The 72,089-nt window shown below is 36.2% G+C and overlaps 3 protein-coding genes and 1 non-coding gene across 4 annotated transcripts; 2 read left to right on the top strand and 2 right to left on the bottom strand.

Moving 5' to 3' along the window:
* Nucleotides 1-25,763: 25,763 nt before the first annotated feature.
* LOC116141963 lies at nt 25,764-25,870 on the bottom strand. The gene has a single exon (XR_004129912.1). It is a non-coding gene; the product is annotated as a small nucleolar RNA R71 (small nucleolar RNA).
* Nucleotides 25,803-29,036, top strand: LOC116141879. The gene is made up of 3 exons (XM_031427354.1): nt 25,803-26,090; nt 26,185-26,269; nt 28,588-29,036. Exons 1-3 carry the CDS (start codon nt 25,803-25,805, stop codon nt 29,034-29,036), a joined length of 822 nt encoding a protein of 273 aa, XP_031283214.1.
* Nucleotides 29,037-29,155: 119 nt separating this feature from the next.
* On the top strand, nt 29,156-29,818 carry LOC116141869. Its single transcript, XM_031427343.1, has one exon. The coding sequence runs from the start codon at nt 29,156-29,158 to the stop codon at nt 29,816-29,818; it is 663 nt and encodes a 220-aa protein (XP_031283203.1).
* Nucleotides 29,819-53,515: 23,697 nt separating this feature from the next.
* LOC116141858 lies at nt 53,516-54,454 on the bottom strand. The gene has a single exon (XM_031427331.1). The coding sequence runs from the start codon at nt 54,452-54,454 to the stop codon at nt 53,516-53,518; it is 939 nt and encodes a 312-aa protein (XP_031283191.1).
* Nucleotides 54,455-72,089: the final 17,635 nt, after the last annotated feature.

The raw sequence follows: 72,089 nt of genomic DNA, 5'->3' as shown, positions 1-72,089 counted from the left end.
CCATGGTTTTAATCAAACTACTGTTTGTCAGAACCTTGTTCGCCATAGCGAAGGGTACACTTCTACAAGTGGGAGGTTAAAATTCATTAGAGTTTTCCTTAATGATGATGGGTCAACTTAAAATGACAGTTTTACTTGTTCGCCATAGCAAAAGTTGATAAACACGTCATAGGCATACTAGAGAATTACACATGTTGAGTGTACGTGGTGACATGTAGTGTCCACTCTACTGATACTGGGAATCACACTTGAAGATGATGGCTAGGTCGTTGGATTGTGTGATTGGCTTGTTGGCTTACTTCACATTTGAGGTTGGTAGTGGGAGCTATCAATTGGTGTGGATTAAGTTTGTTGGCCTACCTAATCAACCTATTTTGGCTTGTTCGCCACAGCAAAGGTTTGGAATAGGCCAGATGGGATCTCAGTCCACTAGGAAAGCCAACAGGCTTTCCTAAGTTAATAGTAAGGGCTATTGGCTTGAGGAAAATAGTGGGAGTGTTTTTTAATAAAAGACCATATTAAGAAATAATAAACATTATATTGACTTTACTTTTTTGAATTGTAGATTCATTTAAAAATGAGCATTATGAACCTGCGACCGATAATCGAGAAAGAAAACAGGTTGGATGGATACAATTTCTCAAACTGGTATTGTAATCTTCGGATTATACTTAAGTCCAAAAAGAAATTATATATCCTTGATAAGCCATACATGGCTGAGCCTGATCCTGATGCCCCTCAGGAAGTAAAGGATACTTACCAAAAGTTCTTTGATGATGCTGATGGCGTTCAATGCTTGATATTAGCATCGATGACACCAGTGCTACAAAAGTAGTAGGAGAATATGGACGCTGCTGCCATTATTCTACACCTCAAGGAGCTTTACGAAGGGAATGCTTGATATGAGAGGTACAAGGTGTCAAAAGCACTGTTTGGAAGTCGCCTAACAAAGGGAGTCCAAGTTGGCCCTCATGTGCTCAAAATGATCAAGCACATGGAGAGGCTTGATCATTTGGGGTTTGAGTTGGATGCAGAATTACAAGTGGATTTAATTCTGTAATCTTTTCCTAACTCTTATGCACCATTCATAATGAACTTTAATATGAACACTATGGTGAAAACCCTATCGGAGCTTTTGAATATGCTAAGCACTGCAGAGTAGGACTTGAAGAAATCCAAGCCTATTTTACTGGTAGCTGCTAGTAAAAGAAAGGGTAAGGGCAAGGGAAATGCCAAGGCCAATCCCAAGCTCAAGCCTAAAGGACAGGATGCTCTCAAGCCTGCGGGTGGCATTGGGAAAAGTGGGAAGGTAGTCTGCTTCCATTGTGGCAAGCCTGGCTACTAGAGGAAGCACTGCAAGGCTTTCCTTGCAAACAAGAAGAAGTCAGATGCTTCGACTTTAGGTATGTTTATGATCGAGATTAACTTCTCTCCTTCAACATCTTGGGTCATTGACACAAGATGTGCTACTCACATTTGTACTGATGTGCAGGGACTAAGGCAGATTAGATTGCTTGCCAAGGGAGAAGTGGACCTACGAGTTGGAAATTGAGTACATGTGGCTGCATTAGCTGTAGGGACTTATTGTTTGTCTTTGCCTTCGGGCTTATTATTAGAACTCAAAGACTGTTATTTGTACCTACGATTTCTAGAAACATTATTTCAGTATCCGCTTTGGATAATATAGGATATCGTTTTTAGATTTCTAATAGATTGTTGTCCTTTAGTTTGAATGGTATTCTATTTGGAATTGCAAGGTTATATAACGGATTATATATTCTTGATTTGAACAATAAGGATATTCTTAGCATTGAAACTAAGAAAGCTAAACATAGCGAACAAAACCATACATACCTCGGCATTATAGATTGGGTCATGTCAATCAAGCCCGTATTGCAAAACTTCAAAGGGATGGAGTTTTGGACCCTTTTGACTTCCAGTCATTTGAGGTATGCGAGTCATGCCTTTTAGGCAAGAAGCCTAAGTCACCTTTCACAAGACAAAGTGAAAGGGCTACTGAATTGTTAGGCATCATCCATAGTGATGTATGTGGTCCACTAACAGTTGAAGCCAGAGGTGGATATTCCTACTTCATCACATTTACTTATGATTTTAGTAGATATGGTTATGTCTGCCTCATGAGACATAAATCTGAAGTCTTTGATAAGTTCAAAGAATTCAAGAATGAAGTATAGAATATGTTGGGCAAAAGTATTAAAGTTTTTCGGTCGGATCGAGGAGGTGAATACTTAAGCTCAGGGTTTTTTGAATACCTGAAGGAATGTGGGATAGTATCACAACTCACCCCTCTGTATACACCCAACACAATGGAGTATCTAAAAGGAGGAATAGGACCTTACTTGACATGGTTAGGTCCATGATGAGTTTTAATGATTTACTTGTATCATTCTGGGGTTATGCCCTAGAGACTACGACTCACATTATGAATCGTGTGCCGTCAAAGTCTATAGACAAGACTTTATTTGAACCATAGAATGGGTGAAAGCCCAATTTGTCTTATCTAAGGATTTAGGGTTACAAAGCTTATGTCAAGAAATTGACTTCGAACAAGCTAGGCCCAAAATCCTACAAATATATATCTGTGGGGTATCCTAAAGAGACCAAAGGATATTATTTCTACCATCCAGAAGAGTGCAAAATTTTTGTTGCTCATACTGTTATCTTCCTAGAAAAGGAATTTTTTCTAAGAAGTACTAGTGGGAAGTAGAACTCGATGAAGTTCTAGAGCCACAAGATATACTAGACGAAGGACGAGAAGATGTGCCACAAGCAGTGGTTAAACATCAGGAGGAGGTTACTCCACAACTTGTGGATCAAAGTGAACCACCTCAAGTAGCATAGGAGCTACGCAGATCTGGGAAAGTATGCCATGAGCTTAAGAGATACAGTTATCTCGTGACTCAACATGGTGACGTACTTTTCTACCAAGACGATGAACCCAAAACCTATAAAGTCGCTATATCGGATCCAGATTCCGTTAAATGGCTTAAAGCCATGAAATCTAAGATGAACTCTATGTACTAGAACAAAGCATGGTCTCTGGTGGAACCACCTGAAGAGGTAAAACTCATAGGGTGTAAATGGGTCTTCAAGAAGAAGACTGACATGGATGGCAAGGTGCACACTTATAAAGCACGACTGGTTGCCAAAGGTTTCAAAAAAAATCATGGAATTGACTATGAGGAAACGTTTTCGCTGGTTGCCATGATTAAATCCATCCAGATTATGCTTGCAATTGCTGCATATCATGATTATGAGATTTGGCAAATGGATGTCAAAACGGCTTTCCTAAACGGAAACCTTGAAGAGGATATATATATGACACAACCCGATGGTTTCGTTCTTGATGGGCAAATTGAGAAGGTATGCAAGTTGCAAAGATCCATTTATGGACTCAAGCAAGCTTCAAAGAGCTAGAACATTCGTTTTGATGAAGCCGTAAAAGAATTCGATTTTATCAAGAATGAAGATGAGCCTTATGTTTACAAGAAAGTCGGTGGGAGCGCAGTGGCATTCCTAGTGTTGTATGTCGATGACATACTTCTAATTGGGAATGATATACCAAACTTGTAGTCGGTAAAGACTTGGTTATCCAAGTACTTCTCCATGAAAGACTTAAGAGAAGCAGCCTACATCCTCGGAATAAAGATCTACTAAGATAGATCACGTAGGTTGCTTGGCCTAAGTCAGAGTACATACACTGACAAAGAGATTTAGTATGGAAGAATCCAAGAAAGGATTTCTTCCGATGTCACGTGGTGTCTATCTCTCTAAGGATATGTGTCTTAAAACACACGATGAGAGAGATAGAATGAAGAGGATCCCATATGCGTCAACAATTGGGTCCATCATTTATGCCATGTTATGTACTCGGATTGATGTCTCATGTGCATTAAGCACTTGTAGTAGATATCAATCGGATCTAGGTTAACGTCACTGGATAGCTGTCAAGAACATCCTTAAGTACCTGAAGAGGACTAAGAACATGTTCTTGGTTTATAGAGGGGAAGATGAGCTCACTGTAAGAGGATATAGTGATGCTAGTTTCCAAACGGACAAAGACGATTATTGATCGTAATCAGAGTTTTTATTTTGTCTCAATGGGGGTGCAGTGAGCTGGAAGAGCTCCAAGCAAAGCACTGTAGAGGACTCTACAATAGAGGCTGAGTATATCGCATCATCCGATGCGGCCAAGGAGGCGGTCTGGATTAAGAGTTCATCACCGAACTTGGTATGGTTTCCATGATTGTTGATCCGATAGATGTCTATTGTGACAACAATGGAGCTATTGCTCAAGCAAAGGAACCACAGTCTCACTAGAAGTCCAGACACATACTTAGACGTTTCCATCTCATCAGAGAAATGGTTGAGAGGAAAGATGTACAGATTAGTAAATTGCATACTGATGACAATCTCATCGATCCACTGACGAAGCCTCTATCGCAGCAGAAGCATGAAAAACACTTAAAGTCATTCGGTATTAAATACATGAATGACTGGCTATAGTGCAAGTGGGAGATTGTTATAGTAGATGCCCTAGAGCCAATCAATTATTGTAAAATTAATTCTGTAATAAATGTTTATTTATCAATAAAAGGCATATTCTTCTATATCATGTATGTAATGATGAAATAGTTTTTTTTTATAAAAATTATTTGTAATGATCGTGAAGAAGAAACGAAGGAGCTATGAGAGGAATAACTTGAAGATCCAACATTTATTTTTAAACCCTAGGTTGACCCACCGATTCTTTAGGCTCAGAACATCGTTTTTAGTGGGCCATGTACCGCACGTTTAATTTTTGTTTAGAATGCATGCTAAGGTTGAATGTTCAATAACATGCCAAACAATGTCATTCTAACAAAGATAATAATTTGGTGAGACATTAAATAAAAACCTCAATAAGATATATTAAGTCACGTGTGGTCTTCCATCACAATGGTTTTAATCAAACTACTGTTTGTCAGAACCTTGTTCGCCATAGCGAAGGGTACACCTCTACCAGTGGGAGGTTAAAATTCATTAGAGTTTTCCTTAATGATGATGGGTCAACTTAAAATGACAGTTTGCTTGTTCGCTATAGAAAAGTGATAAAACCGTCATAGGCATAGTAGAGAATTACACATGTTGAGTGTCGTGGTGACATGTAATGTCCACTCTACTGATACTGGGAATCACACTTGAGATGATGGCTAGGTCGGGGATTTGTGGATTGGCTTGTTGGCTTACTTCACATTTGAGGTTGGTAGTGAGAGCTATCAATGGTGTGGATTAAGTTTTGGCCTACCTAATCAACCCATTTTGGCTTGTTCGCCACAGCGAGGTTTGAAAGGCCAGATGGGATCTTAGTCCACTAGGAAAGCCACACGGCTTTCCTAAGTTAATAGAGGGCTATTGGCTTGAGGAAATAGTGGGAGTGTTTTTTAATAAAAGACCATATTAAGAAATAATAAACATTAATTGACTTTTTTTGAATTGTAGATTCATTTAAAAAAGAGCATTATGAACCTGCGAGCGATAATCGAGAAAGAAAACAGGTTGGAAGGATACAATTTCTCAAACTGGTATTGTAATCTTCGGATTATACTTAAGTCCGGAAGAAATTATATATCCTGATAAGCCATACATGGCTGAGCTGATCCTGATGCCCCTCAAGAAGTAAGGATACTTACCAAAAGTTCTTTGATGATGCTGATGGCGGTCAATGCTTGATATTAGCAACGATGACACCAGTGCTACAAAGATAGGAGAATGTGGACGCTGCTGCCATTATCTACACCTCAAGGCGTTATGAAGGGAATGCTTGATAGAGAGGTACAAGGTGTCAAAAGCAATGTTGGAAGTCGCCTAACAAAGGGAGTCCAAGTTGGCCTCATGTGCTCAAAATGATCAAGCACATGGAGAGGCTTGATCATTTGGGGTTTGAGTTGGATGCAGAATTACAAGTGGTTAATTATGTAATCTTTTCCTGACTCTTAGCACCATTCATAATGAACTTTATATGAACCTATGGTGAAAACCCTGTCGGAGCTTTTGAATATGCTAAGCACATGTAGAGTAGGACTTGAAGAAGTCCAAGCCTATTTTACTGGTAGCTGCTAGTAAAAGAAAGGGTAAGGAAGGGAAATGCCAAGGCCAATCCCAAGCTCAAGCCTAAAGGACAGGATGCTCTCAGCCTGGGGTGGCATTGGGAAAAGTGGGAAGGTAGTCGTTCCATTGTGGCAAGCCTGGCTACTAGAGGAAGCACTGCAAGGCTTTCCTTGTAACAAGAAGAAGTCAGATGCTTCGACTTCAGGTATGTTTATGATCGAGATTAACTTCTCTCCTTCAACATCTTGGGTCATTGACACAAGATGTGCTACTCACATTGTACGATGTGCAGGGACTAAGGCAGATTAGATTGCTTGCCAAGAGAGAAGTGGACTAGAGTTGGAAATTGAGCACATGTGGCTGCATTAGCTGTAGGGACTTATTGTTTGTCTTTGCCTTCGGGCTTATTATTAGAACTCAAAGACTGTTATTTTGTACCTACGATTTCTAGAAACATTATTCAGTATCGCTTTGGATAATATAGGATATCGTTTTGAGATTTCTAATAGATTGTTGTCCTTTAGTTTGAATGGTATTCTATTTGGAATGCAAGGTTATATAACGGATTATATGTCTTGATTTGAACAATAAGGATATTTCACATTGAAACTAAGAAAGCTAAACATAGCGAACAAAACCATACATACCTCGGATTATAGATTGGGTCATGTCAATCAGCGTATTGTAAAACTTCAAAGGGATAGGTTTTGGACCCTTTTGACTTCCAGTCATTTGAGGTATGCGAGTCATGCCTTTTAGGCAAGAAGCCTAAGTCACCTTTCACAAGACAAAGTGAAAGGGCTACTGAATTGTTAGGCATCATCCATAGTGATGTATGTGGTCCACTAACAGTTGAAGCCAGAGGTGGTTCCTACTTCATCACATTTACTTATGATTTAGTAGATATGGTTATGTCTGCCTCATGAGACATAAATCTGAAGTCTTTGATAGAGATATTCGAAGGAGCCTCCAAACGTAAGTAAGTATTCTATTCCTTGAATGGATTTACTTTATACATATTTTGTTTATAAACATGTAAACGGAATAATCTATGCGTAGATCTAGGCAAAGAAAGGTAATTGATTTACCGATCAAATTTTTGTTTTTTCGCTGCGTATGGTAGATCAATTACTTACAGTGGTATCAGAGCCTTGGGTATTAGATTATATTGTTTAACTAATGTTTGATAACATGTATATTTGTTTGATAACATGTTATTGAATGATTTGAAGTGTTTTTAAATCTGGAAAAATTATGTATGTTGAATGTCTTTATTAATCAATTGATTAAATAATGTGTTGATTGAATGTGTATTGGTTGGTTGGTGTCCTGGTCGAATGTTTAAACATTTGATTTGATTTGGATCCATGTCATTATGTGAAAAATTGTAAAAGACGTTACTGTGCCTGATTCACTGTTTTGCGATGTTGGCCGCGGTGATTTAACACTTTGCCTCTTCGAGATGCAAAAAGGGAATCTGACCGCGGCAAAATAAACCTTTGCTATGGTGAAATTCCGGAAAAGTAGATCTAGCTGCGATGAAATAAAACTTCACCACGACATAAAACTCTCTAGAACGATTTGTGTTTTCTGGAAGTTCACGATCGCCGCAGCAAAATAAAACTTTGCCGCATTGACCATGTGTGCATGAACTTCGCCGGGGCAAAGAATTTCTTCCCCGCGACAAGAAACCCACTATTCCCTTTTTGCTTTCCGTTTTTCGTATAGGGGCTAAATTGTAGTTTTTTGAACCTTTAAAACCAATATTCATTCTGCACGTTTAAGGTGGTAACTTGATAATTCAACCAACCCAATTCAAAAATTGATTGTTTTTTAATGTATGCAATGTTCTTGTTTGATAATTGCATGGTGCCCGGTACATGAGCCTTTGACCTATTGTTTATTGTTTATTGGGTTTGTTTGTAATTTTTATAAACAAATAGGACCTACGTGTCCTACCACTTTCTCTTAAATCTCCATGTATTTCTTCTCCTCATCTCACTCCCCCCATATGTAACGCAAGGTTTCTATTTTATTGATGTAAATTAGAATAAGTTTTTTTTTATTATAAAATTATTTGTAATGATCGTGAAGAAGAAACGAAGGAGCTATAGAGGAATAACTTGAAGATCCAACATTTATTTTTAAACCCTAGGTTGACCCACCGATTCCTTTAGGCTCAAGAACATCGTTTTTAGTGGCCATGTACCGCACGTTTAATTTTTTGTTTAGAATGCATGCTAAGGTTGAATGTTCAATAACATGCCAAACAATGTCATTCTAACAAAGATAATAATTTGGTGAGACATTAAATAAAACCCTCAAATAAGATATATTAGTCACGTGTGTCTTCCATCACAATGGTTTTAATCAAACTACTGTTTGTCAGAACCTGTTCGCCATAGCGAAGGGTACACTCTACAGTGGGAGGTTAAAATTCATTAGAGTTTTCCTTAATGAGATGGGTCAACTAAAATACAGTTTTGCTTGTTCGCTATAGCAAAGTTGATAAACACGTCATGGCATAGTAGAATTACACATGTGAGTGTACGTGTGACATGTAATGTCCACTCTACTGATACTGGGAATCACACTTAGATGATGGCTAGGTCGTTGGATTGTGTGATTGGCTTGTGGCTTCTTCACATTTGAGTTGGTAGTGGAGCTATCATGGTGTGGATTAAGTTTATTGGCCTACCTAATCAACCCATTTGGCTTTTCCACAGCGAAGGTTTGAAATGGGCCAGATGATCTAGTCCACTAGGAAAGCCAAACGGCTTTCCTAAGTTAATAGTGAGGGCTATTCTTAGGAAAATAGTGGGAGTGTTTTTATAAAAGACCATATTAAGAAATAAAACATTATATTGACTTACTTTTTGAATTGTAGATTCATTTAAAAATGAGCATTATGAACCTGCAGCGTAATCGAGAAAGAAAACAGGTTGGAAGGATACACATTTCTCAACTGGTATTGTAATCTTCGGATTATACTTAAGTCCGAAAAGAAATTATATATCCTTGATAAGCCATACATGGCTGCCTGATCCTGATGCCCCTCAGAAGTAAAGGATACTTACCAAAAGTTCTTTGATGATGCTGATGGCGTTCAATGCTTATATTAGCATCGATGACACCAGTGCACAAAAGATAGAGAGAATGTGACTCTGCTGCCATTATTCTACACCTCAAGGATTATGAAGGGAATGCTTGATAGAGAGGTACAAGGTGTCAAAAGCACTGTTTGGAAGTCCCTAACAGGGAGTCCAAGTTGGCCCTCATGTGCTCAAAATGATCAAGCACATGGAGAGGCTTGATCATTTGGGGTTTGAGTTGGATGCAGAATTACAAGTGGATTTAATTATGTAATCTTTTCCTGACTCTTATGCACCATTCATAATGAACTTTAATATGAACCTATGGTGAAAACCCTGTCGGAGCTTTTGAATATGCTAAGCACTGTAGAGTAGACTTGAAGAAGTCCAAGCCTATTTTACTGGTAGCTGCTAGTAAAAGAAAGGTAAGGGAAGGAAATGCCAAGGCCAATCCCAAGCTCAAGCCTAAAGGACAGGATGCTCTCAAGCCTGCGGGTGGCATTGGGAAAAGTGGGAAGGTAGTCTCTTCATTGTGGCAAGCCTGGCTACGAAGGAACACTGCAAGGCTTTCCTTGTAAACAAGAAGAAGTCAGATGCTTCGACTTCAGGTATGTTTATGATCGAGATTAACTTCTCTCCTTCAACATCTGGGTCATTGACACAAGATGTGCTACTACATTTGTACTGATGTGCAGGGACTAAGGCAGATTAGATTGCTTGCCAAGAGAGAAGTGGACCTACGAGTTGGAAATTGAGCACATGTGCTGCATTAGCTGTAGGGACTTATGTTTGTCTTTGCCTTCGGGCTTATTAGAACTCAAAGACTGTTATTTGTACCTACGATTTCTAGAACATTATTTCAGTATCGCTTTGGATAATATGGATATCGTTTTGAGATTTCTATAGATTGTTGTCCTTTAGTTTGAATGGTATTCTTTTGGAATTGCAAGGTTATATAACGGATTATATGTTCTTGATTTGAACAATAAGGATATTCAACTTGAAACTGAAGCTAAACATAGCGAACAAAACCATACATACCTCGGCATTATAGATTGGGTCATGTCAATCAGGCCGTATTGTAAAACTTCAAAGGGATAGAGTTTTGGACCCTTTTGACTCCAGTCATTTGAGGTATGCGAGTCATGCCTTTTAGGCAAGAAGCCTAAGTCACCTTTCACAAGACAAAGTGAAAGGGCTACTGAATTGTTAGCATCATCCATAGTGATGTATGTGGTCCACTAACAGTTGAAGCCAGAGGTGGATATTCCTACTTCATCACATTTACTTATGATTTTAGTAGATATGGTTATGTCTGCCTCATGAGAACATAATCTAAGTCTTTGATAAGTTCAAAGAATTCAGAATGAAGTATAGAATATGTTGGGCAAAAGTATTAGTTTTTCGGTCGGATCGAGGAGGTGAATACTTAAGCTCAGGGTTTTTTGAATACTGAAGGAATGTGGGATAGTATCACAACTCACCCCTCTGTATACACCCAACACAATGAGTATCTAAAAGGAGGAATAGGACCTTACTTGACATGGTTAGGTCCATGATGAGTTTTAAGATTTACTTGTATCATTCTGGGGTTATGCCCTAGAGACTACGACTCACATTATGAATCGTGTGCCGTCAAGTCTATAGACAAGACTTTATTTGAACCATAGAATGGTGAAAGCCCAATTTGTCTTATCTAAGGATTTAGGGTTACAAAGCTTTGTCAAGAAATTGACTTCGACACAGCTAGGCCCAAATCCTACAAATATATATCTGGGGTATCCTAAGAGACCAAAGGATATTATTTCTCCATCCAGAAGAGTGCAAAATTTTTGTTGCTCATACTGTTATCTTCCTAGAAAGGAATTTTTTCTAAGAAGTACTAGTGGGAATAAACTCGATGAAGTTCTAGAGCCACAAGATATACAACGAAGGACGAGAAGATGTGCCACAAGCAGTGTTAAACATCAGGAGGAGGTTACTCCACAACTTGTGGTCAAATGAACCACCTCAAGTAACTAGGAGCTACGCAGATCTGGAAGTATGCCATGAGCTTAAGAGATAGTTATCTCGTGACTCACATGGTGACGTACTTTTCTACCAAGACGATGAACCCAAACCTATAAAGTCGCTATATCGATCCAGATTCCGTTAATGCTTAAAGCCATGAAATCTGAAGATGAACTCTATGTACTAGAACAAAGATGGTCTCTGGTGGAACCCACCTGAAGGGGTAAACTCATAGGGTGAAATGGGTCTTCAAGAAGAAGACTGACATGGGGCAAGGTGCACACTTATAAAGCACGACTGGTTGCCAAAGGTTTCAAAAAAATCATGAATTGACTATGAGGAAACGTTTTCGCTGGTTGCCATGATTAAATCCTCCAGATTATGCTTGCATTGCTGCATATCATGATTATGAGATTTGGCAAATGGATGTCAAAACGGCTTTCCTAAACGGAAACCTTGAAGAGGTATATATATGACACAACCCGATGGTTTCGTTCTTGATGGGCAAATTGAGAAGGTATGCAAGTTGCAAAGATCCATTATAGACTCAAGCAAGCTTCAAAGAGCTAGAACATTCGTTTTGATGAAGCCGTAAAAGAATTCGATTTTATCAGAATGAAGATGAGCCTATGTTTACAAGAAAGTCGTGGGAGCGAAGTGGATTCCTAGTGTTGTATGTCGATGACATACTTCAATTGGAATGATATACCAAACTTGTAGTCGGTAAAGACTTGGTATCCAAGTACTTCTCCATGAAAGACTTAAGAGAAGCAGCCTACATCCTCGAATAAAGATCTACTAAGATAGATCACGTAGGTTGCTTGGCCTAAGTCAGAGTACATACACTGACAAAGAGATTTAGTATGGAAGAATCCAAGAAGGATTTCTTCCGATGTCACGTGGTGTCTATCTCTCTAAGGATATGTGTCTTAAAACACACGATGAGAGAGATAGAATGAAGAGGATCCCATATGCGTCAACAATTGGGTCCATCATTTATGCCATGTTATGTACTCGGATTGATGTCTCATGTGCATTAAGCACTTGTAGTAGATATCAATCGATCTAGGTTAACGTACTGGATAGCTGTCAAGAACATCCTTAAGTACCTGAAGAGACTAAGAACATGTTCTTGGTTTATAGGGGGAAGATGACTCACTGTAAGAGGATATGTGATGCTAGTTTCAAACGGACAAAGACGATTATGATCGTAATCAGAGTTTTTATTTGTCTCAATGGGTGCAGTGAGCTGGAAGAGCTCCAAGCAAAGCACTGTAGAGGACTCTACAATAGAGGCTGAGTATATCGCATCATCCATGCGCCAAGGAGGCGGTCTGGATTAAGAGTTCATCACCGAACTTGGTATGGTTTCCATGATTGTTGATCCGATAAATGTCTATTGGACAACAGGGAGCTTTTGCTCAAGCAAAGGAACCACAGTCTCACTAGAAGTCCACACATACTTAGACGTTCCATCTCATCGAGAAGTAGTTGGCGAAGGAAAGATGTACCGCTTAGTACATGCTAAAGTCATCTACGTATTAAATACAGTATACTGGCTATAGTGCAAGTGGAGATTGTTATAGAGATGCCCTAGAGTCAATATTTTGTAAAATTAATTTGTATAATGTTTATTTATCAATAAAAGGCATATTCTTCATATCTATGTATGTAATGTATATGTCCTTAGGATGGTAGAACCGTGACGAGGGTATCAAGTGTTTCAAATCTTGATAGTAGAACCCTATGATCACATATGGTGGCGATTTCTAAAAACGTCTGTAGCCCCAGTATTATTCTGACCTGGACACAGATAATATGGTAAGGCTATCATAGTGTTGAATGACCCTGTCACCCTAGTGCAACGCATGTGCTTGTTAGAGGCAAGTTCACTGGATAGACCCACCAAAGGATTCCATATGGATGGTAAGTTGGAAACCCCAGTGTCTATGGAATAAATCCTCTAACGGATGGTGGTGCATGTGATCCTTAGACTTGAGATCACCGGAGCGCCTTGTGTACCATTGGTTAGTTTGACACTAGCCTAACGTATGTCTATTCAGAGCTATCATACGTGTGATTGGCTACATTAAGAAGTGTCTTGCACTATGGTGGATCGACAAAGGATTCATCACTCCTGGGTATCGGAGAAGTTGTCTCACTGGGTAATTCAATAAATGGTAATGACACTAAATCTGTGGCCATAGTGGGATTGAGTTGATGCTCAATCCAATTTAATATTCCTGTCATTAGTCCAGTAACTGAATACAAACATATCGAGGATATCCGAGGTTGACACTATTTCTATACCTCAGTCTCAATGAGATAACAATTGATGAAAGGATTTGATTGCACGGTAACCATACCATTGATAGGTTGCGGTTTTACTGGATCCAAATCTATCAGGTGGCCATGATGCCTTGCTAGGGGCCAATCTTGGTTTGTGTGTAATGAGATGATTAATTGGTGTTAATCGTGATACTACACACTGCTGATATGATAAGGAACCTACGAGTCACACACTTAGAAGATAATTTAAGAATCAATTTGTGAGAAGGGTATTTTCGTCTTTTAGAACGAAAGGGTATTTTGGTAATTTCATAGTGCAATTAAATTTGCTGAGGTTATTGCCTGTATTTAATTTTAATATTAAAATAAATTAGTGAGATTATATTTAAATATATCTCTGTATATATTTAAATTATTATTATTATTTAAATGTTAATATATTATTATATATTAATTGATTTTAATTATAATAATAATTAATTAACTAAAATACATAAAGGTGTGTTTGGTTGCAAGGGTGAACTAGGGTTGGAGTCCATGACTATTCCTAAGTGGAATAGGGTTTTAATTGTTGCACTATATAAGTGCAACTTAAAATTAAAAAGAATTGAGAATTATTCATTCAATTAAAACCCTAGCCACCCTCTCTCTCTCTCTCTCTCAAGAAGAAAACTTTCTTGTTATTCTTTCTCGATTCTTGAAGCTCTTAATTGTTCTAGCAAAATAATCAAGGGTTCTGCAGATTATCTTTGTGTGGACTTCTGTGAGTGCGATTCTACTTTGGATCGATTGGCGAAAAATCACGTGAACAGTAGACGGTGAACAATAACCATGAATAGTGCTCATGTCCGAAATCAGAGATATTCAAAGGAGCCTCCAAACGTACGTAAGTATTCTAATTCTTGAATGGATTTACTTTATACATATTTTGTTTATAAACATGTAAACGGTATAATCTATACTTGGATCTAGGCAAAGAAAGGTAATTGATTTACTGATTGAATTTTTGTTTTTCCACTGCGTATGGAAGATCAATTCCCCACATAGCTATAAGTAATTACTTATAGCTATGTGGGGAATTGATCTTATCAGTCCTATGCCAACTGGAAAGGGTGGTGTCAAGTATGTTGTGGTTACAGCAGATTATTTCACTAAATGGGTCGAAGTAGAACCTTTGGCCTCGATCACTACTAAGAAGCTCAAAGACTTCACCTTCAAGAATATAGTATGATGCTATGGAATTCCCCATACACTCATCTCAGATAATGGGAAACAATTCAATAATGAGAATTTCAACCAGTTTTGAGAAGAGCTGGGGATTCACAAGAAATTTGCCTGAATAGCAAGACCATAAGTTAATGGTCAAGTTGAAGCTGTCAACAAAACTATTAAGCCCACATTGAGGGCCAAGCTTGGCATAGCCAAGGGCAATTAGGCCAACGATCTCCCATAAGTTCTATAGGCATATAGAACAACTTCGAGAACCTCTACTTTAAAAACACCTTTCTTGTTAGCATATGGATGCAAGGTAATGGTCCTAGTGGAAGTGGGAACTGGTTCACTTCGAAAGGAATTCTACAATGAATCAGACAATGAAGAACTTATGCGTGCAAGTCTAGATATGGCTGAAGAACACTGCAACAAAGTTTGGTTAAGGATAGCTTCCTGCCAATAACAAGCAAAAAGATTCTCCAACTCCAAAGTCAAGAGAAGAGACTTCCAGGTTGGCGACCTCATTCTAAAAGAAGTCTTTCTCAATACAAAAAAAACCAAGTGCAAGGGTATTGGGACCTAACTGGGAAGGCCCATATCGCGTCGCTAAAATGATATGACCTAGAACGTCTCATCTCAAAAGGCTTCATGGTTCTAAATACCGTGAGCTTGGAATGTTAAGCATCTGCGCTCTTATTATCAGTAATTTCGAACTCTTGTATAGCTTATGCCATCCATTTTACTTGTAAATATCGTGAATAAGATTATCTCATTTCTTCTTCAAGAATTACTTGTGCCATAATCTTAAGTTTTAATAATCTTATTATTTACAATGTTTTACAAGTTTTTACGATCAGAAGAGCTATATTTGTTTTGTGAAGTTCCTAAGTTATAAAAGTGTTATCACGAGTGGTCAAAAGTCTATTTATATATTTCAAAAAAATGGGCAACCAAAAGAGCTACAAAGAAAAGCCGAAAGAAATAAAAAAGACTCTTCGCGAATAGACAGAATAGAAGTCCATCATTTGTCTTGAGCCTCAGAATCCCTAACTTTGGTTACTAGGACCTTAGGGTTGGTTGCTTGATCTTTAGGGATTCCTGTTTCTTGCTGATCTTCCTCTTAGACGGAATCTTAATCTTCTTGCTCTTTAACGGATTGCATTGAAGCGAGAGTTATCTGATACTCCTCGGGGAGGTTGGAAATATCTAATTTGGGTTGTTCGGCCGCAAGCTATGAATTACTTGCAACGCCCAATGAGCAGCTTTCCTTTCCACCCTAGTGTTCAGTTACTTCATCTGCTTTGTCAGCAAAGTGATCCGCCCATGAGCTATCTCAAGCTCTATGTCTTTCGCCCTTTTTATTCCTTTTTTGAGTTTTCCCACAATGAGGTTCAGGTCTTTTCTATTGCCTTCCCGCGATCTATGCTATCTTGCAGCTCGTTTTCTCTTTGGTTCAAGTCTTTAGTAAGCTTTGCTATTGTTATCTAGACCTCTTTGGTATGGTCGTCCTTCTTTTGAAACTCATACTTCTGGAACTGTACTGTTCGACGAGCAGAGTCCCTTTTTGCCAAGTATGTGCTCGCTTGAATCTAAGTGTTGCTTGCAGCTTCATTTGAGGTCACAAGAGCTTGCTTCAGTTTAGTAACCTCCTCCCTCATTTCATAGAGCTTTCCAAAGGAGTTTATCTTCATGTTGTTATGAGCAATGTTCAAAGTGAGCAGAGACTATAAAAGAAAAGGGTAAAGAGTTAGTTTTTTTTTTTTTTTTTTTTTTTTTCTTAAAAAAGCTAAGGAACCCAACCTAAGTAAAAGAGTTCATAAAGAGAAAGGTTTGTTTTACTTGGCTTTGCATTTGAAGCGCAGTGGCCACCAGGTCAAAAGGTGAAGAGGCTATGTACCTCTCGAAGGTCAAGGCTAGTTGCCACTCCAAAAGGGTAAAGACCATCAGCCTTAGATGGTTTGGCATTTGCCCTAAAAGATCCAGCATGAATTGACTTTGTCCTTATATGGCGGGGACCTCTTCGATTTGTTCTTCGCCAGTTTCCCCTTGAGTTGTCACACCTTCCTTCCTTTGTGAAGTTACTGGGTTGCCTTTTGAAATGACCTTCGAGGAAAGAGGTTGAGTAGGCTATAGCCCACCTGGAAATATTCCGAAGTCATCTAACTCATATTCAGATACTTCGGTTGTTATTGTTTTCCTTTTCCTCCAGGCCGTGGTTTTCTTCTTCATTGGGCGAGCAGCAGCAGGCTGGAGAGCTTCTTCATGTTGCTCTACAGTTGGTTGCCTTTCGGCACTAGTTTGTGTCCCCATTACAGGGATATCGTTGGTCCAGTTGGATTTAGTCTTCAAAAAGTGATTCCTATAGACTTCTTCGACATCTTTGACTTCTTCGATTGCATAGCTATTGCATGGCATACGAACACATCAGCAAAAAGAGTCTAACTATGTAAAAGACTTGAGTTTTCTATTTAAGGAAAACTTATGAGTTGAACTGTATAGGTATGCATCAGGGGAAAATAATCCATATTTTCAGAGATTCTCAATTGTCATGAGCAACATTATGTCACAACTTTGTTCGAGAAGTCGACCAAATGCCTCAATGCAACTACGATTAGCCAACAACTACAACTTGGTCATTTTTTTTCTGCAAAGAAAAGAGTTTTTAGCTTATTGTCTAAAAAAGAATTAAGTTTAAAGGGCAAACGACCTGAAAATTGAAAGGAAAATCTACTCAGTTCCTTAGATTTATAGACACCGTCGTACTTGAAGAAAAAAATATTTGGTTTCATAAGCCCTCACATTGCTAGGGTAACCAAATATCCCTTCCTCGATCGTTGATCTCTTGGAGAGGTAGCACGAGTCCTTATCCTCACTCTTCTTTAAGATGTAGGTGCAAGTGAGCTCCAGTGTCATTGGCTTCTTGAGTTCGTGCTCACTGAATGCTATATACATAGCAATAACTATCATATATACATTCGGTGTCCGTTGGAATGGCGTAACCTGAAAGTGATCGAGGTCCGACCTAATGTAGAGGTGGAGAGGTATCCTCAATTTTAGCCATTCCCTTGGGAGGATTCTGAGCAATGTGTGACCTCTTTCGGTACACATACGTCCACATCGATCACATACTAGTCTATTACACTTTGGATCTCATTCATTGTGATGGTAGATCGTATCACCTTTTCAGGACCTGTCGAGGTGCTAGTGGATGCGAACTCCTCTCTTTAGTTGTTCTCATCTTAGGGACCTTCATTGCCCTTAGAGTCTGTAAAGGTGTGACATTTAAGGGAGACTCAAACCCTAAATAATCTACCTCGTATGACAACTCATAATAGTAGAACCCTGGTTTCTCTTCCATAGTCGTCAAAGCTCTTAAAAACCCTATAAACACTTAGGAGTAATCTTCAAAGACTCTTTACCCTAAGTTTTGAATCTTCAAAGTGTTTCTTTTGAACACTACCCATAAACGCTCATTGTCTAAGCCTACTAGACACCCATAACCACCATGACTGTAAAAAATAAGCTTTTTGCAGGAATGGAATAAAGAGAAAAATGAAGAAATTTCTTTACCTCTTGGTTGCTTGGGATATGTTGTAGCATTGGGTTCGCATGAATTGGAAGAAGAAGAACAGATTTTTTGGAGTTGAAAAACGTTGTCTTTCTCTTTGACAAATTTGAGTTTTCTGGAAACTTAAGGCAAAGTTAGGGTTTTATAGGGTGAAAGACGATGCTTGGCTTCTTTTATAAGCAACGTTTGGGTAGGAACATGCTCCTAGCCATAGATTGTGACCACGTGTCACTAATCTGCGCGAAGAGTAACCCCCATGCTTCATGAAAATCAACCGGTGTTTTCCTTATTGAAAATGCCAAACGCTAGTGTATTATCTCCTCCACATTAAATACGCCCTTATCCGTATTTAATGCACCCAAAGGGAATGTCGTTTCAACACGGCTTGCATTTAATGCTCATAGCTGACACTTATTGCGCGCAAAGACACATCTGTCAAATAAAGCTTATTTTATTAACTGAGCCAACTGAAGAGGTTGTTCAAAAAGTCATTTATCCAACATGTCGAATTCGAATGCTAAATAAGATGATTCAAAAAATATTGTGTTAGGAAACGATACATTGAGGCAGCGGAAAACAAAAATAATAACAACATGGATCGCTCCATAGAACCAAGATCAGGGCACAAAATTTACAGTTTATATCAAAACAAGAATCTGCAGAAAATTAGTTTAGAGTTTAAGAAATCATATGTACGTTTGGAGGCTCCTCCAACTTTGTCTCTAAACGTATTTTGCTACTGACCCAAGTGTAGGACTGAACCGATGTAGTCCACACGAAGATAATCGCAAGGAACTAAAGAGGGATTTGCTAATTCCTCTTTAGTCTTAAGAAACAAAGAAGAAAATGAAGAGTATTTGATTTTCAATCAAAACTAAAACTGGCATGGGAGAGAGTGTTTTGGGGTTGTGGGTTTTTCTTTCAATGAAAAGAATGGATAATGAAATCTCTACACTTTTTCAATTAAAACTTTTTCTTTTATAGTGATATTTTAATTGCCCTATTCCCATATGGAATAGGCTTGGGCTCCAACCCAAACACCCCTTGTTTCCAAACATTCACATTTAGATACTTTAATTTTAGTTCATCATTATCTCAATCAAATTAATTAATATATATATTTAATATATTAACATTTAACAATAATGATAACTTATTTAAATATATGCGAACACATATTTAAACGTAATCTCACTTATTTAATTTTTCTAACAAATTAAATAAAAGGCTATGACCTCAGCAAATTTAATTGCACTGTGAAATTACCAAAATACCCTTTCGCCTAAAAAGACGAAAACACCCTTCTTTCTTCCTGAGTCTTAAATTATCTTCTATGTGTGTGACCCATAGACTCCTCATCTTACTGACAGTGTGTAGTATCACGATTAACACCAATTAATCATCTCACTAAACACAGACCAAGATTAGCCCCTAGCAAGGCATCATGGCCACCCGATAGATTCGGATTCAGCAAAGTAGCAACCTGTCAATGATATGGTTACCGTACAATTCGATCCTTTCATCATCTATTATCTCGACGAGACCGAGGCATAGAAATAGTGTCAACCTTTGGTTACTCTCGATATTGTGTATTCAGTTACTAGACCAATGACCCATATTATAAACTGGATAGAGCAACAACTCAATCCCACTGTGGCCACAGTTTTAGTGTCATTGCCATTTACTAAATTACACCATGAGATAACTTCTCCCGTACCCGGGAGTGATGAATCCTCTGTCTATCCACCATAGTCTTGATACACTTCTTAATGCAGCCAATCACCACCGTATTGACAGCTTTGAATAGAACTGCGTTAGGCTAGTGTCAAGCTACACTAATCGGTACACAAGGCACTCTGATGATCTCAAGTCTAAGGATCACATGCACCACCATTCGTTAGAGGATTTGTTCCATAGACACTGGGGTTACCATCCATATGGAATCCTCTAGTGGGTCAGTCCAGTGAACTTGCCTACAGCAAGCACCCATGTGTTGTACCATGTTGTCACCAAACAACCTTGACACTACCTTTCGATAGGGTTGTTCAACATTATGATAGCCTTACCGTATTATCTGTGACCTTACTTCAGAATAATACTAGGGCTACGGATGTTTCTAAAATAGCCACCATATGTGCTTATAGGGTTCTCACTATCAAGATTTGATACACTTGATACCCTCGTCACGGTTCTACCATTCTGAGTACATATATCAATACATACAATGATGATTTACGTGATATAGTATAAAATGCCTTTTATTGATCAATGAACATTATTACAAAGAGTCGATTCTATAATAATTGATTGGCTCTAGGGCACCTACTCTAACAAATTGGAGTTCAAAACACATTTGATAGCACACGACAAGATCAAGCTCAGGTCGATAGATCTTTGTAAATAATCACGTCAAGTCGCTTGTGTTGCTCTTAAAGTATAGATCATAACCTACACTCAGTTCACTAGTCAGGACAAGTAGTCAGCTTTAGGTCGTTTGCAACAATGCGAATACTTTTAGCTTTCAGTTCGAGCAAACATTTTTGAAGAAAAGTCAGGTCACAGTATAATCATGAAGTTCTCAAGATCCAATCCCTTGAATCTTAAGAACTGGGGAGCTTCTGTTATGCTTAAAAAATCAGGACTGACGTGAGCTTACATCAACAAACACCAACCAGAGTTCAGGAAGGCTTTGCACTATCCAAGATCTACCATGTCGCCCAAAGACAGAGAAAATATGGTTGTCACCAACCCAGGAGGTTCAGGTCTTGTCTGTGAATGAATGAGGTCTGCACACCTATCCAAGCCCCATATAATTTAAAGATATTTCCTAAGTTATCAAGTAATGGGATGCAAGGAAGGACTTGCACAACACCTACGCACTTGCATATTTGTAATCATTACCTTGAACTCAGCGGCAGATTTGTAATTTCTAAGACCTGCTTTGCACTTTGCACGTGCGAGGTCATTGGTGTCAAAATCAAGCATCAACAGTTTTTATTGATGTACTCTATGTTCAACCATGAGAGAGATGAAAAAATCAAAGCTTAAAAAATTTTAAAGGTTGGAGAAAAAAAAAACATAGAAAATGGGAGCACAAAGCCTTAAAAACTTCATTGAAGAATAGGGCTTTTGTTACAGAAACAAAATAGAATGGGATTAACAAATTTTCCAATGTCAGTCGGGGCATGAGCCTCCACAAGCCCTTAGTTGTTCTGTCCTTATGATTGATTGTGTTTATGCACTTTTTGTGTATGAGGTATCCATGCCCACATTAGAGCCTACCTAATCCTCAAGGCCATGAAACACCCTACAAACCCAATTGACTAAGGTAATTGCATAAATGTGATAGGTATCTCTCCTACGACTTGAATATAAGACCCCCTAGGTATTGCTAACCCCAGTAGCTAAAGGGTTTATCATCCAACCAAAAGGGGAAAGGTTGTTTATGTACTTTTCCTTATTTGGATTTTCTGATTTGATTGTTGCAACTTATGTTGTTATTTTTTTATTATGAGTTTATAATTTAGATGGATGAATCAGTCTATGAAAAGAAGTTGTCAAACTCAAGAGGTTGTTGATAAATTTCTTGTTGGGGTAGAGGACTTTGTTATAGTCAAGATTCTTTATTGAAGTTGGCATTAATCCTCACATAATGAGAAATAAAAATTTTTAATGGTCTAAGTTGATAAAATATAAATTAAGATGAATGGAGACTAACATTGGGGCAAATGTTTTGTCTAGTCTAAAGTTGCATTACACTATTATTAAACTATGATCAACGACCATAAGGTTGCATTACCTTTCATTTAAAATCTTCCAACATCAACTATGGTGGTTAAGCATACCCATTACTGATAAACTAAAAAAAAAGTGACATAGAGTGATTAACAAAAAACTGATTATGTAAAAATAAAATTTCTCTCATAATTTATTTTGTGGCTACAAAAATTGTTACTAATTATCTGTCATTTTTTTTTTTTTTTTTTTGCTTTTTGGTAATCGGGATGTCTGGGCTAGCTTACATGCAACTAAACTAATCCCCGAGATCCATTGAACACCCTATAAGCCCAAAAGACTAGGTAAATCACAAAGTGGTAGGTGGCCCAAAGGTTTGAACGTAAGACCTCAGTGATTGGGGTTAAAAGTTATTGTGACATATTTTTACATTTATGGTAACAAATGTTAGTTGTTNGGGCTAGCTTACATGCAACTAAACTAATCCCCGAGATCCATTGAACACCCTATAAGCCCAAAAGACTAGGTAAATCACAAAGTGGTAGGTGGCCCAAAGGTTTGAACGTAAGACCTCAGTGATTGGGGTTAAAAGTTATTGTGACATATTTTTACATTTATGGTAACAAATGTTAGTTGTTGACTAAAAGAGATTGATTAATACAATTGTCATAACTCATATATTTTATAATTAATCACTCAATATTTAATTAATGATTATGCAAATAAAGACTTTTTTTTTTTTTTTTTTTTTTTTGTGTGTGTGTTCTGACAAAACGAAATGGGATAAGCATTGTATACACTTTAGTGTAGTAGTTTGAATCCACAAAGAAACTTAAATCTACGAATAATAACTCTTGAATCCACAAGATTGAAATTAATAGACAGTATTTTATCTCTCAAACAAAGCGTGTACTGGTCATTGATCTTTGACCAGGGATGCTAATTACTTCGCATAACATCATGTTGTGCCATAGTTGATTGCATGCATATTAAGGTGAAAACTATGTAGTTTTTCATAGCTTGCATATATTGCGGAAACACCTCTCTTTTCTGTGTGTCGATAGCTTCATTTATCTTTTAACAACATTGAAAGATATTTTGACTGATGGAACCAAGGTCGGAACAAAGAAATCAAAGTCACTAAATATGAAACTTGGAACAATAGTATTCATTAAAAATGATTGCATTCATGCGATATGAGGACTGCTTATCCATCGATTGTTGCTAAAATGGAGTGGTGGTATTGTCAAGAAGTTCTGGTTTGATGAACCAAAATTACTAAGTACAACTATAATTTCCCTGTAATTGTTATAGCAAATATAATTTTGGTATATCAGTAATTTCTCTTCACTTCACTGCTTTTTGACAGGTTGTTCTGGATGTTGGACATTCGGTTAAAGAACCAAGAATATGCTGCAGATTATGGCTACAAATGAGAAGCTTAAAAATATTGTCAAGAATCGATGTTGAGAAGTGATAAGAGCTTGAAAATACACATTTACTTAGTGGTTTATGGGGATTATTTGTGAGAAATTAGGCTTAACATGGTAAAGTTGCTTGATATTTTCATAATTGTCTTTTATGGGATCAAGGGTGTGTTTGAGTGTTTTTCAGGTTATTAGTGCTAAATGTTATACTCGAATGAAGATTCATAGCAACAATGGAATGATTGACAAGTAGAAACAAACGGATTGCGAATCGGAGTTGAATTGAAGAAGTTATGGATCTTTGAAGTAAAGAGGAGATTCTAGATTACGCTCCAGTTTGAGCATGCTTCGGTGTTTCAACAATATCTCAAGCTATATACCTCAGATCAAGATGATTGTTTGTCTGTTGGAAATCTAATTCAAAGGACTACATTTCATATGTTTACCATCTCTCCAGATTCCATCGTTATCATGCTCAAAAATCATCATCTCTAGAGTGTTGAGGAATGATGTAGGATTTGGACTAAAGAAGAAGAGTTATCACTGTGCCACAGCACTATGCCGTAGCACACTTTGTCAAAATCGACTACACTGTAGCACAATGCCAAGGCACAGTCACGGCAGTTAGGAATTTTTCTTCCGTTTTTTATTAGGAAAATAGGGTTAAGAGTCCTAAACTAAATAGAATTAAGGAAAATAAAACCCTAACCCTTGTGGGATATAAATAAAAGTTGTTTAGCATTATTTTGGGAATTCTTTAGGGAGAATAAAGAAGAAAAACCTGTAGAGAAGAAAAGTGTCGGAATTTCTAGAGCTTTGATTCACAATATAGGGAAGTTCTTCTTGTTTCTTTCTTATAAACTCATGTTGATTATTTTAATGAAGATGATTGTTTCTTTCATGTTTATTATGAACTAACTTTATTTTTCTAGGGCTAAGATGTAACCCAATCTCTTGATTATGTATTGAGTTATTTATGTTAATTTATTAAGATTTCTTCCTAAGTTTTATTATTATGCTTAATGCTTTTGATTCTTAATGGCCCAAGAATTGAATGAACTAATGGACTAGGTTGAGATCGAGAGATGATACTTAGTTGGTCTACGGTGGTAAAACCATAGGTTGAGCGAATGCTAGAGATAGGTTACCGCGACTTGTGAGGTTTGGTAAACTCCAAAGAGCGTAATGATCTCCAATTGCTTAAATCTGATTAAAGATAATTCGGGTTAGTAATTAGGGGTTAATTTGATAATTGTTCGAGAGAAAGTTATTGGAAATTGAGGGAGTTTGACCTATAGGAAGAGCTTAATAAAATTAGCATAAGTGATCAGTACATATGAATAAGAGTTGGTGTGAAATCCATGCCTTAGGTTCAATCATCTTGCTCTAAACCCGAAGATTTATTTTAGTTGTTTTCTTTTCAGTTTTTTTTAATTTCAATTGTTAATTTTATTTGATTTAGGTTTTCCTTGATACAATTTCGATTGATCAAATAGTAACATGATAGTTTAATTGGTAATTGATAATAATAATTCCCTTGGGTTCAATATCCGTATTTATACACTTTATTACTTACACGATTTCGTGCACTTGCGAAAATCCACAAGTTTTTGTTGCCGTTGCCGAGGAATTATTTATTTTTTCAATATCATTACGAATTATTTAGTTGCTAGTTTGATTTGTTTTATCTTTGCTTCAAAGTTAATTTTTTTTTCTTATTTTGTCGTGTTTGTTTTTTGTTTTAGATCCTGGAGAACTTACGTTCAAAAGATAGTGGTGATCTTAATCCTTTCAATTTTGAGATAGAGAGAACAGTTAAGCAGTTGAAAAAGGAAACGAGGCTAGCCAACTTAGAAAAAGTAGTAGCTGACAAGGGAAGTATAAATCAAAATATGAGTAATCCCAAAAATGAGGAAATCACAGGGGGCAATGCAACTATAGGAGTGGTAGTGGTTCAACGAGCAATTAAGGACTACTCTAGTCCTACTATTGAAGGGTGTTATTCTAGCATCAGGAGGCCACCAGTTCAAGCGAATACTTTTGAAATAAAGCCAGCAATTATTCAATTGATACAATATTCGGTTCAATTTGTGGGGTTACCTAATGATGATCCCAACCTACATATTGCAAACTTTTTGGTGTGACACATTCAAACACAATGGAGTATTCGATGATGCAATTAGGCTTAGACTTTTCCCATTCTCTCTTCGAGATAAAGCTAAGGTTTGGTTGATTTCTCTACCATCAGGAAGTATTACTACATGGAATGAGTTAGTTCAAGCATTCCTTACGAAATATTTCTCACCTGTCAAGTCTGCTATGATGAGGAGTGACATCACAAATTTTTTCCAACAAGATATGGAGTCACTCTATGAAGCTTGGGAGAGGTTTAAGGATCTCTTACAGAGGTGTCCTCACCATGGACTGCCAATACGGTTGCAGCTACAAACGTTTTACAATAGGTTGCTGCCAAATATACAAGTGATGATTGATGCTGCAAGTGGGGGAGGTTTGAATAATAAAACACCAGAGGATGCCTATAAATTGATTGAGGTGATGGCTAGCAACAATTACATGAGACTTTTGGAAAGGAATGTTCCTAGGAGAGTAGCGGGAGTGCATGAAGTCGATGGCTACACCACGTTGGTTGTTTAACTTTCAGCCATTCTAAAGCAATTAGGAGTTACCCTAAAGGTAAATGCTATTAAAACTCATTCTCTAACATGTGAATTTTGTGCAGGAAATCATTTATCTAGAGATTGCCAAGCAAGAAGTCTGTTTGCTCAACCCGAACAAGTGCATTATGTCAACAATTTTCAAAAAGGGTAAGGGAATCCATACTTAAGCTGTAATATTCTCTCTAGCTAGTAATTCTTTGAGAAATATATAAAAAAATCCACTAAATAACTTTTGATAAGTACAAAATATTCTTGGACAGTGCCGCCAAACTCCTCCGCTTGCTGACGTCCCACTTGACCGTAAATCATCTAGTACTTGTAAAATAGGAAAATAATGGAGTGAGCACTAATTGCTCAGTAAGTAAACCAAACTACATTACTGTTTTTCCTCCGTTACTCATATTCTGATTTTCCTTTTCTGACTTTAATCTTTTCGAATATTCTTCATTCCTTTCTGTATTCTGCATTCTTTTCTAATATTCTGATTTGCTACTTACTAACGTGCAAGGACAATTAATAAAAGTGTACATCGTTGAGCACATAAGAAATTCTAAATAATGCAAGTAGCATAACACATATGCAGAATAATAAACTTTTTCTAAGAAATGAACTTTCTTTTCTTTTCTGTTTTCTATCTCTTATTCTGTTTCTCTTTCTTTTTTTTTCTGTTTTCTATTTCTTATTCTGTCTCTCCTTTTCTTTTCTGTTTTCAATTTCTTATTTTGTTTCTCTTTCTTTTCTTTTTTGTTTTCTATTATGGTTTGCCGATCGGACTAGGCTGAGGCATAGATTTGGAACCCTGGCCATGTGAGTGTTTTCTAGAATTCTTTCTGGGTACTGTCCTCATCCACATGCACTGCTGACAAACTGTACTAATTCTGTTTTGCTATTCTGAGGCCGCTCACTGATGGCAGCGTGCATGTAGGAATTTTCTACATCTTTGTCACTCACGGGTTCCCCATCACAACAACCTTCTAACATAACATTATGTAGAAAGAGAATAGAAAGAGATTTTATACACATTTCTAAATAAATTTCCAAGCTATGGAAATTCTACAATTGCCTTCTTTAATACATAAGAAACTATGCATATTTGCATGTTAGCTTAAAAAGAATCTATAAGCCATTTTCTTTTCTTTCTTTCTCTCATTCTTTGCTAACATATTCTTTAATATAAATAATATGCACAATATATGCATGATCAAGCTCATTCTTTGATACATAACTTGAGAATTCATTATGACATATTGATATGTCATGACATATTCTACCATTTTCTACTATCAACAATGCCATACCAAAGTAACACTTTAACTAATGTGCTATTCAAGAAGTAATAAAGGTTCAAGTAACTTGAACCAAGCACTAACGGCCATCTCTCTCATTGAACTAACATGACCAAGTGATATTATAAATTTTGGCATAACAATATGCACTCTTAAATACTAAAATTTACATTTGGTTAAGCCTAACATAATCTTTCTACTTCAATTCTTGCCTTTCTCTAACCCTTTCTTCAATAAGGTTTAACCAACTCATGCATGCATTTTCTCTTTGGATTTTCATCAAACAATTCATATGCACATGCAAATACTTAGTTGGCTACACTTCCACATCTCTCTAAATCCACCAAAACTTGAGCAAAAACTCACTAACTTTAGCTTTAAACCTGGCCGGTTTCAACAATTCTCAACACTTCAAAATTTCAACCATAATTCTTCCATAACTTCACCAAATCACCACATACTCATACACTACTTCTCATGGCTGGAAATTACACATCAAAAACATCAAAAACAGCCAATTATTCTCACATACAAACATGCAAGAATCATTCTACACAAGTCTTGCTCAAATCAAGGCTAAAATTGGGTTTACTTACCTTGAATGTGTGATATAACCTCCCTTTGCTAAAAGTATCTTCCTCTTGGACCTAGATCATATAAAAACCATAAGAATTTAAAACTTTAAAGTTTAATCACACACCTTGTGCTAGAATCTTACCTTTGGATGCTTTATGATTGAAAATCTATAAAAATCTAAGCCAAATCCTATGAATTCTCCTTGAGATTTGGCGAAGAAATTTGAGAGAAAAAGGGATGAGGGTGGCATGTACAAAGGCTAAAAATGGGTTAGGGTTTCTTCTAATGAAACCTTATATCTAATAATATACACATGTATTCCTAGTTTGCCCTTGCACTCTCTATGAAATCCCATCTATATCCTATAGTCAATTACCAAAATACCCTCATTTCTATTATCTTCTTCACATTATCTTGATTCCTTTCACTCCCCACTTTTTCATCTAATTATGAGTGAAAATACCATTTTACCCCTAATGAAGTTTTAAGGAGTTTTCTTCACATTTGTCTAAGGTAACTTCAAAGAAATCCAACTAAGGTTATTAGGGAAAAAATAAAATTATGTATCTTGATGTGGGTGTTACATAAGCACATATACTCCAGCATGGGAAAATCATCCAAACTTCGTATGGAGTAACAACAATGAGCACAAACCACCACCAAGCTTCCAACCTCAAGAGAAGAGATCTAATATGGAGAGTGTGCTCACTAAATTCATGGAGGAGTCAGGAAATAGATCTGACAAGAATGAAGCTCAACTCCAAAAGTATGAAGTTTTATTGCAAAACCAATCCGCTTCCATAAGAAATCTTGAAACTCAAATGGGGCTAATCTATAATATTTTAGCAGGAACAGTTCAAGGAACATTGCCGAGTGATACCGAGAAGAATCTGAAGGAGAGAATCAATGCTATCATGGTGAGAAGTGGTAAGGAGTTGAAGGAAGCAAGCAAAGAAGGAGAAACAAGGGAAAAACTTGAAGATGAAAAAGAGGGCAGAACCAAGTGTGTCGCAATACAGGGGAAAAAATTGACGAAAATGCCCATGTTGTGACGAACGATGACATGACTCTCCCGTATCCTCACAGAGTGTAGAAACAAAGATTAGACAGGCAATTGGGTAAGTTCATGGACATGTTTAGAACTTTACACATTAACATTCCTTTTGTAGACATGTTGGAGCAAATGCCGAAGTACACAATGTTTCTAAAGGAGATTCTCACCAAGAAGAGAAGGTTTGAAGAACATGAGACAGTGATGTTTACGGAAGAGTGTAGTGCATTGCTATTGAAGAAACTACCACAAAAGCTCAGAGACCCAGGGAGTTTCACAATTCCTTGCACAATAGGTAGTAATCATTTTGATAAGGTTTTATGTGATCTAAGTGCTAGTGTAAATTTGATGCCCTTTTCAATTTATAAGAAACTAGGCCTAAGGGAAGTAAAACCAACCACTGTTCATCTTCAGTTAGCAAATAGGTCTATAAAATATCCTAGGGGAGTAGTAGAGGATGTCTTAATAAAAGTAGATAAACTATTTTTCCCGGTAGATTTTATTGTATTAGAAATGGAAGAAGATCGGGAGGTGCCTCTAATTTTAGGAAGACCTTTTCCAACTACGGGTAGAACGTTGATAGATGTGCATAAAGGAAAACTAATCTTGAGGGTAGAGGATGAAGAAGTTGAATTTAATGTTTTTGATACTATGAAATGTCCACCCAAGTTAGATACTTGCTTTGAGATTAGCATCCTTGATGATAAAGTAGCTGAGACCTTAGAAGAAAAATACCCTCGTTTACCCCTAGAAAAATCGGCCGAGGATGCCGAAACTCGCTAGATCACCGTGGATCTTGCCGAAAACGGCTAGAACAGATCTGGCCATTTGTGCCTTATTCTCATATCCATGTGATTTGGCTATTTTTGGCCTACAATCTAGCTAGAAATAGCCAGATTGGAGTGGATCTGGCCATTTTTTGGCCAGACCATGGTGATCTAGCTTCGATCTGGTCGGAAACGCCAAACAGTGCATGTCCAAATCTCGCTGTCATGCGTCGTTTAGGTACTGCTGATAAGAGCTTGAAAATACACATTTCTTATGGTTTATGGGATTATTTGTGAGAAATAACTTAATTGGTAAAGTTGTTTTGATTTTCATAATTGTCTTTTATGGGATCAATGTGTTTGAGTGTTTTTTAGGTTATTAGTGCTAAATTTTATACTCAATGGAATGATGCACATAGAACAAACATCGAGAATCGGATTTGAATTGAAGAAGTTATGACTTTGAAGTAAAAAGTAGAGAATTACGCTCCATTTTGAGCATGCTCTTGTTTCAACATATCTCAAGCTATAACCTCGATCAAGACTAGTTTTGCTGTTGGGAATCTTACAAAGGCTACATTTCATATGTTTACACTCCTCCTCGTTATTCTGTTCTAAAAATCATCATCTCTGGAGTGTGAGGATAATGGGGATTTGGACTAAAGAAGAAGAGTATCACTGTGCCAGCACTATGCGCAACACACTTTGTCAAATCGACACACGTAGCCACATGCCAGGACCAGTCACGCAGTTAGGAATTTTCTTCTTTTTTTATTAGGAAAATGGGTTAAGAGTCCTAAACTAAATAAATTAAGGAAATAAAACCCTAACCCTTGTGGGATATAAATAAAGTTTTTAGCATTATTTTGGAATTCTTTAGGGAATAAGGAAGAAAAACCTGTAGGAGAAAAGGGTCAAAATTCTTGAGCTTTGATTCACAATAAGGGAAGTTCTTCTGTTTCTTTTCTTTCTTATAAACTCATGTTGATTATTTTAATAAGAGTGATTGTTTCTTTCATGTTATTTAAACTAATTTATTCCTAGGGTCAAGATGTACCATCTCTTGATTATGTTTGATTTTTATGTTATTTTTATTAGATTCTTCCTAAGTTTTATTATTATGCTTAATGCTTTTGATTCTTATGGCCCAAGAATTGAATGAACTAATGACTAGGTTGAATGAGAGATGATACTTAGTTGGTCTATGGTGTAAAACCATAGGTTGAGCGAAGCTAGAGATAGGTTACCCGACTTGTGAGGTTTGGTAAACTCCAAGAGGTAATGATCTCCAATTGCTTAAATCTGATTAGAGATAATTCGGTTAGTAATTAGGGTTAATTTGATAATTGTTCGGAGAAAATTATTGAAATTAGGGAGTTTGACCTATAGGAAGAGCTTAATAAAATTAGCATAAGTTCGATACATATGAATAAGATTGGTGTGAAATCATGCCTAGGTTAATCATCTTGCTTAAACCCAAGATTATTTGATTTTTTTTTTTTTTTTCATTTTTTTTTATTCAATTGTTATTTGTTTAGATTTCCCTTGATAAAATTTCTTAATCAAATAGTAATAGATAGTAATTTTGGTAATTAATTAGTAATTCCCTTGGGTTCGATATCCGTATTTATACACTTTTACTTCATGATTTCGTACACTTGCGAAAATCCCAACATTTTTGGGCCGTTGCCGGGAATTATTTATTTTCAATATCAATACAAGCTGTTTATTTGCTATTTGGTTTGTATTTTTTATTTATTTGTTTTTAGTGCTTTAATTTTTAGTTCTATATTTAGTGTTGGACTATAACATAAATTTGGTTCAATGGCAGATACAGGCCACTCAAGGATTCTCAGACCTTAATTGAGGATGGCTTCTAGTATTAGGAGACACCAATTCAAGCAAATCTTTTGAAATAAAGCCAGAATTATTCAATTGATACAATATTCGGCAATTGTGGTTACCTAATGATGATCCCAACCTCATATCTGCAAACTTTTTGGTGTGACACATTCACAAATGGAGTATTGATGATGCAATTAGGCTTAGACTTTTCCCATTCTCTCTTCGGATAAAGCTAAGTTGGTTGATTTCTCTCCATCAGAAGTATTACTACATGGAATGAGTTCAAGCATTCCTTACGAAATATTTCCACCTTCAAGTCTGCTAGATGAGGTGACATCACAATTTTTCTACAAGATATGGAGTCACTCTAAAAGCTTGGGAGAGTTAAGATCTCTTACGGAGGTGTCCTCACCATGAGCTGCCATATGGTGCAGTCAACGTTTTCAATGGTTGCTGAAATATACAAGTGATGATTGATGTTGCAAGGGGGAGGTTTGAATAATAAACACCGAAGGATCCTATAATTGATTGAGGTGATGCTAGCAACAATTACATGAGACTTTGGAAAGGAATGTTCCTAGGAGAGTAGCGGGAGTGCATGAAGTCGATGGCTACACCGCGTTGGTGTAAACTTTCAGCCATTAAAGCAATGGGAGTTCCTAAAGGTAAATGCTATTAAAACCCATTCTCTAAGATTGAATTTTGTGCAGGAAATCATTTATCTAGAGATTCCAAGCAGGAAGTTTGTTTGCTCAACCCGAACAAGTGCATTATGTCAACAATTTTCAAAAAGGCAAGGGAATCGATACTTGTTTATAATGTAATGTTATAAATTTATAATTAATTAAGTAATCATTATTTATGTAATATTATAATTAATTAAGTAATTATTTAATTATAATGTAATGTTATAATTAATTAAGTAATCATACTATAAATTTATAATGTAATGTTATAATAATTAAATTTCTAATCATTTAATTAAGTATTATGCTAATGTATTAAATTACTAATATTTATAATATAATGTCATAATTAATTAAGTAATCATTTAATTATTTAATGTTATAATTAATTATGTAATCATACTATAATGTAATATTATAATGAATTAAGTAATCATATTATAAATCTTTAATGTAATATTATAAATAATTAAATTTCTAATCATTTAATTAAGCATTGTATTAATGTTTATAATGGAATGTTATAATTAATTAAATAATCATTTACTTATAAGGTAATGTTATAATTAATTAAGTAATCATTTTATAAATTTATAATGTAATGTTATAATTAATTAAATTTATAATCATTTAATTAAGCATTGTACTAATGTAGTAAATTACTAATGTTTATAATATAATGTCATAATTAATTAAGTAATTATTTAATTATGTAATGTTATAATTAATTATGTGATCATACTATAATGTAATGTTATAATGATTTAAGTAATCCTACTATAAATCTTTAATGTAATATTATAATTAATTAAATTTCTAATCATTTAATTAAGTAATAATTTGTTTATAATGTAATGTTATAATTAATTAAATTTCTAATTATTTAATTAAGTAATGTACTAAATCACTAATGTAATGTTATAGTTGATTAAGTAATCATTTAACTAGTAATGTATTAATGTTGATCAATTTATCATATATAATTAATTAATTACTAATTAACTACATATATAATTAGAACTTGATAATTTAAGTAAATAGCTAAATATTATATTATTATTCAATCAAATATACTATTTTATTCAAAAAATAATTTTTTTAATAACATTAAAACAATTTTAATTGGTCCTAATTCCAATTATACACTTAATTAATCAAAACTTTAATATTAATATATTAAAGTTTTTATATGATGTAGTTTATATGTAATAAGTATAATTTTATATTTATTTAATTAGGTTATTGTAAAAATTTAACTTTTTCCATTTAAAATTTTTTATATGTAAAATTACAATAGACCCCCCATTCTTCACAGATATTTCATATAAACCTAGGTTCCAAAACGGGTACCTGCTGCAGGTTCCAAGTCAGGTACCTGCTGCAGGTTCCAAGTCAAGTACCCGCTGCAAGTTCTTTTTTTTTTTTTTTTTTTTCAAGTTTCGGTTTTGGCTCCTCTACATGTAGGAACCAGAATCGGAGTCGAAACCTACCCGCACAGTGTTGGTTCTGAGTAGGTTCCAGTTTCGGTTCCGATTGTACCGGCAGGTTCTAGTTCTACCCATTACCCATGCTCACCCCTAAATTTGGAATAGTCCAAGTTGGAATAAGACCAAGCCTCTCAAATCAAGTTTGTCAAATGGATCAATGTTCTTTATTCCTGTACTAGATATCATAGTTTCTTTAAAAGAAAAAAAAAAAAAAAAAAACATTTTAGATACATTAAATGTTCAAACCTATAATTACAAAATGAGACCTAGAACACTATAACACAAACCCCTTTCACATTTTCACACTTCCGAAATGTTTCTCAATGCTCACTTCTTCCTAACTTTTCTTTTCTTCCATTTCATTTTTTTTTTTTAAAGTTGAAAGTAATTTGTAAGGAAGAGAGCAACGTACAACCTCACCTTAATATTCTAAAGTCTAAACACCCCACAATCCCCAACCTACTTCTTTGAATAATTTAGGTTATGGTAAAAAAAAAATCACAACTTTCCACCCTCACTTGTCTAAGTGTTATCAGCAAGATTGTATTTGGATTAAGTCTCTTAAAAATAAAACAGGTAAGAATTTGTTTTAGGTTCATATTCAAGGTAGGTTACAATAAGCTTAATGAAAGAAAAACAAGGCTAACATTGTGTTTCATAATGACTCCAAGGCTGTGTTTGATTAGGGTTGTGGGCAGATAACTCATGTTATCTATCTTTGATTTCAGACATTCCTTTGTTTGGTTTGACAGTAATATAAGATTACGAAAATGTTTCATTCCCAATAGTGAATATTGTTGGTCATTTTGGGGGTTTTCAAATTACCTAGTCCAAGGGTGTTAATCTTTTTTTACCGCGGTTATTATTATTTTTTTTTAACAAATTTTCCCTTAAATAAAAGCCATTTCGGACTGAATTGCCCTCAAATGTCTACCAAATAAGAATTACCCAAACCCCCTATATTTGAGAATTTAGCTAAAACACCCCAGCCACAAAACTTTAAAAGTTAACAAAATACCCCCAACCACCAAAGACCACCGCCGGCCACCAGCAATAGTCGCTAGATCAAGGCATGACTGACGGGATCTAGTCGATCGTGCACCGATCTGGTTGTTTTCGGCCGAAGGCCGAAACTCGCTAGATCACCGTGGATCTTGCCGAAAACGGCTAGAACAGATCTGGCCATTTGTGGCCTTATTCGATCATATCCATGATGATTTGGCTATTTTTGGCCTACAATCTAGCTAGAAATAGCCAGATTGGAGTGGATCTGGCCATTTTTTGGCCAGACCATGGTGATCTAGCTTCGATCTGGTCGGAAACAGCCAAAACAGTGCATGTCCAAATCTCGCTGGTCATGCGTCGTTTAGGTGACTGCTGATAAGAGCTTGAAAATACACATTTACTTAGTGGTTTATGGGGATTATTTGTGAGAAATCAAACTTAATTTGGTAAAGTTGTTTGATATTTTCATAATTGTCTTTTATGGGATCACATATGTGTTTGAGTGTTTTTTAGGTTATTAGTGCTAAATTTTATACTCAAATGGAATGAGTGACAACTAGAAACAAACAGATCGAGAATCGGATTTGAATTGAAGAAGTTATGGAGCTTTGAAGTAAAAAGGAGATTCTAGATTACGCTCCAGTTTGAGCATGCTTCGATGTTTCAACAATATCTCAAGCTATAGACCTTGTATAAAGACTATTCTTTGACTGTTGGGAAGCTAATTCAAAGGCCTACATTTCATATGTTTACCACTCCTCCATCGTTATTGTTCTAAAAAATCATCATCTCTGGAGTGCTGAGGAATAATGCGGGATTTGGACTAAAGAAGAAGAGTTATCACTGTGTCGCAGCACTATGTCGCAACACACTTTGTCCAGAATCGACCGCGCCACAGCATAGTGCCAGGACACAGTCACGACAGTTAGGAATTTTTCTTCCATTTTTTATTAGGAAAATTGGGTTAAGAGTCCTAAACTAAATAGAATTAAGGAAAATAAAACCCTAACCCTTGTGGGATATAAATAGAAGTCTTTTAGCATTATTTTGGAGATTCTTTGGGGAGAATAAGGGAAGAAAAACCTGTAGCGAAGAAAAGGGTCAAAATTTCTTGAGCTTTGATTCACAATATAGGGAAGTTCTTCTTGTTTCTTTCTTATAAACTCATGTTGATTATTTTAATAAAGATGATTGTTTCTTTCATGTTGATTTTAAACTAAATTTATTCCCTAGGGTCAAGATGTAGCCTAGTCTCTTGATTATGTGTTGATTTACTTATGTTGATTTTTATTCAGATTTCTTCCTAAGTTTTATTATTATGCTTAATGCTTTTGATTCTTAATGGCCCAAGAATTGAATGAACTAATGGACTAGGTTGAGATAGAGAGATGATACTTAGTTGGTCTATGGTAGTAAAACCATAGGTTGAGCGAACGCTAGAGATAGGTTACCACGACTTGTGAGGTTTTGGTAAACTCCATAGAGAGTAATGATCTCCAATTGCCTAAATCTGATTAGAGATAATTCAGGTTAGTAATTAGGGGTTAATTTGATAATTGTTCGAGAGAAAATTATTAGAAATTTAGGGAGTTTGACCTATAGGAAGAGCTTAATAAAATTAGCATAAGCGTTCGATACATATGAATAAGAGTTGGTGTGAAATCTATGCCCTAGGTCTAATCATCTTGCTCTAAACCCAAAGATTTATTTGAATTTTTTTTTTTTTTTCAGTTTTCTTTTAAATTCAATTGTTAATTTAGTTTAGATTTCCCTTGATAAAATCTGTGATTAATCAAATAGTAATTAGATAGTAAATTTTGGTAATTAATAGTAGTAATTCCCTTGGGTTCGATATCCGTATTTATACACTTTATTACTTGCATGATTTGTACACTTGCGAAAATCCCCAACAAGTTTTTGGTGCCGTTGCCAGGGAATTACTTTTATATTATCAATATCAATACAAGCTGTTTAGTTGCTAATTTGGTTTGTATTTTTTTATTTTATTTGTTTTTAGTGCTTTAATTTTTAGTTCTATATTTTTAGTGTTGGACTATACATAAGAGTTAGGTTCAATGGCAGATACAAGGGCACTCAAGGATTACTCAAGACCTATAATTGAGGGATGTGCTTCTAGTATTAGGAGACCACCAATTCAAGCAAATACTTTTGAAATAAAGCCAGGAATTATTCAATTGATACAATTTGCAGGGTTACCTAATGATGATCCCAACCTGCATATCGCAAACTTTTTGGAGCTATGTGACACATTCAGACATAATGGAGTATTTGATGATGCAATTAGGCTTAGACTTTTCCCATTCTCTCTTCGGGATAAAGCTAAGGCTTGGTTGATTTCTCTGCCATCACGAAGTATTACTACATGGAATGAGTTAGCTCAAGCATTCCTTACGAAATATTTCCCACCTATCAAGTCTGCTAAGATGAGGAGTGACATCACTAATTTTTTCTAGCAAGATATGGAGTCACTCTACAAAGCTTGGGAGAGATATAAAGATCTCTTACGGAGGTGTCCTCACCATGAGCTGCCAATATGGTCGCAAGTGCAGACGTTTTACAATGGGTTGCTGCTAAATATACAAGTGATGATTGATGTTGCAAGTGGGGGAGCTTTGAATAATAAAACACCTGAGAAACCTATAAATTGATTGAGGTGATGACTAGCAACAATTACATGAGACCTTTGGAAAGGAATGTTCCTAGGAGAGTAGCGGGAGTGCATGAAGTCGATGGCTACACCGCGTTGGCTGCTAAACTTTCAGCCATTTAAAAGCAACTGGGAGTTGCCCTAAAGGTAAATGCTATTAAAACCCATTCTCTAAGATGTGAATTTTGTGCAGGAAATCATTTATCTAGAGATTTCCAAGCAGGAAGTTTGTTTGCTCAACCCGAACAAGTGCATTATGTCAACAATTTTCAAAAATGGCAAGGGAATCTATACTTAAGCACATATACTCTAGCATGGGAAAATCATCCAAACTTCTCGTGGAGTAACAACAATGAGCACAAACCACCACCAAGCTTCCAATCTCAAGAGAAGAGATCTAATATGGAGAGTGTGCTCACTAAATTCATGGAGGAGTTAGAAAAAATATTTGAAAAGAATGAAGCTCAACTCAAAAAGTATGAGTTTTATTGCAAAACCAATCCGCCTCCATAAGAAATCTTGAAACTCAAATGGGGCAAATCCATAATATTTTAGCGAGAAGAGTTCAAGGAACATTGCCGAGTGATACCGAGAAGAATCCGAAGGAGAGAGTCAATGCTATCATGCTGAGAAGTGGTAAGGAGTTGAAGGAAGCAAGCAAAGAAGGAGAAACAAGGGAAAAACTTGAAGATGAAAAAGAGGGCAAAACCAAGTGTGCCGCGGCACAGTGTTGCGGCACAGAGTTGCGGCACAGAGGCAGAAATTGACGAAAATACCCATGCTGCGACGAACAATGACACGACCCTCCCGTATCCTCATAGAGTGTAGAAACAGAGATTAGACAAGCAATTTGGTAAGTTCATGGACATGTTTAGAACTTTACACATTAACATTTCTTTTGTAGACATCTTGGAGCAAATGTCGAAGTACGCAAAGTTTCTAAAGGAGATTTTCGCTAAGAAGAGAATGTTTGAAGAACATGAGACGATAATGCTTATGGAAGAGTATAGTGTGTTGCTATTGAAGAAACTACCACACAAGCTCAGAGACCTAGGGAGTTTCATAATTCCTTGCACAATAGGTAGTATTCATTTTGATAAGGTTTTTTGTGATCTAGGTCTAGTGTAAATTTGATGCCCTTTTCAATTTATAAGAAACTAGGCCTAGGGGAAGTAAAACCAATCACTGTTCATCTTCAATTAACAAATAGGTCTATAAAATATCCTAGGGGAGTAGTAGAGGATGTCTTAATAAAAGTAGATAAACTATTTTTCCTAGTAGATTTTATTGTATTAGATATGGAAGAAGATCGGGAGGTGCCTCTAATTTTAGGAAGACCTTTTCTAGCTACAGGTAGAACGCTGATAGATGTTTATAAAGGAAAACTAATCTTAAGGCTAGAGGATGAACAAGTTGAATTTAATGTTTTTGATACTATCAAATGTCCACCCAAGTTAGATACTTGCTTTGAGATTAGCATCCTTGATGATAAAGTAGCTAAGACCTTAGAAGAAAAATACCCTTGCTTACCTCTAGAAAAATATGTTGTCAATTTTAGGACTTTGGAGGAGGAAATTCAGAATAAGAGGGAAAGAGAGCGATTGAAGCTTTATGTAGATGGTGGATTGAAGGATAGAAGGGCTTGAATTTTCCTAGATGATCTAGATTGAAGGATTCAAAAAGTCAAGCTTACGACTCTAATAAAGCGCTTCTTGGGAGGCAACCTAAGCTCTCTACTTTAGTTTTGAGTTTTGTTTTGAATTTATTTTAGATTTTCGTTTAATGTGTAAGTTGTGATAACTTTGGTTTGGTTTGGTATGTTAGTTGTTTATGTTTACCCATAATTTCTGTTATGCACACTAAATAAGCCAAGAAAGGCGCATAGTTTGTTTTTTTTACTAGATTTCCAATGACTATTGGACACGGCAAACGTTATGCATGTCTTCACGTGATTATCTCCACATTCATCTTGAACACGAAGGGTATTGTAGTTGTTGTCTTTGCACATTGAGGACAATGTTCATCTCTAACGTTGGGGGTAAGGAATATTTTTTTTATTATGGCCAAATTTAGTTTCATTCGATGGACATCTTTGAATATCTTTTGCTTTGAATTATCTCTTTAAAAGCTTTTGGGTGGAATTGTTTTAGGTGTGTTGCAAGGTCAAAGAGTTAATGTATTTTGTTTTGTTTTGGAACTCATACATAAGTCAATGATAAGACCATGATTGTGAATTTGTGACATTGAGATTTTATTAACTTTCGCGTAGTGTAAAGATGATAGTAGATGACAGTTGTATTTAGTTATGACTCTCTGGGGAATGAGTTTGATTGGTTGAATAATTCAGAAACTTAGAGACATTTTATGTGTGTTTTTATAGGCAATAAATTTTTTGAGAAAAATTGTACATAAACTCTAGAACTCATTTGATAACCACTTTAGGCGAAATCCTAGAATCTGCATTGCTTAGGATATGATTTAGACAATTTTCTTTGGAATGATTAAGCCTTTCAAGCCAGCCTATATTATTTTATCCCTAGTTAACCCTTTGAGTCTATATATACACTTGGTAAGCCTTATTATTATTTTTTTTTTTTAAACCCACTATATCTCACCTTGATGATGAAGCCTAAAACATTTTTCGACCCATCTTATTGTGAGAGACTAAATTTGGGGTGACCTTATAAGAAAAACTCATGAAAAAAAGTGTGGTAGAAAAAAATAAATATATCTTTTGGACCACAACTTGAGTATGTGCAATGAGATAGGTTGGGGGTTGTGCAAGAAAAAAAAATGATAGTAGAAGCAAGGTGGGGGTAGACGATTTTTTTACGAGTTACTATCTTCCTAAGAAAAAAATCAAAAGAAAAAAAAAATGAAAAAAAATGAAAAAAAAGAAAAATTTGCAGAAAAATAGGAAGAAGTAGCTGGAGAGAAGAACTTGAAATAAGGTACGTTACATGAGGGTTTGTGCTAATGTTGGAAGGAAGAGTTCAATCAATGTGAAAGGGTAGGGTGAATGAGAAGGGAAGCAAGGAGGAGATTGTTCATGGTCATTTACTGTAAAATATTAAATCTCTTACATTTTGTTAAACATTCCTTTCCGTTCTTTCATAAGCCATTACCCTAACCTAACGTTACAATCATGATAAAGACCTAATGATCCGAGATAGTGATTGGATTATACATTAGTGGAGAGTGGTTTGAAAAGTGAGCCTATGGAGTTTGATTGTACATTTGTGTTATTTTCTTACTTTGCCTATGAAAGCTATGCATAAAATCATCCGGGTTTTTGGATGAATGGTTTGTGAATGATTATGAGAGAGTCAATAACAAAACTGTAGTTGAAATTTGCTTATTCTTTCGATCTATTCACATTGACGCAATTTTTGAGACGATTATATGTATGGATCCTAAAATATTTGTTTGAGTCTTTAGTTTTGAATCTAGGTGAGGTTAGGTTTGGATGTTTGTGGGTATCATCGCTAGAAATCCTCACGAGACTACAACTCATCCAACTAGGGCCACCTAGGGGTTTAAAGGCTTATTGCATATGCTAAATGCAACAGTGACAATCTACGGAAGTGATTTAGGATAGTTTAGATACAGATTATATTTTGTTTTTGTTTTCAAGCTAAAAGACTTGTTCTATCGCTTAGCTTGCTAGGGACTAGCAAGAAGCTGGTTAGGGGTTGTGATAAGAGTTTGAAAATACACATTTACTTAGTGGTTTATAGGGATTATTTGTGAGAAATTAGGCTTAATTTGGTAAAGTTGCTTGATATTTTCATAATTGTCTTTTATGGGATCACAAGTGTGTTTGAGTGTTTTTTAGGTTATTAGTGCTAAATGTTATACTCGAATGAAGAGTCATATCAACAACAGAATGAGTGACAAGTAGAAACAAACGGATCGAAAATCGGAGTTGAATTGAAGAAGTTATGGAGCTTTGAAGTAAAGAGGAGATTCTAGATTATGCTCTAGTATGCGCATGCTTTGGTGTTTTGACAATATCTCGAGCTATAAACCTCATATCAAGACGACTCTTTGACTGTTGGAAATCTAATTCAAAGGCCTACATTTCATATGTTTACCACTTATCTAGATTCCATCTTTATCGTGCTAAAAAATCATCATCTCTGGAGTGCTAAGGAATGATGCAAGATTTGGACTAAAGAAGAAGAGTTATCACTGTGCCACAGTACTATGCCGCAGCATAGTGCTGGGGCACTGTCACGACAGTTAGGAATTTTTCTTCCATTTTTTATTAGGAAAATAGGGTTAATAGTCCTAAACTAAATAGAATTAAGGAAAATAAAACCCTAACCCTTGTGGGATATAAATATAAATCTTTTATCATTATTTTAGGGATTCTTTGGGGAGAATAAGAGAAGAAAAACCTGTAGAGAAGAAAAGTGTCAAAATTTATGGAGCTTTGATTCACAATAAGGGAAGTTCTTCTTGTTTCTTTCTTATAAACTCATGTTGATTATTTTATTAAAGATGATTGTTTCTTTCATGTTGATTATAAACTAAATTTATTCTCTAGGGTCAAGATGTAGCCTACTCTCTTGATTATGTGTTGATTTACTTATGTTGATTTTTATTCAGATTTCTTCCTAAGTTTTATTATTATGCTTAATGCTTTTGATTCTTAAGGGCCTAAGAATTGAATGAACTAATGGACTAGGTTGAGATCGAGAGATGATAATTAGTTGAACTAAGGTAGTAAAACCATAGGATGAAAGAAAGCTAGAGATAGGTTACCGCGACTTGTGAGGTTTTGGTAAACTCCATAGAGCGTAATGATCTCCAATTGCTTAAATCTGATTAGAGATAATTCGGGTTAGTAATTAGGAGTTAATTTGATAATTGTTTGGGAGAAAGTTATTGGAAATTCAGGGAGTTTGACCTATAGGAAGAGCTTAATAAAATTAGCATAAGTGTTCGATACATATGAATAAGAGTTGGTATGAAATCTATGCCCTAGGTCTAATCATCTTGCTCTAAACCCAAAGATTTATTTGAGTTGTTTTCTTTTAAATTCAATTGTTAATTTGGTTTAGATTTTCCTTGATAAAAACTGTGATTAATCATATAGTAATTAGATAGTAAATTTTGGTAATTGATAGTAGTAATTCACTTGTGTTCATTATCTGTATTTATACACTTTATTACTTGCAGGATTTCGTACACTTGCAAAAATCCCCAACAACTACCGCCAGTAGTGGTCTTGGGTGGCTGTGGGTATTTTGTTAAAATTTAAACTTTGTTGTTGGATGTTTTAGCTAAATTCTTAAATATAAGGGGGTTAAAAATAATTATTTAAATAATAATAAGGAAGGGCAATTCAGTAAAAGCTTCTGTTAATAATATTTTATTCTTCGTAACCAAACATCTTAATTATTTATACCCACTAATCTAACCAAACATATTGATATAACATTCCCCCATAACCATTAAGGTAATCTATCTCACAGGAAATCCTACTTTTCAACAATAAAACATTCTTCGAATCAAACGCACCCAAAGGGTTAACTGGTGATAATAAATTATAGGGTCAGTTTGAAGGGCTCAACGGTTCACAAAATAGCCTAAATCATTTCCTTAGTAATTTGAATTCTAGGATTTCACCTCAAGTGGTTATCAAATGAATTCTAAAGTTTGTTGAGATCACAAAAATGTCTATAAAAAATTCACACCTAAAACTTCTCTAAAATTTTTTAGACTAACCAAACTTTCATACCACATATCAGTAGGGTTTCAAACTAGACATACTATCATCCTTAAGCTGAGGCAAAATTTAATGTCTTCTAAAGGCTACATGTTATTATAATCATGTTAATATCATCGACATGCAAATTAATCCAAGACTAAACAAAGCAAAAATTTCCTCCTAAATCCATAAACTCAAAATTATTGAAAGATATTCCCCTATCCAAACCTAAAATCAACATTATCCTCAATGTAAATACAGTAAAACCTCTCTATAGTGATACTCTATATAAGAATAACATTTATGTAGTCATAAAAAATTTTGGTCTTAACTTGAGCTAGTTATAAATAAGAATAAAATTCACATTGTAATAAGTTATAATTTTTCTAGGTCACGTCTTAAAAACTTGCCTCTATATAGTAATAATTATATGTATATTGCAAAAAAATATATGCTACATTACATTAAATGTTTAAGATGAAATAATATATTTATCTAAAGTTGTTTGAGATAATGATTTATGCTTTAGAGTTGTTACTACCTATTTTATCTTGTAGGTACATAATAAGTCGTCAACATAGATACCTTGTTGAAGCCAAAATATTTCTAGCTTCTGAAGCATATTTAGAGCTTCTTAGCACAGAACTTTTTGTATTTTCATACTATCATCCTTAATATTATCTATTTCTTCTTCTTGTCTAATTTCAATAATGATTTCTTCTTCAGTTAAAGCATACATGATTTGTTGCTTATTTAGATGATTGAGGAAGACATTAATATCCATTTGATTAGTATAGTGAAGTTGTCGAATTTCATCATTCAATTCTACAATGACTCTTTGATATCTATTTCTGTACTATTCTAATGCTACTAAAACAATGAATTGAAATCCTAATACTACTAAAACATGAATTATAAAATAAGAAATAAAAACAGTAATTTTTTAATCAAAAAAATAATTATTGTAACTACATCTTTATTAAGTTATAACCTTCTCATAGTAATAAATTTAGTTGGTCATAACATTATGACTATAGAGAGGTTCTACTGTATATATCAAAATGGGTGTTAAAAGCAAATAATTTGGTGTATTTTAATTGATGAGATCTCTTATAATAGAGTGTGATGTATACGAAGAAACAAATCTACAAGACATTTTTGGGATAATTATAAATTATGTGTTCGATAAAAATACTAGACATTCAAGTCACACGTTCATTTTTCTAATATAGGATTCCATAAATGAGTAGCATAAATGGGTTTAATTTATTAAAATGTAAATCAAATTCGAACAAGTCAAATAATAATAAAGCTCAAGATCTTATTGTTCTTACATTGCTGATCTATGTGCTAGCTTATATAAGATTATTTTAACAATGGAAATATCTAGTTTTCTTTACATTGATTTTCAAAAAACAAAAAACAAAAAACAAAAAACAAAAAAACAAAAGACTTTCCCTTAACTTACTTTTTGTTGGTTGGATATAATATTATTAATTGAATATAAATTTTATTGATTGTATCTATACAAAAAGTTTTTCACAAAATCTAGAGGGAGTTTTTGATGAATTGTATACGGACATTCTGAATCTCCAACCGTATAAAATAATCCTTTGTACTTAAAATATTGACTCATCTCTAAAATTTTAATTCCCCAGTAACCCTAAACATATTTCTTCACATCTTTTTATTTTATTTCTTCTTATCGCTCCCTCGAAAAATTACAACTCCCCAAAAGCCTAAATAGTAAATCTCTAAATCCCTAATCATCTCTAATCTTTGTCCGACGACGAACGGCGACCATCCAATTCCTCTTTCGGCTAACGGCGAATGAAAAACGACTAACCTATCTTTGTGACGACGAACGACACATGATCTTGAAAGTTTCTGCTAATCATCTGTGATCTCTGTGAGGGCAGCCCTAATCATCTTTGATCTCTATGATGGCAACCTGCTGCCTTTTTAATATTTGATTTCTACTATTTAGAATGCCTTATATTCTGGTTTGTCAATGTTTAAATATGCAAATGATCTTGAAAGTTTGGCGATTATGTAAGTTTGGAAAAACCGTTTCAATCAGAATATAAGTGTGTTTTGTGGGGTTTTAGTTTCCAATTAGTTTTGCTTTGTTTGATATTATTATATTTGATACACATTTTGCCATTTACTGTATCTAGTTAGTTGGAGTTTCGTTGTTGGAACGAAAATTTGGCATGTTAGTGTGCATATTCTTTGACCTTTTTATTTTACTTGTGGTCAGTTAGCAAGTCAAGCAATTGTTAGTTGATTTTCAAGTAAATGTCTGACCAGGTGTTTTTGTGTAGCTTATAACAGATGTGAATATTATTATTGCAATTGAAGCCATTCAAGCTATTGGTAATCTTGCCCGTGGTCTTAGAACCCATTCTTTTTCCGATTCACGCTTTCTATTGCCAGTTTTACTTGTGAGTTCTGTATCTTTACACCTTTCCATGTTTCTTTTGATATAGATATAGTTGGAAAATCATGAATAATAGTTTTTTGTTTGCCTATGTTTCTCTTTAGCAATCTCTTCTTTCTTCTTAGTTTTCCAATAAGACCCATACAAATATGGAGGCTTTCCATGTCTGGCAAAAAATTAGTGCAAAAGAATGATTCTAATGCATCTATTCTTTTGTGTTTCAAAGGCAACTTTTGACACCCCACCCCCCTCCCCCCCCTCCCCCCAAAAAAAAAAAAAAAAAACCTGCTTGCTTGCATTTGTTTCTACTTTCTAAATCAGTGCTTCTTACAGAGAAACTTAATGTACTATAATTTCATATTTTCAACTGTATGATTTTGTAATTTTTTACTGATAAGCTATTTTTTCTCTTCTATGATGCTTTGTTATGTTGTGCATGATGGATATTCTATCTTTCTCTGGCGTGAATAGTTATTAGGTTTCTTTATGATTTTTGGCTATGTGATGACCATTTAGAAGTTTGATATAGAATGAACAATTTTTGGGTGTTGTTAATGTGTTTGTTTTATTTAGTTTATAGAATGATTTCCAGTTTAGATTCATGTTTGAATGTTATTATGCTATGGATTGTTCATTACAATTTAATGTTTTTTCCTTGTTTTAATAGATATATATGGCATCCACTTCCACCTCCACCTCCACTGCATGCCAACAAAGGTTGCCACTCCAGAAACGCATCCTACGGTAGATACAGTTGTAAGTGGCACTCATGACGTAGGCACTCCACTAGGGTTAATGAAGATGAAGTGTTAATCCTTTTGCAAGGAAGAAAAGAAAAAAGACCTCTACTGTTGGAATGATTTTAGAGAAGCGGGCTGCTCCGAACAGAGACAAAGAAGCAGAGTGCATCCATTGCAAGGCAAAACTTGTCATGACGACTACGGGAGTACTACTCACCTCTCTAAAAATATGAAACTTGTGTACGATAATCAATTTTTCAAAGGCAGCAACAATCTTTTCGGCCAGTAGATGCAAATGAGAATGTGGTTGTGCCAATTCTTACCAATGGGAAACTTGAGATGGCAAAGATGAGGGAACTTTGTGCTAATTGGGTGTTGCAGCATAAGCATCCTTTTAATGTTGTGGAGCAGGACAAATTAAACGTTATGCTCAAATATGACATACCACAGTTTGAAAAGATTACTTGCCCCCGTGCAGAAATGATTACTTTAGTTTGTATGAAGGGAGAAAAAGAGGTTAAATAATTTGTTAAAGAATGTTGAGAAGTTAAGCTTCATGACAAATTTATGGACCTCATCCAATCAAGCTTGGTATATGGTGCTAATAGGGCACTTTTAGACAATAATTGGAGATTACAGAAATGAGTTCTGAACTTTGTGTATATACCTCCTCTGCGCACGGGTGCTATGATTGCGGATTTGCTTTACAAGGCTCTGAAAGACTGGGGTTGGAAACCAAAGTTTACACGATAACAGTCAATAATGTAACAAGTAACGATGCTGTATAAGAATCTTGAGAAGGAATTTGTCAAGCAATAAAACTACGTGGTGGGGGAAATTGTTTCACGTGCGGTGTTGCGCACAAATCTTGAACCATTAGGTTCACGATTGTCTCTCTGAAAAAATAATACTTATTGAAGAGTCCGAGACAGCGTGGCATAGTGAAACAAACGGAGGCAGACTTATAACTTTTTCAGAGATTGCCTCACCAAAAGTTGATTTTGAATTGCAAGATGAGGTGGAATTCCACCTATGAGATGTTTTCGAATGCATTTAAATTCAAAGGTTGTTTTAGAAGATATTGTGAGAAAGAACCATTACAAAGCATTGTCTAGAAAAAGAGAATTGGGTAAAAGGGGAACAAGTTACAAAAAATTTGAAACCATTTTGTACGGTAACTAATATCATCTCTGGGGTGATTACCCGAACGCAAATAGGTTTTTGATTGAAGCTTTCTAAGTGAAGGTGATGCTAGAAACAAGGCTGACGAGAAATGGTGAAAAAGTATTGGGGGGAGTGTAAAGTTGTGATGTTTGTAGCTGCGGTTATAGATTCTAGGTGCAAAATGGCAGTGATTAACTTTTTTTCCCACCAATGTATAGAGGGATGAAGCACTTGCGAATATTGATAAAGTTAGAGATGCCTTGTATGAACTTACCAAGAATATGTAGAGAGTCACAAGCCTCCACTAGCATTCAACAAATTAGAGATGTAGCATGGTTCCTTGGTATTTTTACCATTGTGACCTCTGGTTTCGGTTTTCAGTTATTTACGCAGCATTTGAAGACAGTCACCAAAAAATAAGACTTAGATTGTTATTTGGCAGAGGCTGTTATGTGTGTTGGGGGGGGGGGGGGGGGGGGGGGTGGGGGGGAAGATAAATTTGATGTGCTAGAGTGGTGGAAAGCAAATACGTTGACGTATGTATTGATAGAGGATGGCATGTGACGTACTAGCCATTCATATCACCACAGTGGCTTCAGAGTCCACATTCAGTGCTAGTGGTAGACTAATTGATCCATATCAAGCTACATTGTTGCTGGAAACAGTTGAAGTTCTCATTTGCGGGGCTGATTGATGTTGCAACTTGCAACCTAAATGGACTTAAGACAAAGGATAAAGTAAGTTACTAACTTTTCATTATTAAATTTTCTTTTTAAGTATGTCTATATGTTCATTTAATAGTTTCTTTTATTTAATAACTTAAACACTTAAACTAATCTTTTTCGTAACAAATTTTAGAAAGATAAGGAAGAAGTGGAGATCCAACTTCCCATCGACTGAAGTTATATTTATGCTTCCCACAAGTATCAGACTTGTTTAAGTATGTTTAATATGTTTAAGTATGTTTATATGTTTGCTTCTGGTTGGGATCAGGCGTGTTTTGTGTTGGAAGGTGTTTGGTGGTGATCTGGTGCTGTGAGTTTCTAGGGTAGCAGTGGCCAATTGTTGGGTTTTTGTTGGAGTTGCTAGATGCTTGTCAGTGTTGTTTGCTCTGGGAATTGAGGAAGTTATTTGGTTTGTTGCCTTTTATGGATTTGCAGGTGGTTGGTGTTCTTTTTAATGCTTTTGTAGGAGGTTTTTTCCTCTCTTTGTGATAGCTTTTTGGGAGTGTTGGGCTACAGCTAGGAAAGTGTTGTTGCGTCTGTTTTCAGAAGGTTGCTAGTTGCATTCTTTATGGTTTTCAACTTGTTTTTGCTGCCTGTTGTTTAGGTCTATTGTGGCTTGTTTTGTTTGGCTATGTAGCTGTGTTTTTTAAGAATTCGCATGAAGAGTTGTTGTTCATGTTTATGTTCCCTGTCATGTTTATGTTTGCTATCATCCCCAGTTTTGATGGCTTGTTTTGCTTGGTTCATACTGTGAGAATTTAGTATTTATCTGCCTGGGTGGTATTAATAGTTATTACTAATTTTAAATATGGGGTCTTTGAAATTCTGAATGTTTTTTTTATTGGATATAAATTACATGTAGTTCTCATTTACATATATAAATCATTGTAATTTTACGAGTTGTATAGTTTTTTAATGTAGGTAACTGTTTGCTTGGTTTAATTGATTCATATTGAGATGGATAAAAACTTGGATGTTGCCATTTCATTTGGTTTTTGGTGAATAAATGGTGGGATCTTGCAAATAATAGTATTTAATTGTTACAGGTTGAGGGGCAAACCGATGAAGTTATTTTTGACCATTTGCAATTGCATGCAGCTACCTTCCAGTACACTCTTTTAGATGAGACAACTGATGAAGTTTTGTTATTTTTGTGGTACTGAGACATTTGTTACGTCATCTGACTTTGATATAGACATGGAGGAAGAGAATACAACCGAAGTTTTACATGATGCAGGAGGTTTCTTTTGTGAGCAGGCCTTATGGCTGTGTTACTTGTGCAGTTATGTAACTTGTGTTGTGTAAATTTGATCTGAAAAGCCTACTCGGAGCAATTTTCAACTTGTTTATAGTGCTGCTGAGTACTTGATTAACATTGTTTTGTTTAGTTTGATGATGCAATTGCAATCAGGTAGTGTAATTTGTTTTTAAATTTGATCATGCATTCTGGAAATTTGGAGCTTATGGAAATTTGATTTTAAAACTAAATGTGAATAAATTGCTTCAATTACAGGTTGAGATGGAACACGAATTTGAGCTTGAATTCGAACTCAGATGCAAGCACAAATTTGAGCTCCTTCTTGAGCTCGAATTTGAGCCTCAGCTCGAGCTCGAACACAACTTTGATAACAAATGAATCGAACTCGAACTTCTGTCAATTCCTCGGGTTTGAAGTCGAACAAGGTTTTCCTAGGCTTGACAAGTTCGAACTCTAACTCTAACTCGAACTCGAACTCGAACTCGAACTCTATCAAATTTTCACGAACCGAACTTGAACCCGAAGGTGTTCGGCTCGACTTGGTTTGTATGCAGGCCTATGTTGTCCTATATGCCCACAAAGCGTCATCAAGCTTGTTTGACCAATCTTTCCGAGAAACATTCATCGTTTTCTCCAAAATACTCTTCAGCTCTTGATTAAACACCTCCACTTGGCCATTTTTTTTTGCGGATTCTATAGGGTGGCAACGCGATGTGTAACCCCATATTTTCTTAGCAATGTCTCGAATTGACGGTTGCAAAAGTGGGAGCCTCTATCACTTATAATTGCTCTTAGTGTGCCAAATCTTATAAAAATATTCTTCTTCACAAACTTGACTACTACTCGAGCATCAGTGGTAGGAAATGCTACAACTTTCATCCATCTTGAGATATAATCTACAACAACCAAGATAAAACGATTAGAAAACGAGGAGGGGGAAAGGTCTCATAAAATCTATGCGCCACACATTAAATAATTCTACTTCTAAAATATTATGTAAATTCATTTCATTTCTCCTACATATATTCCCAACTTTTTAACATTCATCACAACTCATAATATAATTAAAAGCATCTTTAAAAAAAGTGGGCCGAAAAAATCCTGATTGTAGCACTTTGGCAACCGTCTTTGTTGCACTGTAATGGCCACCAGCTTTAAGGAATGACAATGATGAAGAATGTTCTCCATCTATTCCTAAGACACACATTTTCTTGTCATTTGATCAACATAATGCTTGTATAGCAATGGATCCTCCCAAAAATAGAACTTCAGTCGAAAAAGAACTTCTTGCATTTTTGGTATGTCATCCCTAGAGGCAAAACTTTCTTTGCTAAGTAGTTAGCAATGTTGGCGAACCACAGACCTTCTTGAATGAAAAACAATTGCTCATCCAAGAAATAGTCATTTATTGGCATATTCTCCCTTTGATCTTCTTTGTTAGACTCAAGTCAAGATAAATGGTCTACACTTAAATTTCAGTTCCCTTCTTGTCTCGGATTTCCAAAGTCAAATTCTTGTAAAAGAAATACCCATTGCAACAACCTTGGTTTGGAATCCTTCTTTGCTAGTAGGTACTTCAATGCGGCATGACCGATGTAGACAATGACCTTGGTACCTAACAAATAGGAACAATATTTTGTCAATAGCAAAAACTACCGTTAAACCTCTTTTTCAGTTGTGGCGTAATTTAGTTGAGGTTTTGTCAATGTCCTGTTAGCATAATATATCACATGTAATACTTTATGTTTACGTTGCCCTAAAACAACCCCCTATGGAAAAATCACTAGCATCACACATAGGTTCAAAAGGTAGTTCCCAACCAAACGTAACAATTATAGGAGTAAAAATTAATTTGGACTTCAAGCATTCAAATGCATCTAAACACTCTTGAGTAAAATTAAAAGGCACATCTTTAGCTAATAAATCACAAAGAGGTTTAGAGATTTTAGAGAAGTCATTTATGAATATCCTATAAAAATCGGCATGATCGAGGAAACTTCTAATGACCTTCACAGAAGTGGGAGGTGGTAGCTTCTTGATAACTTCAATTTTCGCATGATCTACCTCTATTCTGTTTGCAGATATGCGATGACCTAACACCCTAGTTAGTAAATTCGTGTTTTATACACGAATTCACGTATTTTATCAAGGCTGCCATATAATTCACGAATTATACGCAAATTATTGCCAATTTTTGCAGGCAAAAAAATCATTAAATGATAAGGCAAAACGGCATCGTTTTGGTGGGGTTTGACTAAAATTAAAGGAAATCTTCTTCTCCTCTTCCTCAGTTCTCTCTTCGACAGTCTTCATCTTTTCTTCAAATCTTCAACAATTCAACTATCAAATATCTTCATCTCTTTAACTTTGTTTTCTTCATCTCTTGCTCTTGAATCTGGATCTCTCCTTCTCTTCTCTTTTTAACTCTCTTCTCCAAGCTTTAAGTCCAAGACTTCAACTCTTCAAGCCTCAAGCTACACACTTCTGCTCTTCTCTTTTTAACTCTCTTTGAATCTCGTATGTTGGTGATTTGTTTGTGTTTGTGCTGGTGTGTAAGTAGTAGTAGTAGGGGCTGATGGATTGAAGGATTTGTTATATTGGTGGATTGATAGATTTATTTGAAACATGTTTGATGAAATGCTTGTGAGAGTTATATTTGGTATCCATTTTAACATAATATTCCATTTAGTTTTTTATTGTATGGGTCAAAATAAAAAGACTAAAGATCATATGTGAAAGTAAAAGGTAAAGACAAAATTGCAAAAGAAAAGCATGAATTCATAAAAATAATATTGTCGAGCTTGGATTTGGAATTGGCAGATACTTAAAGAAGAAGAAAAAGAGAACAAACCATCAGCTTGCAACCTCTGATTAATTTATCATGTTTTTAGATTTCATAATACTTTTATTATGTGACCTTTGAATGCACTATCCAATTAAATTCAGAACATAAAATTCAAAAAATAAAACAACTACACTAATTGGAATCCAAATTTTGTATGTGTAGCTGTAAAATTATGGATAAAAATACTAGTCTTAGTTATTGTTCAAAGTATACTTTAAATAAAAAGGAAAATAAATTGTAGGGTCGACGACAATGGATTATTTAAATCAGGATGTTTTGAAAAGTGTTAAAACCAAGATTGTTATTGTTGTATTTTTCAAAACTTATTATTGACAATATGTCGTATTAAACCCATATATATCCGTATCGTATTTTTCCTGTATCCGAATTTTATGGCCGAATTTTTATAAACGTATTTGTCACAATTTGCCATATTATACCCGTAAAATTCTTGTATTTACTAACTAGGCCTAACACAATACCATCTTGTACCATAAAATGATACTTCTCCCCATTCAAAACTAAATTAGTGCCTACACATCACTGTAAAACCAAAGATAGATTAGTCAAACATTCATCAAAAGAATCAACAAAAACTGAAAAATCATCCATAAATACTTCAATGGACTTTTCAATCTTATCCGAGAAAATTGACATCATGCAATGTTGAAAAGTAGTTGGAGTGTTGCAGAACCCAAAAGGCATTCTTCGTAGGCGAAAGTTTCGTATGTACATGTAAAGGTGGTCTTCTCTTGATCCTCCGACCTTATATCAATTTTATTGTACCCCTAATATCCATCAAGGAAGCAATAAAAAGCATGACCCACTAACCTCTTTGGAATTTGATCAATGAATGGCAACGGGAAGTGATCCTTGCAAGTTGTGGCATTTAGTTTACGATAATTGATACACACTCGCCATCCCGTGACCATTCTCATTGGAATAAGTTCGTTGTTATCATTTTGAACCACAATCATTCATCCCTTCCTTGGTACTACTTGAGCTAGACTTACCCATGCATTATCCGAGATTGGATAAATGATTCCCAGATCTAAAATCTTTAAAACCTCCTTCTTAACCACCTCTTGCATGGATGAGTTCAGTCTTCATTGTGGTTGAATGGTACGATTGTAGCTATCCTCCATGAGAATCTTGTGCATACAAATTAAGGGACTTATATCCTTTTATGTCCGTAATTGACCATCCGATTGCCTTCTTGTATTGTCGCAACCCTCGAAGTAACTTTTCTTCCTCTAGATCACTCAAAGAAGCATTAATAATAATTGTAAAATATTTAGAGTCTTCTAAGAATGCATATCTCAAGTGAGACGGTAATGGCTTGAGTTCAAGTGTATGCAACTCTTTGATTGGTGGATTGGATTGAACTTCCACAAATCCAATTTCTTTGAATCTCTTGGCATATGGAGTCTCTAATGATGGTAGAACATTTAAGTAGCTTAAACACTCTCTTATCTCTTCACTCTTAATTTCATCCTCCTTAATCCTAGAGTTGACTGAACAATTTCCTAAGGGTGAAATACGGTAGTTTTCTTCTAAAGTTTCAACTACTATGTCATCAAGAATACTAATTTCAAAACAAGTATCTAACTCGGATGGATATTTCATAGCACCATATACATTGAACTCCACTTGTTCATCTTTCACCCTTAAGATTATTTTCCCTTGATGAATATCTATCAAGGTTCCACCCGTAGCTAGAAAAAGTCTTCCTAAAATTAAAGGTACTTCCCGATCTTCTTCCATGTCTAAAATTATAAAATCTACCTGAAAAATCAGTCTTTCTTCCTTTATTAGGACATCTTCCACCACTCCCCTAGGATGTTTTATGGATTTATCCGCCAATTGAAGAGAAACCATAGTTGGCTTCACCTCCCGTAATCCAAGTTTGTTGTAAATAGAAAATGACACTAAGTTAATGCTTTCTCCTAGATCACATACAACTTTATCAAACAAAACAACTACCACTAGTCCAAGGAATATCCCTGGATCTCTTAGTTTAGGTGATAGTTTCTTTTGAAGCAATGTACTGCACTCCTTAGTGAGCCTGATCATCTCGTGTTCTCCAAACTTCCTTTTGCGAGTGAGGATCTTTTTTAGATTTTGACATTTTCTCCAACATATCTACAGAAGAAATATTAATGTGTAAGCTTCTAAACATGTCCATGAATTTAGAAAATTGCTTATCTAGTTTTTGCTTCTTCAATCTATGAGGAAACGGAAAAGTAGGTTCCAATCTTGCGTTGACATGAGAAAAAGGAACTGTAGTTTTCCCAGTTTCTTGTGTCCTGCCACGACATGAATTGTTTATGCATCAACATTGGTATTCCTTATCATCTATGTCGCGACATTCATTTTCGTTCGTCGTGGCATTGAGTTCTTTGCCCAACTTCAAGTTTTCTTCTTTTTCTTCAACTTTTTCATCCAATTTTGGCTCCTCCAACAGCTCACCACTCCTTAAAGTAATAGCATTGGCTTGCTCCTTAGGATTCTTCTCTGTATCACTAGGCAAAAATCCTTGAACTCTTCCCAAAAGTTATTATGAATTTGCCTCATTTGAGTCTCAAGATTTCTAATGGATGCAACTTGGTTTTGGAGAAGAACTTCATTCTTTTCAAACCACTTGCTCGACTCATCAATAAGAGCATATTCTCCAAATTAGATTTCTTTTCTTGAGCTTGAAAATTGGGAGGTGACTTTGGATCATCGTTATTACTCCAAGAAAAATTAGGATGATTACACCATACTGGAGTATAAGTGTTGTAGTACGGATTCCCTTGCCCTCGTTGGAAGTTATTGATATAGTTTACTTGTTCAAGCCGAGCAAACGGACTTCCTACTTGGCAATCTCTAGTCAAGTGATTTCCCCCACAAAATTCACAAGTTAACCTAGGAGAATTGATGGCATTAACTTTAACAGCACCCAATTGCTTTGGTATGGTTGTAAATTGAGCGGACAAAGAAGTATATCCATCTACCTCATGATCTCTCCCTACTTTCCTTGGAAAATTTTGTTCCGAAGGTTTCATGTAATTATTTCTAGCCATCACCTCAATCCTGTTTAATCTTCTGTAACACCTCCTCTTTACTGCTATTCTTAAAATACATACTACGTAAATTATAGATATACATAGCGTGTGGAAAATAGTGGGCTCAAATTTTTCTTTACTCATAAAATAAAATTCTTTACAAATACAAAAGACTATGTATTTAAAAACTTTCTAATTAATACAAGATATCATAGCTGGTGGACAGTGGTGCCAATACTCTTCGCTCCTCGACATCCATCCGACCGCTGCTCCTATTTCCTGCAAAACAGAGAAGAACAACGGGGTGAGCACAACAATGCTCAGTAAGTAAGTCCTCTACTACCTATCCCTGTAACTCACTCTTTGGTTCTTTCCTTACTCTACCGTTCTTCTCTTTCTAATTCTCACTGATCCTCTCTTTCTTTCTAATACTCTTATTCTCCTTTAACTTTGTTCTGCTCTTTTTATTCTTTCTTTCTCTCTGTTCTTATTCTCTTTTCTCCTTCTCTTATTCTTACTCACCATGAAGGGCAATCATGGTTCTCTCTTATTCTCGTCATACTCACCATGAAGGGAAATCATGGTTCTCTCTCTTATTCTCGTTATACTCTCACTAACCATGGAAGAACTCATGGTACATGCATGTATGAGAGGTTCATGCAATTAATGCACAAGAGTTGCATGTTTCTTTCTTTTACTCTCTATTCTTACTAACTCAAACTCTCTCATTCTTTCTCATATTCTCTCTCTCTTTCTATCTCATTCTTTCTCAAGCTTTCTCAAGCTTTCTCATTCTGTAATTCTCTCTATCATCTCATTCTCATTTCTCATAAATCATTTCTACTAACTCGCTCTTTAGTAGTCACGACCTCATCTTACCGGAGGCACGGCCGAGACTCACTCCCACTCTACGTGACTTCTACTCATTCTAGCCGATCAGACTCGGTTATGCATGGATTCGGAACCCTTGGCCATGTGAGTGTATAATCTCTCTCTCACNCATGGTGGCGTACTGGTCTATCAAGACAATGAACCCAGAACCTACGAAGATGTTGTATGGGTTCATATTCCGTTAAATGGCTTGAAGCCATGAAATCTGAGATGGACTCCATGTGTTAGAACCGAGTATGGTCTCTGGTAGATCCTCTTGAAGGGGTAAAACCTATAGGGTGTAAACAAGTCTTCAAGAAGAAGACTAAAATGGATGGCAAGGTGCATACTTATAAGGCACGATTGGTTTCCAAAGGTTTCAAACAAATTCATGGTATTGACTATGAAGAAACTTTTTCGCTGGTTGCCATGATAAAATCCATCTGGATTATACTTGCGATTACTACATATCATGACTATGAAATTTGACAAATGGATGTCAAAACAGCTTTCCTGAACGAAAACCTAGAAGAGAATGTGTATATGACACAACCCGATGGTTTTGTTCTTGATTGACAAGCTGATAAGGTATGCAAGTTATAGAAGTCCATTTATGGACTCAAGCAAGCTTCAAGGAGCTGGAATAGTCATTTTGATGAAGCCATAAAAGAATTTGGTTTTATCAAGAACAAAGATAAGCCCTGTGTTTACAAGAAAGTAAATGGGAGCACAGTGGCATTCCTGGTGTTTTATGCCAATGATATACTTCTAATTGGGAATGATATACCGAACTTGCAGTCGGTAAAGACTGGGTTATCCAAGTGCTTCTCCATGAAGGACTTAGGAGAAGCAGCCTACGTCCTCGGAATCAAGATCTATCATGATAGATCGAGTAGGTTGCTTGGCCTAAGTCAGAGTACATACATTGACAAGGTACTAAAGAGATTCAATATGGAAGAATCCAAGAAGGGATTTTTTCCAATGTCACATAGTGTCTATCTCTCTAAGGATATGTGTCCTAAAACACAAGATGAGAGAGATATGATGAAGAGGATCCCATATGCGTCAACAATTGGATCCATCATGTATGCCATGTTGTGTACTTCGATTGATGTCTCATGTGCTTTAAGCACTTGTAGTAGATATCAATTGGATCTAGGTAAACAGCACTAGATGGTTGTCAAAAACATCCTCAAATACTTGAAAAGGACTAAGGATAAGTTCTTGGTTTATGAAGGAGAAGATGAGCTCACTGTAAGAGGATACAATGATGCTAGTTTCCAAACGGATAAAGATGATTATCATTCGCAATCCGGGTTTGTATTTTGTCTCAATGGGGGTGCGGTGAGCTAGAAAAGCTCTAAGCAAAGCACTGTAGTGGACTCTCCAATGGAGGCTGAGTATATCGCATTAGGCAGTCTGGATTAAAAAGTTCATCACCGAACTTGGTGTGGTCTCCATGACTGTTGATCCAATAGACGTCTATTGCGACAACAATGGAGCAATAGCTTTAGCAAAAGAGCCATAGTTTCACTAAAAGTCCAGACACATGCTTAGACAATTTCATCTGATCTGAGAAATGGTTAACAGGAAAGATGTGCAGATCAGTAAAGTGCATACTGATGACAATCTTGCCAATCCATTGACGAAGCCTATGTCACAGCAGAAGCATGAAAAACACTTAAGGTCATTTGGTATTAAATACAAGAATGATTGGCTATAGTGCAAGTGGGAGATTATTAGTGTAGGTGCCCTAGAGCCAATCAAATGCTGTATAATTGACTATTTGTAATAATGTTCATTAATCAATAAAAGGTATTTTATTCTATATCTTGTAAATCATAATGGTATGTATTGATATATGTCCTTAGGAAGGTAGAACCATGATGAGGGTATCAAGTGTTTCAAATCTTGATAGTGAGAACCCTATGATCACATATGGTGGCCATTCTAGAAATCTCTGTAGCCCCAGTATTATTCTGAACAAGGACATAGATAATACGGTAAGGCTATTATAGTGTTGAATGACTTTGTCGAAAGACAATGACTAATCTCGCTTGTCAAGGTTGTTTGCTGACAACCTGGTGTAGTGCATGGGTGCTTACTATAGGCAAGTTCACCAGATTAACCCACCAGAGGATTCCATATAGATGGTAATCCCAATGTCTATGGAACAAATCCACTAACGAATGGTGGTGCATGTGATCCTTAGACTTGAGATCACCAGAGTGTCTTGTGCATTGATTGATGTAGTTTGACACTAGCCCAACATAGTTCTATTTAGAGCTATCATACGGTAGTGATTGGCTACATTGAGGAGTGTATCAAGACTATGGTGGATCGACAGAGGATTCATCACTCCTAAGTATGGGAGAAGTTATCTCATGGCGCAATTTAGTGAATGGCAATGAGACTAAAGTTATGGCCACAGTGGGATTGAGTTATTGCTCAATCCAATTTATTATTCCGGTCATTAGTCTAGTAACTAAATACAATGATATCGAGGATAACTTAGGCTAACACTATTTATGTGCCCTAGCCTCGATGAGATAACAGATGATGAATGGATTTGATTGCACAGTAACTATATCATTGATAGGTAGCTATTTCGCTCAATCCAAATCTATCGACTGGCCATGATGCCTTGCTAGGGGCCAATCTTGGTCCATGTATAGTGCGACAATTGATTGGTGTCAATCGCGATACTACTCACTGCTGATATGATAAGGAGCTTACAGGTCATACACTTAGAAAACAGTTTAAGGATGGTAAATTTTGGAAGGGTATATTCGTCTTTTAGACAAATGGGCATATTGGTAATTTTGCTGCGTAATTGAATTTATTGAGGTTGTAGCCTATATCCAATTTTATTATTGGAGTAATTTAGCAAAATTAAAAATTTAATTATTAGAGTTAATATTAATATTTATATTAATATTTAACTAAATAATTAAATAAGGGTTAATAAGCTATTATACCTAAAGTTTGGGTTGTTGCTTAACTTGAGGGGTGGAAGAGATATTTACTCCATTATTTAAAGAAAGCAAAAATAGGTTTTCACGTATAATTTCATTCCAACCGTGGGAGATAAATTTTGAAGAGAAAAATTTCTCTCTTCTTCTTTACACTCAATCTTCCAAAACACAATCCTTAAAGCCAAGAATTAATTCTAGCAAAATTAATTCTTGGTCTTTGACGTATTGTCTTCGTATAGACGATGTGAATTCGATTCTGTTCTCGACTCGATAGCGAATCACATTCAGAGACATTGACGGAGCCTGCAATCGCAGGTATAATCTAATCGTTGTATGGATTTGTGTTATTTCAGTTTAAACATGTAATATATATATCAAAGCCTAATCTTGGCGAAAGTAGAGTAATCGATGGGCAAAAATTTTGTTTTTTCACTGTCTTTGTTCATCAATTTACTAACACGCCCTTCAGAGCTTGACTGGAGGAAGGTCGGTAGTAATAGGCGGAAGCATAGCTAGGGGAGCTGGATCCTCGACTTCTTGCTTAACACCTGCATCCCCCTCTCCCACCACAACTTCCTCTTTACCCTCATCGTCAGGCTCGGAGTCATCCAAGTAAACATAGGACATCCCTTAAGCCTCGGTCCTCATCCTATCGACCTACTTTTGATAAGCCCGTGGAAGAAAGGAGAAGTCGATCGAGGGATGAGCTTCCTACAACTTCTATACAAGGAAGACCAACATCTCCTAAGCTCGGTTTGTGACAGCCTCCTTTAACTCCTCAATTTCAAGCCTAAGCTACTCAATTTCAGCCTCGGCCTTTTGTTGACCTTCTGCCTCTTAGGCAAGATCGAGTGAGACCTATTTGAACTTTGCCTCCTAATCCGAGGCAGTTTTATGACCCAGGTAAGCTCGGAGTTTAGCTTATTGTTGGCAGCTCGTTGTTGTGCCATAGTTTTCTCAGCCTCGATCACTTTGGCTTCAGCCTTTGCCCGAGCGGCCTCACTTGCCTCAATTTTGTTAAGGAATTTCCCTTCCTTGAGCCCAAAGGCCATAATTTCCTCCTTAAGTCGTCCAAGCTAGACTTGTTTGGAGTCATTCTCCTTCTCCGCTACTCGGCCCTAGCCAAGGCATCCTCCTTGAGCCTTTTCGCTTCCTGCCATCCCTGATGAGTGCCTACCAATATGGGGTAATACTCATCATAGAGAAGCATGCTCGCCACGCAAGCCTAAAAAAGAAAAAAATGAAAGTTAGCAAGGAAAAGGGAAAAAAGTATATTAAAAAAAAAGATTGGAGGCGAACTACTGATACCTTTGTCATGTAGCTGCATGCCTAAGCCAGCTGCTACGGAGTGGACGAATCCCTAATGCCTGTGTAGGTTCACGGGGTGAAGGCATCCCTGGCCGCTGAGGCCTTAATGATGTGCTTAGGGAGTTGGCTAATTGTTACGTCTACTATAGCTCGAGCTGCCTTGTCCTTCACTTTGCCTCCCTACTAAGGCGAACTTGATTTACTTCCCATGGGAATGACAGTTTCACCCGAGGGAACAAACTTTTTCTTAACCAAGTCTTTGGCCACAGACTTCTTTGGGCCGACAGCCTACCCTGCAGCCCCCTTGCCTAAGCCACCTTGCTGCTTGGCGACCTTCTGTTTTCCTAAGCCTCCCAGTGGCTTAGTTGATTTTTTCTTGCCCAAGCCATCATGTTGCTCAAGCGCCTTCTACTTCCCCGAGCCTCCAGTTGGCTCCGTAATCTTCTTCACTGAACCCTTTTGGGGCTTAAGGGCAATAGTTCCCTGACCACCTTGGGGGCAGTCATGGGCGCCTTAGCACTTGGACCTTCCTTAAGCTCACCACTGCTTCGTTTAAGGGCCGAGCACGAGGTAGCCTACCCGACCGTCCCAGCAACGTTAGTAGACTGCTTCTTCTTTGGGCGACCGGTGGTTTCTTGGCAGCCTCAAATGTTGTTGTCTTCTTCTTCAAGCCCTTCGATTTCTCAACCCACATTTCTACAAAAGGAGAAGCAAACAATCAGCAACCTAACGAAAAAAAAAAAAAAGAGATAGAAGCGAGCAAATAAACACTTTACCTTTTTCAAGGATGGTGTTGAAATTGGCATTGTATGCGCAAAAGGCATATGCCCTTAGTAGAGGAAGAGAGATAATCTCGTTGACGTTGCGCTCTTGTCAGAGAGATTGTTGAAGCGCTAAAGCCTTTGTAAGCTCGCTAAGAGGAGAAAATTCTGCTTGATGTTTACGGGAAAACAAAGAAATTCAATCAGCCCAACAGTCAAGCTTGAAAACACTCTTCGCACACACTGGGGGTCAAAGTCTTACTGGCTTCCGAAGCAAAAACGCCAGTCTCCGTAGCCTCATAAAAGAAAAAACTGAGAGTCCTAATGTAAGACCTTCTTTGGAACGTCGACCAAACCGTTAAAATGTACCTTCCTCGCCTTGGAAAGGTAGTACGTCTGGTCTTGACCCTTCTTTCATCTATACTAATGGACGAGCTCCTCAACAGATGGCTCACCTAACTTGGCTACTTAGTATGCTATGTACAGACCTACAATTATAATGTAAGAGTTCGTGAACAATTGAAGAGGGACGATGTCGAATCATCTTAAAACATTGTCAATGAAGAAGTCAGAGGGGAATAGACATCCCACACCTCAAAAGGGTTTTAGAGATCGCCACCCAGCCTATAAAGGGATTCTTCCGGGATAAGCTTCCCGGAACCCTCAAGTTGAGTTGAGGCACATAAGTTTCATTTATGCACCTAAGATTTTTGGGTGCAGCCTGTGGACTGTGGATCTCCTTGATTAAGCAACCTCTACGGAAGCATGATCTGAAGAGCCTGCTGCATTAGGATCCGAGCTCATTGCGACAACATCTTTAGAAGTCTCAGGGACTACGCCCCCGAGAACTGCCGAGCCTACTGGAGAATCAAACATGCGATCAATGGTATGACTGCTCAAAGAAGACATGATGATAGCTCGCTTTCGAGTACCTAAAACAAAAGCAAACATGTGTCAAAGCTCGAAAAACTTAGTGACCTATCCAGTTCAGGCACCCAAGGTAGCTCGCGTCAGACAACAAACATACACAACTTACCAGAGTTCCCGCAGCCACCACCACCATAAATCCTCCTTAAACCTAGGACTGCCAGAGACACACTTAAAAACCCTAGCAAAGCCCAAGTGGCCATGACAATGGTTGTAATATCTCACTAGGCAAATATTCACTAAGTATCCTATAGAGAGAATCTAGAGAATTGCTTGCTTAAATAGGGTGTTCGTCTAAAATTTTTATCTTTAATCCAGCTATAACATACTATCACACAATGACTATTTCTCATTGAGAAATACACATTAAAATTCTTCACTAAGACAGTGTGTGCAATCCTCTCGCTAGCCTGACGTCTCTTGACCACTACAATCTAATACCTACAAAAATAAGGAAAGCAATGGGGTGAGCTATAAATGCTCACTAAGTAAACCAAATCTAACTATGCTCTTACTCCGCTGTCCCCGTTTTCGCTATACTGCTTCTAAATTTCTGCTTGCTTTCTCTCTTTATTCTTAGGCATACTACTTAGCAGTCTTCAATTTTTCTCAAACCTTTCTAAATCCTTCTAGTGTTGTGCTGTTCTTTATAATTTTATTTCACTTCTCTACTAGATTATAATTTTTTGTTTCTTTCTCTACTCAACAAATCGCTAAGTTTCTTTGCTATTTGTCATGTTTCTAATTTCTGTTCTTTTCTAGCATGTATCTAATTTCTGTTCTTTTCTAGCATGTATCTAATTTCTGTTCTTTTCTAGCATGCATCTAATTTTTGTTCTTTTCTTGTATATCTCTAATTTCTTTTATGTTCTTGTAGGCTTCTATTTTCTTTTCTTCTCTATTTTCATGGGCTTATATTTTCTTTTCTTCTCTATTCTCATGGGCTTCTATTTTCTTTTCTTGACTAGTCAGATATGCAATAATAAAATTGTTAGAGTAGATGCCCAAGAGCCAATCAATTATTGTAGAATTGACTCTTTGTAATAATGTTCATTGATCAATAAAAGGCATTTTATACTATATCGCGTAAATCATCATTGTATGTATTGATATATCTCCTTCGAATGGTAGAACCATGACGAGGGTATCAAGTGTTTCAAATCTTGATAGTGAGAACCCTATGAGCACATAAGGTGGCCATTCTAGAAACGTCCGTAGCCTCAGTATTATTCTGAAGTAAGGGCACAGATAATACAATAAGGCTATCATAGTGTTGAATGACCCTGTTGAAAGGCAGTGACTGATCTCACTTGTCAAGGTTGTTTGGTGATGACCTGGTACAACACATGGGTGCTTACTGTAGGCAAGTTCACTGGACTCACCCACCCGAGGATTCCATATGGATGGTAACCCCAGTGTCTATGGAATAAATCCTCTAACGAATGGTGGTGCATGTGATCCTTAGACTTGAGATCATTGGAGCGCCTTGTGCACCAACTGGTGTAGTTTGACACTAGCTTAACGCAGTTCTATTCAGAGCTATCAATACGGTGGTGATTGGCTACATCAATGAGTGTTTCAAGACTATGGTGGATAGACAGAGGATTCATCCCTCCCGGGTACGGGAGAAGTTATCTCATGGCACAATTCAGTAAATGGCAGTGACGCTAAAATTGTGGCCACAATGGGATTGAGTTGTTGCTCTATCCAGTTTATTATACAGGTCGTTGGTCCAATAACTGAATACATAATATCGAGAGTAACCGAAGGTTGACACTATCTCTATGCCTCGGTCTCATCGAGATAACGGATGATAAAAAGATCAAATAATACAGTAACCATATCATTGATAGGTAGCTACTTCACTGAATCCGAATCTATCGAGTGGCCATGATGCCTTGCTAGAGGCCAATCTTGGTCTGTGTGTAGTGAGACGATTATTTGGTGTTAATCGCGATACTATACACTACCGGTATGATGAGGAGTCTACGGGTCACACACATAGAAGATAATTTAAGAACCAGTTTATAAGAAGGGCGTTTTTCGTCTTTTTAGACGAAAGGGTATTTTGGTAAATTAAAAGTGAAATTAAATTTGCTAAGGTAATAGCCTTTATTTAATTTGATATTAAAATTAAAAAAGTGAGATTACGTTTAAATATGTGTTCGCATATATTTAAATAAATTATCATTATTGTTAATGTATTTTATTATTTCTTTTTCTTCTTTCTATTTCCCTTTCTTCTTACTATTCTTTTCTTTTCTATTCTTTTCTTTTCTTTCTATGCTTTTCTTTTCTCTTCTTGTCTTGCTTGCCCAAGCTTCTCTTTTCTTTTTCTTCTGTTTCTTTTCTTTTCTTATTCCTTCTTTTCTTATTCTTTGCCGATCGACTCGGTTGATGTTAGATTCGGAACCTTGGCCTTGTGAGTGAGTACAGTCCTCATCTACATGCACTCTTGTGGACCGTACAATTTCTTCTTTCTTTTTAGGCCACTCAATTAAGTTACGTGCTGTTAGGAATTCTTCTTGGTACAACCCTCACCACATACACTCTTATGGTCGTACAATTCTTCTTCTTCTTATGCCACCAATTAAGGTGACGTGTATGTGGGAATTTCTTCTTACAACTCACAGTTCCCCATCACCACCAACCTATTCGTTTTTATCTCTTTAACACTTTTTCTTCTTTAATTCTTTAATGCTTTATTCTTCTTCTCTTTTATTCTTTAGAATGTTTTATTCTTTCTTTCTTTATTCTTTAGTCTTTATTCTTTTATCTTTCTTAAGTTTCTACACATACATATATATGCATATGGATAGCTCATGCTTAAAATTTCTTACTTAAATGCACTGTGAAATACACAGTAATGTTTCATAAAATTAAGGTTTCTACTCAACTCATACTTCTCTTAGGCATTTCATCAACAAACTTGTGTATAACAAACCCTAATGTAATTATCATTCTATTGGTTTCTTAAACCATCCAAATTGGAAAAAACCTCTTGTAATCACCATACCTACACGGCAAAAAACTCCCAAAAGTTTCTCCAATTCTTCCAATTTCAACCCATCAAAATCACCTCATCACATACACTCCTCATATTCAAGTATATCCAACAACAAGCATAACTAATCATCCATCTCATCAATTTCTCAATAATCATAACATATGCATTTAAAAGAAATCTCTACTCACTTGATTTTCTTAAACTTAACTTGAGTTGGATTTTGAGTGGAATTTACTTATCTTATGCCTGATTAGTCTCTCATAGCTCTCTTTGTAACGCCCCCTTGAGGTTTTTAAGAGGGCTTTTGGAGTGATTTGGGGTAGGAAAGCAATCTAAGGCATCCTAAGGGTAGAGAAAAATCAAGCAAACCAAGAGAAAGAATTGCTAGTGAGATCTCTCCATCACAAAGTAAGTAAATCCCAACCAAGTGAGATTTGAGAATTTTCTTGATTAGGGTTTTAATAACAATTATGGATGTATGTTATATACATGTTATATGCTATGTTATTGAGTCTTAAATGGAGATTATTATGCTTTGTGATTGTTCATACTTTCAAGTATAAGAAGTGAGATGTGGGTTGGAAAAGTAGTTTGAGATGGAATTGAAGGATATTGAGAAATCCTTTTTGGAAGTGTTATTCTTTGGCAGGAATTATGGCTATGTGAAGGAGTTTTCTCCCCATTTTGGATGGTTAGAGAAAGACATAGAATTATTGTTATAGTAGAGTTTTATTATGCACTTGAGTTGTTTGATGAATGCCTAATGAGGTTTGAGTAAGAGTAGTGAACCTTAATTCTTGCAACATTGCATGTTGGCATTTCATAAGTGCATTGTGGAGATGACCCATCCATAGCATTAATTGTGCATTGAGAAATGACTTAAGGAGAGTAGAAAACTTTGTGTAAGCACTTGCTCTATATATAAGAACTTTGTGAATGCAACTACTCTAAGGGTAGAAATGAGAAGTGCTAGAGTAGAATGAATGAAAGATATTAGAATTGGGTTGATGCTTTGTGATCATCACCGATAGTTATTAGAAATGGGTTGATGCTTTGTGATTGTCACCCGGTTAGTTTCTTAGAACGGATTGATGCTTTGTGATCATCACCCGTTAGTTTTAGAAATGGGTTGATGCTTTGTGATCATCACCCGACAGTTTGGAACGGTTTGATGCTTTGTGATCGTCACCCGAAAGTCATGAGGAACGGGTAGGTGCTTTGTGGTCTCCACCCGATAGTTACGAAAACCGGTAGTGCTTCGTGATCCCCACTCAGTAGTCACTAAGAGCGGGTTGGTGCTGTGTGAACTTCACCTGACAGTCATGAAGGACGAGATGGTGCTGTGTGAGCCATCCGCCGTACCTCCTTTAAGATGAGGCCATGACGTTTAATAGAAAGCAATAGAAAGTGTGAGGAAAGAATTAAGAGAATTACATACGGGGATAGACAGATAGAGGGTTTACTTACTGAGCTTATTTTTTGTCTCACCCCGTTCTTTTCCTTTGTGGATGCAAGAACTAGGTGATGATGCAGTCGGAGGGGCGTCGGCAGGCGAGGAGCAATAGCTCCACTGTTTCCCCTTTTTTTGTCTTTTTACATGGCATTTTGTAAATAATGCTCTTTGTGTATAAAGGACTTATTACATATAATAAAAAGAAAAGTTTTGTGCCCCATTTTCTATTATTATTATGCGTGCATTGTACTAGTTTACAGCAGTTGTTACATCTATACTCTTGTTGGATTCAAATCTTCTCTTAACCCTAGCATAAACTTCATAAGAACTAACTTTTACACAAAATCATAGATAAAGAGTATGAATTCTTACCTTTTGAAGCCTAAAATCAAACCCTATGGAAACCGCTCAAAGCCCTCAAAATCCTTAGAGGATTGAATGAAATTTGAGAGAAAATGGGGGAGGATTGTGGCGGTGGAATGAAGAAAATAAGGGTTTCAAACCCTTAACACTTTAGTTTTAATAAACACACTTTCCCATTTTGCCCTTACTCTTTCTTGAAAATTCCATCTATGTCCCTTAATCATTACCTAATGCCCTCATTTTTAATGCATTCTCTATGGAATTCTATCTCTTTTCACTCCCCACTTTTTCAACTAATTTTGGTGAAAAGACCATTTTACCCCTTAATGCAAGTTTAAGGCATTTTCTTCAATCTCTTAAAATCACTTTAACAAAAAATTACTAAGTTATAAAAACATAAATTAAATCATGTGTCTCCATGTTGGGTGCTACAATTCATACTTCGTTACATTTACTGATGTTTCAGGAGATATGGTTATGTCTATCTTATGAGACAAAAATCTAAAGCCTTTGATAATTCAAAGAATTCGGATGAAGTCAAAAATATGTTGGCAAAAGTATTAAACTCTTCATCAGATCAAGGAATGAATACTTAGCTTAGTTTTCTGAGTACCTGGGAATGTGGATATTATCAAAATTCACCCCTCCGTACACACCCCGACACAATGGAGTGTCTGAGAGAAATATGACCTTACTTGATATGGTTAGATACTATGAGTTTTTAGTGATCTACTTGCATTATTCTGGGGTTATCCCTAAAGATTGCGACTCACGTACTGAATTGAGTGTCGTCAAAGTCTTTAATAAGATCTATATAAAACTATGGAGTGGCGAAAGCCCAACTGTCTTTCTAAGGATTGGGGTTATGACTTATGTCAAGAAATTGATTTCTAACAAGCTAGGCCTGAAATCCTACAAATGTATATTTGTGGGTATTCCTAAGGAACACAGGATACTATTTCACTATCCAGAAGAGCATAAAATTTTTGTCGCTCATATTGGTGTCTTCTATAGAAAAGAATTTTTTCTAGAAGTACTAGTGGGAGCAAGGTAGAACTCGATGAAGTTCTAGAACCACATGACTAATTAGACGAAGGAGGATGTGTTATAAGTGGTTTAACATCGTGAGGAGTCACTCCACAATCTGTGGATCTAAGTAAACCCACCTCAAGTAGCACAAAGCTATATAGGTCTGTGAGAGCCTAGTTAGTAAATTCACGTTTTATACGCGAATTTACAGCTGGCCGTAATATTTCCCGTATAAAACTTGAATTCACGTATTTTATTAGGCTGCCGGTATAATTCGCGTATAAACGCGAATTCACGTATTTTATTAAGGCTGCCGTATAATTCGCAATTCTATACCCTATCCTATAATAGCGAATTATACGCGAATTATTGCCGAATTAATGTAGGGAAAAAAATAATTAAATGATAGGCAAAATGACGTCGTTTTGTTGGGTTTGACTAAAATAAAGAAAATCTCCTTCTCCTCTTCCTCAGTTCTCTTTTCAATAGTCTTCATCTCTTTTTCAAATCTTCAACAATTCAACTCCCTTTTCTTCATCTCTTGACTCTTTGATCTTGATCTCTTCTTCTCTTCTCTTTTTAACCTCTCTTCTCCAAGCTTTAAGTCAAAGACTTCAACTCTTCAAGCCTCAAGCCACACATTTCTTCTCTTCTCTTTTTAACTCTCTTTGAATCTTGTTATTGGTGATTTGCTTGTGTTTGTGCTGGTGTGTGAGTAGTAGTAAAGGGCTGGTGGATTGATGGATTTGTTATGTTGGTGGATTAATAATTTGTTTGAAACATGTTTGATGAAATGCATGTGAGAGTTATATTTTGGTATCTGTTTTAACTAATATTTCATTTAGTTTTGTTGTTTTGTGTTGTATGGGTCAAAATGAAAAGACTAAAGATCATCTGTGAAAGCAAGGTAAAGGCAAAACTGCAAAGAAAAGCATGAATTCATAAAACAATATTGTCGGGCTGGATTTGGAATTGGCAAATACTTAAAAGAAAAAACACAACCATCAGCTTGCACCAACACCAACTGCAAATTGAAACCCATGTGCACTCTGTCATGTTTTTAGATTTCATAACACTATTATTATTTGACCTTTGAATGCACTGTCCAATTAAATTCAAACATAAAATTCAGAAATAAAACAACTATACTATTGGAATCCAAATTTTGTATGCTTATAAAATTATGGATAAAATACTATCTTAGTTATTGTTCAAAGTATACTTTAAATAAAAAGAAAATAAATTTATGGGTCGACCATAATGGATTATTTAAATCGGGAGTTTTGAAAAGTGCTAAACCAAGATTGCTATTGCCATATTTTTCAAAACGTATTATTGACAATGTGTCGTATTAACCTATATATACCTATCGTATTTTTTCCGTATCTAAATTTTATGACCGAATTTTTACAAACGTAATTTTCACCATTTGCCGTATCATACCCGTAAAATTCCCATACCATTTTTTTGCCGTACCGTATTTACTAACTAGTGTAGAGTACATCATGAGCTCGAGAGATATGGTTTTCTCATGACTCCACATGGTGGCGTACTGGTCTATCAAGACAATGAACCCAGAACCTACAAGATGTTGTATGGGTTCATATTCCGTTAAATGGCTTGAAGCCATGAAATCGAGATGGACTCCATGTGTAGAACCGAGTATGGTCTCTGGTAGATCCCTTGAAGGGGTAAAACCATAGGGTGTAAACAGTCTTCAAAGAAGACTAAATGGTGGCAAGTGCATACTTATAAGGCACGATTGGTTTCCAAAGGTTTCAAACAAATTCATGGTATTGACTATGAAGAAACTTTTTCGCGGTTGCCATGATAAAATCCATCTGGATTATACTTGCGATTACTACATATCATGACTATGAAATTTGACAAATGGATGTCAAAGCTTTCTGAACGAAAACCTAGAGAGAAGTGTATATGACACAACCCGATGGTTTTGTTTGATTGACAAGCTGATAAGGTATGCAATTTATAGAAGTCCATTTATGGACTCAAGCAAGCTTCAAGGGCTGGAATAGTCATTTTGATGAAGCCATAAAAGAATTTGGTTTTATCAAGAACAAAGATAAGCCCTGTGTTTACAAGAAAGTAAATGGGAGCACAGTGGCATTCCTGGTGTTTTATGCCAATGATACTTCTAATTGGGAATGATATACCGACTTGCAGTCGGTAAAGACTGGGTTATCCAAGTGCTTCTCAGGAAGGACTTAGGAGAGCAGCCTCCGCCTCCGGAATCAAGATCTATCTGATAGATCGAGTAGGTTGCTTGGCCTAAGTCAGAGTAATACATTGACAAGGTACTAAAGAGATTCAATATGGAAGAATCCAAGAAGGGATTTTTTCCAATGTCACATAGTGTCTATCTCTCTAAGTATGTGTCCTAAAACACAAGATGAGAAGAGATATGATGAGAGGATCCCATAGCGTCAGCAATTGGATCCATCATGTATGCCATGTTGTGTACTTCATTGATGTCTCATGTGCTTTAAGCACTTGTAGTATGTATCAATTGGATCTAGGTAAACAGCACTAGATGGTTGTCAAAAACATCCTCAAAACTTGAAAAGGACTAAGGATAAGTTCTGGTTATGAAGGAGAAGATGAGCTCACTGTAAAGGATACAATGATGCTAGTTTCCAAACGGATAAAGATGAACTCGCATCCGGGTTTGTATTTTGTCTCAATGGGGTGCGTGAGCTGAAAAGCTCTAAGCAAAGCACTGTATGGACTCTCCAATGGAGGCTGAGTATATCGCATTAGGCAGTCTGGATTAAAAAGTTCATCACCGAACTTGGTGTGGTCTCCATGACTGTTGATCCAATAGACGTCATTCACAACAATGAGATAGCTTTAGCAAAAAGCCATAGTTTCACTAAAAGTCCAGACACATGCTTAGACAATTTTCATCTGATCTAGAAATGGTTAACAGGAAGATGTGCAGATCATTAAGTGCATACTGATGACAATCTGCCAATCCATTGACGAAGCCTATGTCAAGCAAAGCATGAAAAACACTTAAGGTCATTTGGTATTAAATACAAGAATGATTGGCTATAGTGCAAGTGGGAAATTGTTAGTGTAGTGCCCTAGAGCCAATCAATGCTTATAATTGACTTTTGTAATAATGTTCATTATCAATAAAGGTATTTTATTCTATATCTTGTAAATCATAATGGTATGTATTGATATATGTCCTTAGGAGGGTAGACCATGATGAGGGTATCAAGTGTTTCAAATCTTGATAGTGAGAACCCTATGATCACATATGGTGGCCATTCTAGAAATCTTCTTACCCCAGTATTATTCTGAACAAGGACTAGATAATACGGTAAGGTATCATAGTGTTGAATGACTTTGTCAAAGACAATGCCTAATCTCGCTTGTCAAGTGTTTTTTGCGACAACCTGTGTATGCATGGGTGCTTACTATAGGCAAGTTCACCGGATTCCCCACCAGAGATTCATATAGATGGTAACCCAATGTCTATGGAACAAATCCACTAACGATGGTGGTGCATGTGATCCTTAGACTTGAGATCACCAGAGTGTCGTGCATTGATTGTGATTTTTGACACTAGCCCAACATAGTTCTATTTAGAGCTATCATACGGTAGTGATTGGCTACATTGAGGAGTGTATCAAGACTATGGTGGATCGACAGAGGATTCATCACTCCAAGTAGGAGAAGTTATCTCATGGCGCAATTTAGTGATATGGCAATGAGACTAAAGTTATGGCCACAGTGGGATTAGTTATTGCTCAATCCAATTTATTATTCCGGTCATTAGTCTAGTACTAATAACAATGATATCGAGGATAACTAGGCTAACACATTTATGTGCCCCACGCTCGATGAGATAAACAGATGATGAATGGATTTGATTGCACATTAACTATATCATTGATGGTAGCTATTCGCTCAATCCAAATCTATCGACTGGCCATGATGCC

The sequence above is a fragment of the Pistacia vera genome, unplaced genomic scaffold, assembly GCF_008641045.1.
Source record: "Pistacia vera cultivar Batoury unplaced genomic scaffold, PisVer_v2 Contig112, whole genome shotgun sequence".
NCBI classification, from domain to species: Eukaryota; Viridiplantae; Streptophyta; class Magnoliopsida; order Sapindales; family Anacardiaceae; genus Pistacia; species Pistacia vera.
Note: the sequence above shows the minus strand (reverse complement) of the source record. Positions and strands in the feature narration are given on the sequence as shown.

Bases quoted from the DNA above. Each gene is read 5' to 3' on its own strand.
- LOC116141858 (XM_031427331.1), bottom strand. From the start codon at position 54,454: ATGATCAGGCTCACTAAGGAGTGCAGTACATTGCTTCAAAAGAAACTA.
- LOC116141869 (XM_031427343.1), top strand. From the start codon at position 29,156: ATGTTGGAGCAAATGCCGAAGTACACAATGTTTCTAAAGGAGATTCTC.
- LOC116141879 (XM_031427354.1), top strand. From the start codon at position 25,803: ATGGAGTCACTCTATGAAGCTTGGGAGAGGTTTAAGGATCTCTTACAG. The intron at 26,091-26,184 runs GTTGTTTAACTT...AATTTTGTGCAG, and splicing joins TCGATGGCTACACCACGTTG to GAAATCATTTATCTAGAGAT. The intron at 26,270-28,587 runs GTAAGGGAATCC...CATATACTCCAG, and splicing joins GTCAACAATTTTCAAAAAGG to CATGGGAAAATCATCCAAAC.